General features: G+C 44.6%; 1 protein-coding gene across 2 annotated transcripts; it reads left to right on the top strand.

Moving 5' to 3' along the window:
• The first annotated feature begins 17,969 nt into the window (after nt 1-17,969).
• On the top strand, nt 17,970-67,353 carry ZNF512B (zinc finger protein 512B). 2 transcript variants are annotated; one of them, XM_087928842.1, is made up of 17 exons: nt 18,076-18,232; nt 29,005-29,130; nt 31,389-31,468; nt 35,851-35,979; nt 37,735-37,913; nt 40,277-40,536; nt 42,677-42,748; nt 45,153-45,308; nt 48,485-48,609; nt 50,761-50,853; nt 52,346-52,447; nt 53,264-53,434; nt 56,946-57,137; nt 58,234-58,335; nt 60,464-60,526; nt 63,942-64,040; nt 65,360-67,353. In XM_087928842.1, the coding sequence occupies exons 2-17, from the start codon at nt 29,007-29,009 to the stop codon at nt 65,651-65,653; spliced, it is 2,241 nt and encodes a 746-aa protein (XP_087784968.1). In that variant the 5' UTR covers nt 18,076-18,232; nt 29,005-29,006; the 3' UTR covers nt 65,654-67,353. The 2 variants fall into 2 exon arrangements, with proteins under 2 accessions (XP_087784967.1, XP_087784968.1); XM_087928841.1 differs by lacking the exon at nt 35,851-35,979 and having other exon boundaries at nt 17,970-18,232.
• The last annotated feature ends 4,092 nt before the right edge of the window (nt 67,354-71,445 follow it).

The raw sequence follows: 71,445 nt of genomic DNA, 5'->3' as shown, positions 1-71,445 counted from the left end.
CATCTTTTTTATAATGTGGTGAACAGAACTGGATGCAGTACTCTAGGTGTGGCCTTACTAAGGCTTTATAGAGTGGTATTAGTACCTCCCTTGATCTAGATTTTATCCCTCTGTTAATGCAATTTAGGATTGCATTGGCTTTTTTGGCTGCGGCTGCACACTGCTGGCTCCTATTTAGCTGGTTGTCCACTAAGACTCCAAGATCCCTCTCACAGTTCCTGCTATTGAGCCTGGTTTCCCCCAGTCTAAATGGGTCCTTTGGGTTTTTCTTGCCTAAGTGTAGGACTTTCCTTTTCTCTACATTGAATTTCATCTTGTTAGATACGGCCCAGTGTTCTAGTCTAGACTTAAAATTAGGAGGGCAGTTTGGAGAAACCCTGCTCTGTTTATTCGTTCATTCATTCGTTCATTCATTGGCTGCCCATCTTACCACAGCTTACAACTCTGCAACTCTGGGCAGCTTACAATGTTAAAAAGATAAAGCGATACAAAATCTATAAATTACACTAATAAAAGACTATAAAATTCAAGTACAAACCCTCCCTCACTATTGTAAGCCCTCCTTTCTTTCTCTGACAGCAAGGCATGCTGGGAACGGTAGTTTGGGTACAGTTAACATCATTCCAGTCAGTGTTTCCCAATTTTTTTAAACTTCCAGGTATGAGGACTTCAAGTCCCAGAATTCTCCTCAATAGTGATGCTAGCTGTGGAATTTGGGGAGTTGAAGTCTACTCATCACAAAGGTTTAAAAAGTTGGGAAACAACGCACCACAGGTTCCCACAAGCGGCAGCTGCTGTTTAAACTATAGAGAGAGTTTAAGTCTTTTTTAAAAAAAATATTTTATTGATTTTTTAAAAAACAAACATAAACAGACAAAACATAAAAACATCAACCTTTCTTCCATGAGTATACAAGCAGTGTGTCGGTTGGTTTACAAATTTTTTGTGCATCCATTTCATAGTCATCAATTACAGTTACATTGCATAATAACTCATATTCTCAATCAGAAATTAAATACCCTAGTATTATTATTCAATCATTTGACAATAATTTAATTCATTCATATTTTGCGAGATAACTATAATTTACTTAGTATCATTTTGTAACAATTCATATAATCTTCCCAAATCTATCCTAAATTTCTTTTTATAGATATAGTAAAAAAGAAAAAAAAATACATCTTTACATATTTATTATTTTCTAAGATTCTACATATTTTATTATTGTATTTTATTATCTAACCATTGATAAAAAAGCTCCCAAATTTTATAGAATTGTTTATCCTCTTGCTCTCTAATTTCAAATGTCAAATCTACTCATTTCAGCACATTCCAATATTTTCTTAATGATTTCCTCCTGCAATGGTATTTTCTCATTTTTCCAGTTTTTAGCAAATACAATCCTAGCCGCTGTTAAGAGAGAGTTTAAGTCTTATATAGGTGTGTCCCCGTTTAGTAACTGCCTTGTTTAGCAACCACTTATACTTACAGCAATGATGAAAAAGTAACTTTGTGCCCAACCTTCATGTATATAACCTTTGCAGATCTGTAAAACCAAACAAAGTTGAAGGAAGATCATAAACATAGTGGCAGTTTCACTTAGAAGACCGTCTCACTTAACAACCAAGTGGTGGATCATGCTGGCTAGGGCATTCTGGGAGTTGAAGTCCACAGGTCTTAAAAGTTGCCAAAGTTTGATGTCCCCAATGTAGAGTAACTATCAATTCTAAAGTTTTCCACTTCTAGATTTTTTAAAAAAAAAAACTTTCCCAATCCTTGTGCTTTTTTAAAGAGTGACATATCCCTTTTTAAAAAAAGTATGAAAGAGGCACACTACTGGGTTTCAAAACAACAAATCTTGTACTTTTTTTTTTCAGTTACAATTTTTATCATTTTATCAAAATAGAACATACAAAGAAAAATGAAAACAATGGGAAAGGAGGGGAGGAAAAAGGGAGGAAGAAGAAGCGTAGAGTTAAAAGTAGAAGAAAAGAAAAGCATTGACTTCCAACTCTTTTTAGTGCGGTAAAATACCGTAATAACACGCCACTTTTTACTTTTATGTAATGTACAGATAGTCCTCGACTTATTCAGTGACCAAAGTTACAACCGCATGGGAAAAAATGATTTTATGACTGTGTTGCACACTTCAGTACCGTTGCAGCCGCCTCGCAGTGGTGAACAAAATTCAGATCTTCGGTAACTGACTCATATTTATGATGGTTGCAGAGTCCCCCTTTTGCGACCTTCTGACAAAGTCTATGGGGAAGCCAGATTCACTTAACAACCATGTTACTAACTTAACAACTACAGTGATTCACTTAACAACTATGGCAAGGAAGGTCATCAAATGGGGGAAAATTCATTTAACAGTTGTCTCACTTAGCAGCATTCGTGTTGGGCTCCATTGTGGTCGTAAGTCGAGGACCACCTGCATACGAACCATAATTCTACAACAATATCTAATTAGGAAAACCCAAAATCAAAGTTTTATTTTTTTTTCCCACCTCAAGCACAAAGTCCCTAAGTGGTTTCCAAGTTTTAAAAAAATCTTACAAGCTTTTGAGTGGATTTTCCACGTTACTGACCTCCAATAACTCTATGGCCGTTGGCCCCCCCAGCACGCATGTGTGTCCCGAAAACAGAAGGGTGACTTATTATGGGATGGAAGTGCAGAGGTTAACCTGCCCTGCGGGCTCTGTGGATAATTGCTGGAAAACGGAACCATCCGTCTTCCTTCGGGATGTGAATCACCCCTGGCCTGTTACATTTGAGCCTTGGGCCGTTGAGTTCCCCCTTCAACAACGGCTTCGCTGAGGCCATGAATCAACCACCAACCTGTTCTTAAGTGGGAGAGAAAAAGAAGGCTGTCTAATTAAGATTTATGGGGCAGAAAAACTTGGTCTGGGACTCATTAAACACACAAAGGGCTCCTTCCGGGTGTGAATAGCCCTTGGCGGTTTTCTTGTCTCGTGGTCCTTATTTCAGAGCACTGCGGACACCTCTGAGAGGGACTCGGCTACATCCTGGACAGCCCAAGCGCTGTGCATTTTTCCACATCGTGAGTGCTAAGCTGGTCTGTCACTGTTTGAGATGAAAAACCAGCGGCAAAACCAGCCCTGAAATCTTAGCTCTCAAAGAACCAGTGGGGACATTTAATCTTCAAGGAGATTTCTTGATTTATTCCCACCTTCGTTACTTCATCACTTCAAACTTGACAGCTTTAAGACTTGAGGACTTCAATTCCCAGAATTCCTCTTCCAGTCATGTTAGCTCAGGAATTCTGGGAGTTGAAGTCCACAAGTCTTTAAACTTGCCAAGTTTGAAGACCCCTTGCTTTATAAGTAACTCAAGGTGGTGAACTTACAAATTGTTGGGGGTGGGGGTGCAATATGCTGACTCTGTAAACTGCTTAGAGTGGGCTGTTAAAGCACTGTAAAGTGATATATAAGTCTAAGGGCCATTGCTATTGCTATTACCTAATACTTTTTTTCTCCACAACAGCAACCCTGTGAGATGGGTTGGCTTGAGAGAAAGTGACTGGCCTAAATTCACCTAGCCTGCTTTCAAGTCTAAGGCGGAACTAGAACTCTCAGCCTCCTGGTGATTGGCCCAAACTCACCCAGCTATCTTTCATGCCTAAGGCGGAACTAGAACTCTCAGCCGCCTGGTGATTGGCCCAAACTCACCCAGCTATCTTTCATGCCTAAGGCGGAACTAGAACTCTCAGCCTCCTGGTGATTGGCCCAAACTCACCCAGCTATCTTTCATGCCTAAGGCGGAACTAGAACTCTCAGCCGCCTGGTGATTGGCCCAAACTCACCCAGCTATCTTTCATGCCTAAGGCTGAACTAGAACTCTCAGCCTCCTGGTGATTGGCCCAAACTCACCCAGCTATCTTTCATGCCTAAGGTGGAACTAGAACTCTCAGCCGCCTGGTGATTGGCTCATACTCACCTTGCCAGTTCTGATATCTAAGATGGGACTAATACTCACTGTCTCCCGGTTTCTGGGCCAGCGCTTTAACCACTACACAAACTGTTGTTATATTTATGTTCTTTAACTTGAAATTTTGAAGCAGTTTCCAGTATGGATTTTTGCAAATTTGATCCCATTTTGGCTTCCGTTAGAACTCTGGTGATTAGAGAAATGAAATAGCCTTTAGAAACAATTTCTCTCTAGTCCTGTTCTTCCTTCTTTTTTTTCAGGAACCGGCCACTAAGAATATTAATCCCGAATGCAAGATTCGGTACTATACAGCAGCTACGTGGGTCAATAATTTAATTATTTTTCAGAAAGTGGGGAGAAAATGACCTCTTTTTTTTTTATAAGGATAAGCAATTTATGCACCATTAAGTGGGCAGAGCAATTTTGTAGATCAGGGTGAATGACTCTTTTTAACACCTGAAGTGCAATATTCTTGGCACCATGCCAGCAGGAGTGAGTGTAGCTGCAGAAAATTTTCATTACTCGCCCACGATCTGCGAGCTATCAATTTCTTGCATCCGATTTTTAAACTCCAGTTAAGTGAGTAAGCAGTGCTGTCAAAGACCAAGAAGAGGCCAGGTTGTTCTGTAGATCGGTCTAGGTCAGGGTTGAGTAATTATGGCAGGGCTGCCAAACTAACGGGCATCACCCGCTGGCCGTGCCCAGCTCCATTTTAGCGAAGGGGGGAAAGTAGCGATACATCACGTGATGACAACATGACAATGTGAGCTTGACACCTGAACTATGGCCTCTTTATGACCTGTGGACTTGAACTCCCAGAATTCCTGAGCCAGCCTGGTTGATCCAGGGTTTCTGGGAGTTGAAGTCCACAGAATGTAAAGGCACCATAGTTGCCCATCTAGGTGCTCTCTACAACTCGCCAGCGCCTGGATGGAACATAAACACACAACCAGGTGAGGTGGGAAGGTGAAGAACTACAAAGCGTTCTCTTTATTTCTAACACATGCATTTTATTTACAGGTAGTCCTCAGCTTATGACCACAATTGAGCCCAAATTTGTTGTTGCTGAGCGAGACATTTTGAACTGGTCAGTTTTACCCCATTTTACGAACTTTTCTTGCCACAGTTGTTAAGGGAATCACTGCAATTGTTAAGTTAGTAACCCGGTTCTTAAGTGAATCTGGCTTCTCTGTTGGCTGCTTGTCGCAAAGGGGGATCACGTGATCCCGGGATACTGCAACCGTCATAAATATGAGTCAGTTGCCAAGCATCTGAATTTTGATCATGTGACCATGGGGATGCTGCAACAGTTGTTGAGGTGAAAAATGGTCATAAGTCACTTTTTTCAGTGCCTTTGTAACTTTGAATAATCATTAAATGAACCGTTATAAGTTGAGGATTACCTGTATTTATTTATTAAGTCCAGTGGCTGCCCGCCTTACCACAGGGTAACTCTGGGTGACTTATAATATTAAAAGATAAAATTGTATAAATAAAATACTATAAAAATACAAATACAATACACACACAGTCCTCAGCTTATGACTGTTCCAAATTACAATGAATTTACCTGGGAGCTACTTACAACTCTGATTCGAAGTTTTGGCCATTGGAAACCGTTTTCCCCATGGTTATATGACCAAACTTCAAGTGTTTTGCAAGATATCCAAGATGACATGGCTGCATTTTACGATGTTTTTTTGCTGCTTTTATTTCCTTTTTTCAGCAAAACTGCGCCCATACCAAATTATGGGTTCATGTAATGGCGGTGGCATCCGCTTTTAACAATTGCCATAAAAACCGTTGTAAAACCGGGTTGGTTACATGATGATCCATTTTGCAACCAGGATGGGTGAGCTCTATTACGGTCATCATTTGAGGACTATCTGTGCTTATGTTCGGACTCTTGTCCATCTGCACAGAAAGGAGCAAAGCTATTTTGAGCTATTCCAAGGATGTAATTGAAAACCATCTTTCTCCTTCTGTCTGGCCACTTTTTACAAAAGCACGATTGAGAGTGTTTTAACAAACCGCATCACTGTTTGATTTGGTGACTGCAGCACCAAATCAAAAAAGAAAGTCCCTACAGAGAGTGGTAAGGACAACCAAGAAGATTACAGGAAGTTCACTTCCCGTTATTCAGGATGCTGCTTATAAGCGCTATGGGCTTAGAGCTCGAAGCATTGTTAGAAGATCCTATACGTCCACTTTACAATCTGTTTCTGTTATTCCCTTCTGGGAGGAGATTTTCAAGTATTTCTAGCAGGACTACTCAATTCTGGAACAAGTTTGTTCCCTATGTCATCCATCTGGTAAACTCGCAAGATTTATTTCTCTCGCCATCTACATGTATACATCCAAACTAGACTGTGTTGTTTCTCTTTGTCATAGAACAGGAGTCTCCAATTTTGGCAACTTTAAGACTTTTTTTAAAAACAAGTTTTATTGATTTTACAAAGAAACAAACAAAACAAAACATCATTAAACATTAAAAACATAAAACCTCTTTCCATTGTAGATCTTTACAAGGCAGGTAACATACTGCTTTATATCACGTACTTATAATTTATCCCATTTCCATATAAACACGTAAATTCCCTTTACCAAATTCCACATTGTTTCTCTTTAATCATTATTCAATCATATTTCCTTTCTAATTTATCTGCTATTCAGAACAGGAGTCTCCAATTTTGGCAACTTTAAGACTTATGGACTTCAACTTCCAGAATTCCTCAGCCAGCAAAGCTTGAAGTCTTAAAGTTGCCACGGTTGGAGACCCCTGTCATAGAATATATGCGGGTATATGCATAATTTTCTATGTATGTATGTATTTATTTTGTCATGTTTTATGTAGTATATATTAGAAGTGGAGATCCTGTGAGAGCTGTATGCAACGAAATTTCATTTTAATGTATGCTGATTAGCGTACATTCAAAGTGACAATAAAGTTATATTCGATCTATCAACGCAGCATTTTTCTTCTTAAAATGAAATTTCTTCCACACACCTGAAGGTTGGCAAGCAAGGTCAAAAGAGAAAGCTTTCTGTGAAGATTTAAAAAAAAAAAGAAAAGGAAAACCAGACTTCATAAAAAACTTCAGAGATCAAGCCAGTCTTTTAATAGAAGGAATTAGTTTTGTCTCAGTGCTTTTCAATTAAAAAAAAATTCACCTGTATTATCGGCCAATTAAGAAGGGACTTCAAGTATAATGAATAAAGTGTTAAGGAGCGATCGAGGGAAGACACAGCTAATTTTCCAATCCTAGTCTTGGCTTGAAGAGACCTTGGCACTTTTATAAATAAAAGGAAATTTATGCATGCATCTAGGATGATTGAGAATCTCTACAATGAATGGAAACTCATCAAGGAGAAAAGCAAGCTGGAACTAAGGAGAAACAGATAACAGATAATCAGAGTTAGAAGGGACCTTGTAGGTCATCTAGTCCAACCCCCCCCTCCCCCATTTGTGACAAATGGCAGTCTAATTGTCAATTCATAAAACATTTTGTATACACATTTTATAGTTGACAATAGAAACGGGGGGAGTTTCAAAGAGCAGGTGGCAGTGTGGAATCGAAAGGTGATTCCATTCATATTTTCTTCAAAGACTGATTAGATGACTGAAGCTTCGGCTGTGCAAAAATCTAATTGGAGAGCATGATTGATGACTCTTGGCTATGGATGTTTTTCATTGGATGATAAACCCAGCAGGTTGCGGAGTGGGGGAGCAGGATCAAGGGTGACAGTGAATTATGTATCTCAGAGTTGGCTACCCCAGACATAGAATGTTACTTTCAAATAAATCTTTTTTAGTGTTGGGAGTGTGACTCGAGGCTCATGATTTAATTGGAGTAACTGCCGGAATCCTGACACCAATCTCTTCTTGAAAGTCTCCAGTGATGAAGCTCCCACCACTTCCGAGGGCAACTTCTGTTCCATGGGTTGATTGTTCTCACTGTCAGAAAGTTTCTCCTGATTTCCAGGTTAAATCTCTCCTTGTTCAGTTTCCATCCATTATTCCTTGCCTGGCCTACAGGCGCTTTAGTAAATAGCTTGATCCCTTCCTCCTCTTTGTGGCAGCCCCTCAAGTATTGGAACGCTGTTATCATGTCTCCCCTGGTCCTTCTCTTCCCTAGACTAGCCATGCCAAGTTCCTGAAACTTCCTGACAGTGAGGACAATTAACCATTGGAACAACTTGCCACCATAAGTCATGGGTGCTCTCCATCACTGGAGGTTTTTAAGAAGAGATTGGACAACCACTTGTCTGAAATGGTATATGCTTTCCTGCCTGAGCAGAGGGTTGGACTAGAAGACCTCCAAGGTCCCTTCCAACTTTATTCTGATTGATTGAAATTCTTAGCCTTGGACTCCTACCCGCTTATAACTTGCTGCTTTGAGTTGGATTACCTCGAGTTTCAAAAAGTTTACAAACCACGGGATGTAGTTCTTAAGACGGTAGGCTGGAAAAGTGAAAGAATTCAACCGTTTGAATTCAAAAGTTGCCTTCGGGAGTTGTGAAAGCTTCATCCCTGGAGGCTTTTAAAAAGAGACTGGACTGCCATCTCTCAGAAATGGGGTAGGCTCTCCTGCTTGAGCGGTGGGGTTGGACTAGATGACTTAAAAGGTCCCTTCCAACTCTGTTAATCTGTGAATTCCATGACGGCTAAGGACCGTAAGCTTAGCACTTATCCCCGCATTCATGTATTGCATCAAGCCATAGTTTGTTACCTGGGGTTTACTTGCTGAAACACAATGCCCTGGATTTGCAAAAAAATTCTGATGGCAAAGCAAAAAAAAAAAACTTTTTAAAAAAAGCCCAGATAAATAGTTTAAACACGATAATCCCTGTCTCAGCTTTAAGTCACTTGCAGGCTGATGATTCATAGCAAATGCCTTCCTTGTTACCGAGTAAAGTAAATTTTCAGGGTTTGCGTTAAGCCAGAAACTAACCAATGGGGCTGGGTTTGCACATCAAGCTACGCTACCACAACACAAACACACACACACACACATGATTTCAAAAGAACTAAAATACATCGTGCTGTTCAAATGCCACTTTGAGCTTTGGTTCAGCTTGTGGGAACGTGGCCAGGAAGGGGATGGGAAAGAGCCCTCTCACAGACAGACATACACACACACACACAAATACACAAACACACACACACACACACACACACGCACATTCTTTGCAAAGGCAGGATTACAATATTCATAAAACCCAGGAAGAAATGGCACGTGGGCTGCCCTGAATTCTGCTTTCCCAGCTGTTCAAGAGCCATGGGGGGAAAAAAAAGCGTTTTTTTTTCCTTCTTGCGTCCTCTTCCTTCTCTCCGCTTCCGCTTGGCCCTGCTGTTCCCAGCCACAGTGTTCCAAATTTATTTACTACTAGCTCGATACCCATGCTTCACTATGAAACTATGTGGTCGAGGTTAGTTTTGGGGGAGGGAAATAAGGAGAAAAAAATTCTGCGTCTGCCTATCAGCATTCATCGGGATTCATCTGGCGAGCGTCCGGTCAGTGTGTGAGAGAGTTGAGGGCTGTTTGGAAAGTGAAAGAGTATTTCCTGTGTGAGCAAGAAGGAGACAGCAGGGAGCCTGGGCGTGGCTTAGCTCGACTGTGCTGTATTAAAGCTGCTTGGTGCTATAAAACTAAAACGGAAACTCATCTCGTCTGCTTGTGTTTTGCATTTTGGACCAGACTTCTTTTCACGTGGGGAGTAGAACTCCTTAGCATCAGAGCGTGTTAATAATAATAATATACAAAATACTAATGCTCTGATGGTCATTTCAAAAAATCCTTTCTTAATGAGCACCTAGAAGCCAAGAGGAACATATGTGCCAAGTTTCAAGTTCGTAGGTGTGATGGACTGGCAATTGAAAAAATGACGGGAGACGCAGAGAAGACGTCTGAGCAACTGCCAGCCCCGAGAGCCCTCGAGTAGCAGTATTTATTAAGAAAATACAAATACAAAATCAAAACAATGACTTCAACATTAGCTCAGCAACATTATCTAGCTAGGCCTTGGCGAAGGTGATAAATTTCCCGTGAGAAAGCAGGGCACCAAAGGTCCCATGGCTCGGATAGGTACTGTGAACTCCCACACACATTCCTGTCCTCTGAGCTTTGCAGATAACAGGATCAAACTCTCATCATAAAGACACTACTGCCCTCATGAGGAGCGTTTGTGATACCCCCAGATCTTACAAAGCTGTACAAGAACTTGCAGAATATGATGGATATATTACCACATTCCCTCCTTTTTTATTTATTCAAAGATAGGGGGTGTTTCAGTGGCAAAATACACAGTTCCTCGCAAACTTGATTTCGTACACTTAAGGCTGAGGCACACATTTGAAATAGATTAGGAATACATTGAATACAGCAACATAACATAATAAGTGTAATAACAATTATTACAACTAATTGAAGCAATAAATGTAACCATGAGCTGTCAGGAAGCCAATCCCATAGCAAAGCCCAAAGTGACTTATTGAAGCCATCTTTCCCTGCTTCGTGTTAGCTATGCGGTCTTCCATATCATGAACAGTTCTTGTAATGTTAGGCTCATAATTATGTATAAAAACACAACAATGTAAATGAATTAAAGCACAAACTCCTAACATTATATCTAAAGCATAAAGTAACTTGGCGAATTTCAGACACTTCTTCATTTAACATCTTAATATTCTCAACAGTATCATAAAACATAGCAACAGTAAAATTATTTAAAATATGAATATCTCTATAGTTCATAGCTATTCCAAAAGGTGGGTACATGCATACAAAGCTAACAATTAGTTACATTTAAACTCTTTGCTGCAATCCGAACGTCCTTGATGTAGGAATTTTCCTTCCATAAATTATCACCAAGGTCTCTAGTTTCTGAGATAATAGCAGCTCTCCGCCTCCGTATTAGAGTCCGTGGAGGCATAAGACGAATGGAAAAAGAAGTTGTGTAAAGTAACTTAGGCAACTCCAATTGACACCAATATTGTCCATAGTCTGAAACAGAAACATTAAAAAGATCAGAGTTGTAGCACAGGCTGAAGATATAATATCCTTATCAGGTCCCGAGTAAAGAATGTCTTGACCCTTATGCCAGGACCAATATGCTGGAAAAATCAAAAGATGCCGCTGTTTGCAGATTAATTTAGTCCGATTCCCCAAAGGAACCTGCTGCATACAAGTTGATAATCTCAGATAAGCAGTCATCTTTTCCCAGCTTTCACAGCGCCACGCCTGGACTGCCGGCATCAAGAGAATCAGGAACCACGGAAACACCATCCTGAGAATCAGGAACATCAGGAACGGAATCAGGAACCACAGGAACGGAATCCTGAGAATCAGAAACCTCCTCACTGGCACCTGCGAAGGCGCTAGAATGATCAGGCCGGATACATCGACCAGGAACCCAACGAATTTGACCAAGATGTTCTACTGCTGCATAACCACGTCCCCACGTAATCAGCTCAGCGGGAACCCATGCCGGATCCGGAAGGAATCGCACCAACACTCGAGGCCTCACTGCATCTGTAGAAGGGGAAGAAAATGCCTGCTGGCCGCGCCGCAGGGGGTTACCAGACAAATTTAAAAATTTAAAGTATACAAAGCAAGATTTAAATGATCTTGAATTGCCGGAAGCCCCAGGAGCTTCCTCCTTTTTTATTTAATTTAGCTAACATGTTCTTGAGCGTGCCATTATAACGCTCCACAATAGCTTGTCCTGTGGAATTGTATGGAATTCCAAATTTATGTTCCACGGACCACTGTTTGCAAAACTGATCAAAGACTGTGCTCCGATAAGCCGCACCATTGTCTGTTTTTAAAGTTTGAGGCGTACCAGCGACTGAAAATGTCTTAATGCAATGATTGATGACATGTTTAACCGCTTCACCTCTTTGAGGAGTAGCCATTAGAAATCCTGAATAAGTATCCACAGTCACATGTATATACTTCCAAGGTGTAAATGATGGATACTGAGTAACATCCATTTGCCAAATCATTGAGGGTTTCAACCCCCTGGGGTTGACTCCCATAGGAATAGCCGTGCCTTGCTTTGAACAAGTTGGACATTGTTGAATTATGGCAGCAGCTTCTGCAGCAGTAAGCTTGAATTGATGTGCCAACGCTTTAGCATTTTGATGAAAATAACTATGGCTGTCCCATGGCTGGACAGTGAGAACTGAAGTTACAGCACTGTCAGCTTTGGCATTGCCTTGTGATAAAATTCCAGGTAAATTACTATGACTACGGATATGAGCAATAAACACACATTCATACGCTGCTCCAAACATTCTTGCAACAACAAAAGCAAACGTAGAATATTAGGTGATATTCCAGGAGACAAATAAGAACCTGCTACAAAGGGTAACAAATTATATACATACAAAGAATCCACTATTAGATTAAAATCCTGATTTTGAAAATTTTGAAAAGCTAAAACTACAGCAGCAAGTTCTGCCTGCTGGGCAGACTTCTGCTCTGATGTCACTTTTGTATGCCAAATTCCAGATTTATCTTTCCAAACACAAGCACACACACACAAAAAATTTCTCCATCAGTAAAAACTGTAGGAGCATCTGATATACTGATTTACTGATTTAGGTCACATCCTGTCCCATTGATCTCTCATTTTGCTGACTTTGACCCCCCCCAGGAGCCCGACATTGCGCTTTAAAATGTCCAGGCTTCCCACAATTAAAAAAAGTTTCTTTATTAGCATTTCCTGCCTGGAGAGCCAGAACTAAAGTCTCCATGTTAAAAGTCTGACTCCCCACCTTTTGGCAATCTGCGTTAGCCTGATCTACTGCTAACTTCAAAAGCAATTCATACCGGGCAAATTGATTGTCAATTTGCCTTTCAATAGCCACTTTCAATCTGCTAATGAAATTTTCATAGGGTTCATTGTTTCCTTGTTTGATGTTAGTAAAGGTCTTCTCACCACCTTCGCCGTCAGGGAGAGTCCGTACGGCTTGAAAAATTAACTGTGGGAGAAGAATGAACCCTCCTCAGGCATTCTATCTCTCTGTTGATTTAAAGCAACGTCCACACCAATTTCTACTGGATTAAGTTGAATCTCCACTCCAAAATCTACCAAATCATCTCCTGATAATTCCCCTCTATTTGTTGCTTCTTGAATAGCTGCAGTAACTGCATCTACTTGAACTCTTAAAGGCAAACTCTTCTCTTCTGACAAAGTATTTTCAGTGCCTGACAGCCCTCTGGATTTATCTGGAGGTGCTGTCGGTGGCAATATACGTACCGCATTGTAAGGCGGCAAACCTTCTTCGGGGGTGATAGGAGCGGTTGTTCATGCGTAGCTAATGCATCCATAACCACCCTCCAGGTTAACAAAATTGAAGAAGGGGCACGAGGCTCCTCGTGCAAAAATTTCCCTATCTTTCTCCAGCGCTCTACTTTAATACTACCTCCTCTGGATAACACGGAATATGTTTCCAAACATACTGTAATAAATCCTCAATTTCTTTCTTTCCTACTTCATGTCCTCTACTATGAACTCCAAACTTAAAACTATTCCCAGCGATCTCTCTCATTTCTCTAAGGTGCTTTGTCTGAGCTTTGAGAGACCTTCCCCATACTCACGAAAAGAATCTGTCTCCGTCCAGCGAAGAAGATGAGGGCCCAGTCGACGTCCGCGACGATGAGTATAGGATGCGGGAAGCGTATAGCTTTCAAGCTAACACGCCAAAACGTATAGCCTTCCAAACTATCACGTCGGGGTCACCACTTGTGATGGACTGGCAATTGAAAAAATGACGGGAGACGCAGAGAAGACGTCTGAGCAACTGCCAGCCCCGAGAGCCCTCGAGTAGCAGTATTTATTAAGAAAATACAAATACAAAATCAAAACAATGACTTCAACATTAGCTCAGCAACATTATCTAGCTAGGCCTTGGCGAAGGTGATAAATTTCCGTGAGAAAGCAGGGCACCAAAGGTCCCATGGCTCGGATAGGTACTGTGAACTCCCACACACATTCCTGTCCTCTGAGCTTTGCAGATAACAGGATCAAACTCTCATCATAAAGACACTACTGCCCTCATGAGGAGCGTTTGTGATACCCCCAGATCTTACAAAGCTGTACAAGAACTTGCAGAATATGATGGATATATTACCACAGTAGGCTTGATGGTTCTGGAGATTTTGTGATGATGCGTGAGTGGCATTTCGCTTTTATATATGTATATAGATTGAGTATATAGATAGATTTATTTATTCGTTAACTTTATTTGATGCCTATCACGCTAAAGGTAGTTAGACCTCAACCAAAACTGGGCCTTACCTAGGCATCTGCTGCAAACCGTTTTATCTCTTTACTTATTTATTTAGTGCATCGCATCTACAGATATCATGCAATCACTGAATGGAGCCCAAAATTTAGGTTCCTAGGTGAGAAGTTTTGGGCCGTTTCGCGACTTTCCTCACCACGTTTGTCAAGGGAATCCCTGCAGTCCTTAAATCAGCAACACGGCTGTTAAGTGAATTGGGCTTTCCCCATTGACTTTACTCGTCCGAAGGTCATAAAAGAATGACCTTGGGACACTTCAACCGTCATAAATACGAGTCAGCTGCCAAGCGTCTGAATTTTGATCACGTGACCATGGGGATGTTGCAACGGTCGTCAGTGTGAAAAACGGTCCTGAGTCACTTTTTTCAGTGCCGTTATAACTTTGAACCGTCATTAAATGAACTGTTGTACGTTGAGAACTACCTGTAGTTTAGTGTAGTGTAGTTGGTCTCAATTGTGGTCGTTAAGTCGAGGACTACCTGTATCCGGCCATTCTATGTCACAGAGGAAGTGGTGGGAGACGAAATGCCTCAGGACCCAACCCAACAAAGGATTGGGTCATCTATCAGAAATGGTGTAGGCTCTCCTGCTTGAGCAGGGGGTTGGACTAGATGATCTTCAAGGTCCCTTCCAACTCTTCTATTTCTATTCTATTTCTATTCTATTTCTATACTATTTCTATACTATTTCTACTCTACTCTATTCTACACTATTTCTATTCTATTCTATTCTACTCTATTCTAATTCTAATTCTAATCATCTGATTTTATTATTTTTATGAGTAACTTAAGATGGCATCTCCTTCCTCCTCCTATTTTCTCCACAACAACAACCCCGTGAAGCGGGCTGGGCTGGGCGGAGAGATGATGATTGGTCCAAAGTCACCCAGCCGGTTTCAGCCTAAGGTGAGATTAGAACTCACCATCTTCTGGTGATTGGGCAAAAAGTCACCCAATCAGTTTTCAGACCTAATTTAGGACTAGAACTCACTATCTCCTGGTGATTAACCCAAAGGCATCCAGTCCGACTTCGTGCCTAAAGTGAGACTAGAATTCACAAGTCTCTTAGGGATTGGCCCAAAGTCACCCAATTGGCTGTCATGCCTAAGGTGGGACTAGACCTCTCAGTCTCCTGGTGATTGGTCCAAAGTCACCCAATTGGCTGTCATGCCTAAGGCGGGACTAGAACTCACAGTCTCCTGGTGATTGCCCCAAAGTCACCCAATTGGCCTTCATGACTAAGGCGGGACTAGAACTCACAATCTCCTGGTGATTGGCCCAAAGTCACCCAGCCGGTTTTCATACCTTTGGCGGGACTAGAATTCAGGGCCTCCCAGTTTCCTTAACCTGGTTCCTTAACCATTAGACCAAACTACCCATCTTGAATTTCATAATCAGATGAATTCAGTGTCCGTTTAGTTCCTTTCAAGTTTTTATCCTTCTGGCCGAGACAGAGAAACCGAGCGGCCATCCTGGGCGGCTAAACTTTTGCCAGGATTAAACCAGGTTCGCCCCACAGGTCTGCCTCATTCCATATCATTGGAAAAAAATTCTATTTTTAAATGGATGTTGGGGGTTTTTCTGCCTGTGGTTCCCCCCTCCCAGAAAATCCCAGATGGTGGGGTCAAAGTTCATGGCTTGTTTTGCAAACATCCTTGGGAGAAAATACACATTCCCGGCTCACAAATGCAAAATGCCAACGTTTCATTCCTTGCAGTGTTGGTGTCTGGACAACATGACACAGATTTCATCTGTCTGGTATCATCCTGGTTAGGATGATGGTTAGGAACTGTAACATCCATTCTATTGCAACTCAGTGGTGCCACATTACAGCGATTTTGATCGTTGTTTTACTCTAATTTGTCTCGTCTAGGGTATTTGGGTTTGTATGTATAATGTGCTCGTTTAGTGACAAATGTTTGGTTGAAAAAAGTGACTTAGGACCAGTTTTCATACTTACGACCATTGCAACATCCTCATGGATTAAACTTTGGATGCTTGGCAACTGACTCGTATTTATGACAGTTGAAGTGTCCCAAGGACATGGGATCCTCTTTTGTCACCTTCGGACGAGCAAAGTTAACAGAGAAAGCCCAATTCACTTAACAGCCATGTTGCTGATTTAAGAACTGCAGGGATTCGCTTAACAAATGTGGCAAGGGAAGTCGTAAAACGGGCCAAAACTCAGTGAACAAACTTGTCACTCAGCAACCTAAATTTTGGGCTCAATTCAGTGATTGCATGACATCTTGTACATTAAATAAAGAAGTAAATAAATAAAATGGTTAGCAGCAGATACCGATGTTTGGCCCAACTAGAGACAAGGAGTCCTTTACTTATGATCATTCATTTAGTGACGATTCAAAGTTACAGCAGCCCTGAAAAACATGGCTTGTGCAATCAATCCTCATGCTGGCTGAGGAATTCTGGGAATTGAAGTCCCTGCGTCTTCAAGCTGCCAAGATTGGGAAACCTGGACTAGATATTGGTGGGCTTCTGAGAAACCCCCCCTGCCCAGTTTGACTGTCTTCATCCAGCAAAGTTCTCCATGGTTAACTCAACCCTGGGTTTCCTCAGTTAGCCCTGTGTTCCCACCCACCATGTGGATTCCAGCGTTGCAGGTTGCTCAGAACTGACCCCAATGTGGGTTTGTGCAGGAAACTCACAACCATCAACTTGGAAGGATGGGAGGAAGAAGGGAGGGAGGAAGGAAGAAGGGAGAAAGGAAAGGAGGGAAGAAGGGAGGGAGGAAGAGAGGGAGAGAGGGAAGAAGGGAGGAAGGGGGGAAGGAAGAGAGGGAGGGAGGGAAGGGAAGGAGGGAGGGAAGAATAGAGGAAGGGAGGGAGGAAAGGAGGAAGGGAGGGAGGGAAGAAGGGAGGGAGGAAGAGAGGGAGAGAGGGAAGAATAGAGGGAGGAAGGGAGGGAGGAAAGGAAGGAAGGAAGGAAGGAAGGAAGGAAGGAAGGGTGGGAGGGAAGAAGGGAGGAAAAGAGGGAGGGAGGGAAGAAGGGAGGAAAGGGGGAAGGAAGAGAGGGAGGGAGGAAAGGAGGGAGGGAAGAATAGAGGAAGGGAGGGAAGGAGGAAAGGAGGAAGGGTAGAACGGAGGGAGGAAGAGAGGGAGGGAGGGAAGAAGGGAGGGAGGGAAGAGGGGAGGAGAGAGGGAAGAATAGAGGGGAGGAAGGGAGGGAGGGGAAGAATAGAGAAAGGGAGGGAGGAAAGGAGGAAGGGAGGGAGGGGAGAATGGAGGGAGGAAGGGAAGAATGGAGGGAGGGAGGAACGAAGGAATGAAGGAAGGGGAAAAGTTGGCTCTGGGGTCAAGCCAACCGAAGCTATGGAAACCCAACCCAGGTTCACCCTTCGAGCGGACTAACCCTGGTCAAAGGCAACCCTCGGCGTTTATAACTCGCCTCTAGCTGTCGTGGGAACCCGACCTCCGACTTCTTATCCTGCGCTGCCGATCCGAGTTAGGCTCCCCGAAGACCCAAGAGTCCCCCTACTTCCCATTCGCCTCGCTTCCCCCAAGGTACGTGCGGGTGTGTGTGTGTGAGAGAGAGAGAGACCCGTCGCCTCCTCTTCTTCCTCCTCCTCCTCCTCCGCGGGATCTTTTCTACCGCCCCCCACACTCGGGATCCCTTCCCCCTCCTCTCCCCCCGCTCCGGAGGGGCCGAGTCCCCCCGCCGGCCGGTTAAAATAATCCCGCGAGAATTGCAGGCGCCGAGGGTGAAACTGTCAAGGGGAGAAGGAGAGGAGGAGGAGGAGGAGGAAGAAGGGAAGGAGGAAGGAGAAGAGGAGGAGGAGAGAAGGAAAGGAGAAAGAGGAGGAGGAGGAGAAGGTGGGGGGGTCTCCGCGCATGATCCGGCGGCGCTTTGGCCGGGCGCGTCGCGGCGGCTGCGGGCTGGCTGGGCTCGCGTGGGGCTCCGCGCGTGGAAGAGGAGGAAGAGGAGGAGGAGGAGGAGAGCTGGCCGGCCGCTCGGAGGTAAGCCAGGCCGGCCTGCCGCCTTGGCTCGGCCGCCCCCGGCCCGTTCTTCCCCGCCACCCCAGCGCCCCCGGCCCGACTCGCCCTCTCTGCCCGCCCGCCCGCCCGCCTCCCCGGGGCTTCTTTTCCGCGGGAGGCGAGGAGCCTCCTCCCTTTTCCTTCCCTCTTTTCCTCCCTTCCTCCCTTCTCCCTCTGCCATCCCTCCTTTCTGCATTTAAAAAAAAAAAGAAAGAAAGAAAGAAAGCAAAAGTCGCCATTTTGCTTCGTTGCTTTCCCGGGGCGTTTCGAGGATCGGGTTCGGGCCGCCCCGGCTTGCTTCGGCCCGACGCCCGCCCGCTCCCCCTCTCCCTCCCCCCCCCGCTCCTTTGGCGACGCACTCGTGTTTTTGCACCGTGGGATCCCCTCCCCACTCACCCCCGGGGCTGGGGTTGGGGTGGGTGGGGGAGAGCGGGAGGAGGAGGAGGGGGAAGCTGCTGGCTTGGCTGGCGCGGGAGGGAAAGGAAAGAAAGAAGGAAGGAAGGAAGGAAGGAGGGAGAGGGAGGTAAGGGGCGAAGGAAGGAGGGGGAGGGAAAGAAAGAAGGAAGAAGGGAGGGAGGGAAAGAAAGGAGGGAGGGAAGGAAGGAGGGTGGGGGAGGGAAGGAAAGAAGGAAGGAGAGAGGGAGGGAGGAGGGAAAGAAGGAGGGAGGGAAGGAGGTGGAGGGAAGGAAGGAAGGAGGGTGGGGAGGGAAGGAAAGGAAAGAAGGAAGGAGAGGAGGGGAGGGAAGGAAAGAAGGAAGGAGGGAGGGAGGAGGGAAGGAAGGGGAGGGAGGGAGGAGAGAAGGAGGGGGAGGGAAGGAAAGAAGGAGGGAGGGAGGGAGGGAGGAGTGAAGGAAGGAGTGAGAGAAGGAGGGGGAAGGAAGGAGAGAAGGAGGGGAGGGAAGGAAAGAAGGTGGGAGGAGTGAAGGAAGGAGTGAGAGAAGGAGGGGGAGGGAAGTAAGGAAGGAGAGAAGGAGGGGAGGAAAGGAAAGAAGGAAGGAGGGGGAGGGAAGGAAAGAAGTAAGGAGGGGGAGGAAGGAAGGAGGGTGGGGGAGGGAAGGAAAGGAAAGAAGGAAGGAAAGAAGGAAGGAAAGAAGGAAGGAGGGGGAGGGAAGGAAAGAAGGAGGGAGGGAGGAGTGAAGGAAGGAGTGAGAGAAAGAGGGAGGGAAGGAGGGGGAGGGAAGGAAAGAAGGAAGGACTGAGTGTGGGAGGAGGGAAGCAAGGAGTAAAGGAAGGAGGGAGGGAGGTGCGGGCATGTTTGTGCAAAATCGGGGTGCAATGGGGGTCACGTTTTTTTAAATGGGGAGGGGCTGCTCCCGTTTTATTTTTATTTTTGCAAGAGAGAGCAACCCGTCTTTTCTCTCTCTCTCCCACCCACTCTTCATCCCCCTCCCCAGCCCCCTGGGCTCCTCCGCTTTCCCTTTCCTTTGGGGCAGTGTTTGCAAAAAGAAAGAAAAAGAAAGAAAGGGAAAGGGAAGGAGAAAGCGAAAGTGAGGGGAGGGGGAGGGAAAGCACTTTTAGGAAAGGGAAAGGGGCCTTTTCTTTTCTTTTTTCCTCCCCCTGCTGGGCAGCCTACCTACATCCCTTCCAGCGACAGGAGAGGCGGCGGGTCTGTCTCCCCCTCCCTGCAGCCGCCCCTGGGGGGCTCGGAGACCGGGGGCAGGGGGGGCTGTCTCAACAGGTCACCTTGAGGTCACGGGTGGGGGGAAAAGGCTCTGGCCACTAGGCTCTGCTGCCCCTCAAGGCTCCAATCAAGCTTGCCACAAAGATTGGGGAGCCATTGAGACCCTCCCTCCCGGAGAAGGCTGGGGTTATGGGGGGTGGGGGGGTGCTAGATATCTTGGGGGTGCCAGGCCAGGATATTGGGGTACCCCCAGGAGGAGCAGGGGGTGGAGTGGGGGCACCTAGGCTAAGAAGAGCCTTTTTGAGGTAGTCCTTGATTTACGACGACCCTCCCGGAGCCCAACATTTCCATTGCTAAGCTAGGCGGTTAAGTGAGGTGCGCCTCGTTTTACGACCAGGGTTTGGGGATTTTTTTGTTTTGTTTTGTTTTGGACCAGAGTTCTTAAGCAAAGCGCTGCAATTGTTAAGGACATTGTGGGGACATTAAGCGAATCTGGCTCCCCACCCGCCCAGTGCCACCGTCGTAAATACAACCCCAGTTGCCATGCATCCGATTTCTGACCATGGGGATGTTGCAAACCGGGTTATTTTTTTAAGTGGGAAAAACTGGTTACCGGTCGCTTTTTTTTTTCAGTGCCGTCGTAACTTTGAATGGATGGCTATAAGTTGAGGACATGGGGGCGTTGCTTCCTGATTGGAGGAAAGGCTGCCCCAGGAAATTGTCAGCGGGCCTTGCTGGAAAGCTTCTTGACAGGGATCATAGCTTTGTAAGAGCTGGAAGGGACCTTTGAAGGTCATCTAGTCCAACCCTTTTCTGACCCAGGGAGGGGAGGCTCCGGCGAAGTCTGCCCTCCGCAGATTGGGTCACCTGAGGTCACTTTGAGGGCCACGCTGTCTTTTGATTCCCCCTGCTATACAGTTAGTCCTCGACTTAACGACCACAATGGAGCCCCCAATTTCTGTTGTTAAGCAAGACATTTCTTAAGGGCGTTTTGCCCCATTTGGCAAAATCTTTCTTGTCCCCGTGGTTAAGTGAATTCCTGCCGTTGTTAAGTGAGTAGCACGATGGCGCGGTGAATCTGACTTCTACCATTGACTTGGCTTGTCAGAATGGTCGCAGAAGGGGATCGCCTGATCCCGTCATAAATCTGAGTCAGTTGCCAAGCGCCTGAATTTTGATCACGTGACCATAGGGATTGCTGCGACGGTCGTTAAGTGTGAAAAACGGTCATAAGTCACTTTCAGTGTAACGTTGAATCGTCACTAAGTGAACCGCTGTAGGTCGAGGACTTGTCGGTATAGGCAACATGATCAAACGACAGGAAGTCGACAGGCATCCCTCTCCAGCACATTTATATTTTGGAAATGGGAAAGGTGTTGGCCCGAATTCACACAACCGGGGATTGGATGGGTTTGAAAAGGGCTTAGCTAGCCTGTGACTCTGGGCCGGCATTCACACGACACCTTTAAGTGTCTGTGGAGATTCTCTGTCATCCAGGTCATGGTTGTCCCCAAAGTGCTTTTTGCAGGAGGCAACTGGACTTCCTGGTTTTTCTTCTGAAGACGTTTCACTTCTTACCCAAGAAGCTTCTTCAGCTCTGACTGGATGGTGGGGAATGGAAGGGTTTATACGCCTTGCAGGTCATTTGCTTCCTTTTAGAGGGTCGTTGAGGCCACTCGGAGGTTTTCTGTGTCGTCAGGGTCACCTGAGTAGTGCAAATGGGTGTGGACTTTCCGGTTTTTCTTTGAACCTTGGTTAGGTTTTTGCCTGGCTTTGGATGAATCCAGCTTGTTTAATTAGGAACAGAACAGAACAGAACAGAATAGAATAGAATAGAATTCTTTATTGGCCAAGTATGATTGGGCACACAAGGAATTTGTCTTGGTGCAAATGCTCTCAGTGTACATAAAAGAAAAGAGACATTTTTCAAGAATCATCGGGTATAACACTTAATAATAGCCATAGGGTAGAATAAGAATAGAATAGAATAGAAATAGAAATAGAATAGAATAGAATAGAATAGAATAGAATAGAATAGAATAGAATAGAATAGAATAGAATAGAATTCTTTATTGGCCAAGTATGATTGGACACACAAGGAATTTGTCTTGGTGCAAATGCTCTCAGTGTACATAAAAAGAAAAGATACATTTTTCAAGAATCATCAGGTACAACACTTAATAATAGCCATAGGGTACAATAAGAATAGAATTGAATTGAATTGCATTGCATTGAATTCTTTATTGGCCAAGTGTGATTGGACACATAAGGAATTTGTCTTGGTGCAGGTGCTCTCAATGTACATAAAAGAAAAGATACATTCGTCAAGAGTCAAGAATCATCACATACAACACTTAATAGTACAATAAGCAATCCAGTCATGCTAGGAAACAGTTAATATAAATTGTAAGGATACCAGCGACAAAGTTACAGTCATACAGTCACAAGTGGGAGGAGATGGGTGATAAGGAGTGATGAGAAGATTAACAGTAATAGTAGTGCAGACTTCGTAAATAGCTGGACAGTGTTGTGGGAATTATTTGTTTAGCAGAGTGATGGCGTTCAGGGAAAAAACTCTTCTTGTTCTGGTGTGCAGTGCTCTATAGCGTCGTTTTGAGGGTAGGAGTTGAAACAGTTTATGTCCAGGTTGTGAGGGGTCTGTAAATATTTTCACAACCCTCTTTTTGACTCATGCAGTATACAGGTCCTCAGTGGAAGGCAGGTTGGAAGTAATGGTTTTTTCTGCAGTCCTAATTATCCTCCGAAGTCTGTGTCTGTCCTGTTGGGTTGCAGAACCAAACCAGGCAGTTATAGGGGTGCAGATGACAGACTCCATCATTCCTCTGTAGGACTGGATCAGCATTATTCCCAGGTCGATTAATCCTGCTGGAGATCAGTCCAGAAATCCTTTTGCAGGGCTGATCTCTGGACTGAAGAGAGCTGTTGGAGTGAGGAGGCCATTGCTAAAATTAAGGCCTTTGCCGAAAAGCCCCCACCGGGTACCATTTAGCATCCTTTAAAACGGGGATGGTTGTTGTTGTTCGCATTTGCCCTTTAACGACAGCTGGCATATGGAAAGGAGCAGCCTCGCTAATCCTTTGCAATAGCAAACCTTCAGGTGGCCTTTGCGTTGCTGGGATGGATCCCCGGTTTTCAACCGGATCCTTTTCAAAACATTTGCTGCGAAATGGGCCCGAGAGCCAGCTTGCTCTACAGGTAGTCTATTGACTTACGATCGGTCGCTAAGTGAGTGTTCGAAGTTATGAGGAGACTCTCCGGGGGTTGGTGACAACCTGGTTCTGAAGTTCGGATAGAATAGAAATGAATAACAGAGTTGGAAGGGACCTTGGAGGTCTTCTAGTCCAACCCCCTGCTCAGGCAGGAAACCCTAAACCATTTCAAACAAATGGTTGCCCAATCTCTTCTTCGAAACTTCCAGTGTTGGAGCATTCACAACTTCTGGTGGCAAGCAGTTCCACTGATTAATTGTTCTCACTGTCAGGAAATGTCTCCTGAGTTCTAGGTTGCTCCTCTCCTTGTTTAGTTTCCACCCATTGCTTCTTGTCCTGCCCTTGGGTGCTTTGGAGAATAGCTTGACTCCCTCTTCTTTGGGGCAGGCCCTGAGAGACTCAACATCTTTTGAGTGGGCCAGACAAGGAACAATGGATGGAAACTGATCCAGGAGAGATTCAACCTGGAAATAAGGAGAAATTTTCTGTCAGTGAGAACAATCAACCAATGGAACAGAAGTTGCACTCGGAATTTGTGGGAGATTCATCACTTGAGACTTTCAGAAAGAGATTGGACTGCCATTTGTCAGAAATGGTTTAGGATCTGCTGCTTGGGCGGGGGGTTGGACTAGATGACCTACAAGGTCCCTTCCAACTCTGATTATCTGTTATCAGAGGGATGGCCGCCTCCCCCTTCCCTCATCATGTGACTGCATTTTGGGCACTTGGCCAGTGGACTTTGCCACATCCCAATGATCACGTAACTGCGTTTTACGTCATTTTTGACCAAAAATGGCTCTAAGGATTTGCTTAAGGATTGCAATATTTGCTTAAGGACTGTCCAAAACAAGTAAAATCATGGTTGATCACTTGGGCAGTCTCCCTTATGATCATCAGTTGAGGACTATCTGTAGGGATGAAGGCACAGGGAGAGATAGCAGGAGATCCTGAGTTCTAATTCTGCTTTAGGCATGAAAAGTGATTGAATTACTTTGAGCCAGTCAACAGGAGAGTGTGATTTCTAGTTCCATCTTAACCATGAAAGCTGGTTGGGTGACTTTCGGCCAGTCACCAGGTGACAGTGAGTTCTAGTTCCATCTTAGTGATGAAAGCCAGCTAGGTGACTTTGGGCCAAACATCAAGACACTGTGAGTTCTAGTCCCACCTTAGCCATGAAAGCTGGTTGGGTGATTTCCCAATCACCAGGAGATGGTGAGTTCTAGTCCAGTTTAGGCAAGTGATTTGGGCCAGTCGCTGTCTCTTAGCCCAACCCACCTCACAGGCATGTTGTTGTGGTGAAAAGGAGGCAAAATATATATTGGGTATATTCGCTGCCTTGAGTTATTTATAAAAATAAGAAAGGTGGGATTTTAAAAAGAATATTTTTAAAAAAATCAAATAATACTACTGACTTTCTCCCTCTCTTCTGCCTTCCTTTAAAAAATAAAATAAAAATTGAATCATAATGCCTGCAACAGCAAGATGAGGAAAAGTGTCTGTTTTCACTTAATCCTCCTTCCTTAATCCTTGTTCCGTGGGCGTAGTAGGGAATACAGCTTTCAAGTTTTGAAGTGGGAGAAGTTTGCTATAGAGAAATGAACAAAACCGAACAGGCGTTGCGCAGAAAGAGAAATTTTAAAACGTTGGTCAGTGCTGCAGTGAGGGGAATATGACGACAAGAATGTAGGGCAGGGGTCTTTAACATTGGCAACTTTAAGGCTTGTGTAGTTCAACTCCCAGAATTCCCCTGCCAGTTCAACTGTGGCAATTGTGGACTTCAACTCCCAGAATTCTGCTGCTTTCCTTTCATGAAGTGAAAAGTCTCTCTCTTCCCCCCCCCCGAGAACGGAGCTGGAGAAGGTATCCTGTGATCCCAAATAAAAAATTATCGATCGGTAGGAAAATGGGGTGATCAAAATCAGACTTTGGGGGATCAAAATCAGAGAGAGAGAGAGAGAGAGTGTTTTGGTTTCATGCAAGGAAAGCAGCAGAAATCTTTCTTTTTCTCCCCCAAACTACGCCAGAAATGAGTCTTTGTGAGACTTGTAGTGCTGGTGCAGCCTCTTGGAGCAGGAGGCCTTGCAGCATCCCAAAGACCCATTTCTGGCGGAGTTTGGGGGAGAGAAAGAAAGACTTTTGCTGCTTTCCTTGCGTGTAGCCAATAGCAGAAGAAGAAAGAAGCGGAAAGAAGCAGCCCGGTGGCCAAGCAAGACACGTGGGGCGAGTGGGGCAAGTTTCCCCCACTTCTCCCCTCCCCTCACTACCTCGTGTTGTTCGCAATGCAAGCCACGCAAGCCTTGTATTCCGCGGGCCATGTGGGCGGCACAGCCTTGTGTTCCTGTGCAGCCTGGATTAATTGCTTTGGGGGTAACATTTCTCTGCGGACCACCAAAATTTTCTTGCGGACCACCAGTGGTCCCCAGCCCACTGGTTGGCAACCACTGGACTAGATGACCTACAAGGTCCCTTCCAATTCTGTTCTATGTTCTAATTGTCCCTTTTTTCCCTTCTTCCTTTTCTCCTTCCCCCCCTTCTTATTCTTCCCCCCCTCCCTGTATTTCCCTCCTTTTCCTTTCCATCTTTCTGCCCTTCTCCCTTCTTTTCCTTTCCTTCCTTCTTTCCTCCATTCCTCCTTCCCTCTTCTTTTCCCTTCCTTCCTTCCTTCCTTCCTCCTTCCTTCCACCCTACTCCCTTTTCACTTCCTTCCTTCCTTCTGTTATCCTTCCTTCCACCCTACTCCCTTCTTTTCCCTTCCTTCCTTCCTTTCCTTCCTTCCTTCCTTCCTTCCTTCTATTATCCTTCCTTCCACCCTACTCCCTTCTTTTCTTCCTTCCTTCCTTCCTTCCTTCCTTCTGTTATCCTTCCTTCCACCCTGTTCCCTCTTTTCCTTCCTTCCCCCTCCTTCCCTCGAAACTAGCCAATTTGCTTATCCATATATTTGTATCAATATCAATTTGATCAGTGAAGCCCAGAAAATGGGTTAATGTGTGAATGGAACCCACGTAAAATAAGGCTAAAGAAGATTGCTTAAAAGGTTCTGTTATTTACTCTGAGAACCTTTGCGTGCTTCACTTCAGAAACTCCGTCGACTTACTTACACTCAGTTACCATTTCATGTTACGTTGACCGTACTGAACAATTTGCTAAGTTAATAAAAAGCCAGATGAAATGTGCCTAAACTAAAGCAACATATAAAGATTGACTGCATAGCAACAGGAATAGACAGTAACCAGGAGTGGAGCACTGGCAATTATGCATTATCTTATACAAAATAAAAATGCATTATTTTAGTTAAGTGCAAAATAAAAAAAACTGCTGCCGTTGTGCACTAAATTGTCCAGACTTGATGCAAAATTGAAAATGCGTAAATCTGTAGAATTCCATGTAGAATACTAGAGCTGGAAGGGATCTTCGAGGTCTTCTAGACCAACCCCTACTCAAGGCAAGGAGACCTTATTTATACCATCCTGGTCAACTGGTTGTCCAGTCTCTTCTTGAAAACCCAAAACTACAGGAGGCAATCCGTTCCATTGATGATTCCTATTTTTCAATCCTGTGTCTGGTTGTATAATACTTTAGACCAGGGGTCTCTAACCTTGGCAACTTTAAGGTTTGTGGACTTCAACTCCCAGAATTCCTGAGCCAACTGGAGGAGGAATTCTGGGAGTTGAAGTCCACAAGTCTAAAAGTTGCCAAGTTTGGGGAGCCCCTGCATTAGACACTGGAAGGCAGGGCTGGGTCACAGGGTACAGGTCAAAAACTCAAAATAGTGGCCACAACCACACAATCACAGCCCTTCCATTCGTGTAGGGAAGGCAGAGGGCTTTGATCACAAGATTGTGTCTACCATCTTGACTTTTTTGACCTTCCTGCCATCATCCCCCTAAGTCAGATGTTAGAATTTTGCCCAGCAGAAACTTCAGTCCCCTAGTTACTATCTTTGAAAAATATTTATGGAATGCGCTTTCGGTTTCCAAGCTGCCGCGCTGCTCTTTCAAACCCCTTTCCCATAACACCCAGAGACCAGACCCAACATGCACACACTCACATGACAATCCCCAAACACCTCCCCACCTGCCAAAATTCCCCATCCCCTAAAAAACACACAAGCATCCACGCAACAGACCAAGTAATTCTGTCCAACAACTCACTGATGGTGGTCCTTAAGTTCCTTGTTAAGTGCAATTATAGCTCTGGGATAAAAACTATTCAGAATTCTGTGGTCCGAGTTTTAATTGTTTTGTATCATTTGCTAGAAGGCAGCAGTTCATAAAGATTGTGAGCAATAATACAATATAAATATAATAATACAGTAAAGATTAAGACACTGTCATATGTTATAACTGATTACAATGAAATGAACGATATGAATCGGAATATGTAAAAAATTGAGATTTGCTCGAAAAGGATGATGTGATTTACAATTAAAGTCCAATAAGGAATTAATAATAATATAATATAATATGCATATTTATATAATATGAATTTTAATAACGTACCTAGAAGGGAAAGACTGTTGATATTGTGCACAGAAGATATGTACCAACCGATACACTGTACAATGGATTTGGTGGTTTTATGTTTTGTGTTTATGTTTGTGTTTGTTTATGCTTGTTGTTAAAAAATCAAAAATTTGGTATAAAATAAAATAAAAAAATAAAAGATTGTGAGCAGGATGGGAAGAGTCTCTGGAAACTTCCTTAAACAGTGACATGTGAAGATGTCATCCAGGGCTGGTAGCTGGAGCTCAGTGATATTCTGGGCAGTTTTAATGATCCTCTGTAGAGCTTTTTGGTTTGCTACAGAGCTGCTCCCATACGAGAATGCTGTATGCCAGGATACTCTCAGTGGTGTTCTGTTAGTAGGACAGAAGTAGATGCTGACATAGATTGATCATCCTGAGCATTCTCAGGAAGTACAGCCTCTTCTCTGCCTTCTTCACAAGCATGTTTGCATTCATAGTCCATTCATAGTCCATAGTAACTCGGATATTAAGTGAATCTGGCTTCCTCTTTGGTCAGAAGGTCGCAAAAAGGGATCCTATGATCCTGGGGCACTGTGACCGTCATAAATACGAACTGGTTGTCAAAGCATCTGAGTGTAAATCACGCGCAACCATGGGGATGCTGCAAAGGTCATAAGTGTGGAAAACAGTCATAAGTCACTTTTTCCCAGTGGCGTCGTAACTTCGAACGGTCACTAAATGAGCTGTTGTAAATCGAGGGATATCTGTACGTGCCCTTTGCCAAACGCCCAAATTTGGATCATGGTCAGGGGGGTCTTCAAACTTGGCAAGTTTAAGACTTGTGGACTTCAGCTCCCAGAATTCCTCCCACAGTTATGTTAGCTCAGGAATTCTGACAACAGCTGTCTCGGTTAGCAGCAGATTTTTGGGCTCAATTGTGGCGGTAAATTGAGAACTACCTATATTTCATGTGCATTGCAACTTTGGTGCACAGTTTCCACCACATTCTCAACCTCAGCATCTTTAAAATGGCTGGACTTCAGTGCTCAGAATTCCCCACATTGGCTGGGGAATTCTGGGAGTTGAAGTCCGCCAGGCTTAAAGTTGCCAAGGTTGGAGAGCCCTGCTTTATGTCACACCATCTTCTCTTGGTTGGGTGTTCAGATGGTCTCCAAGATGCCACTTTAGAGAGGGCAACATTGGGAGACCCATATCTTCACCCCTGGCTTAGGAATTGGCCAAAACCGGTTGGTCATTAGGAGACATCTGATGTCTCTGGACCAAGGCTGGGCTTGGCTTGATCCAGCAGGGCTGTTCTGAAGCAGCAGTGAGTTAAGGTCTACCTCTTTGACCTCCATCCCAGAAGGTCTGAAAAAAAACCCAAACTCTCTTGTGTGAATGTCCAGGTTCTTGAGTTTGATGTTCTTCTTTCTTTCAGCAATGGCAGACCATTATACCTACAGAGTTGGAAAGAAGGTTGCGGGATCCAGCCGGACCAGCGCAGAGAGAGAAAGCAGAAAGGCAGAACTGAAGGTCCACCCAGCCTATGAACAGTCTAACCTTGGTAGGCGTTAGATTTTCCAAGGGAGGTCAACTTTTGACTCCACCTATGGGCTGTAGTCGGGACGCAGGTGACTCAGTGACTAAGACGCCGAGCTTGTTGATCAGAAAGGTTGGCAGTTCGGCGGTTCAAATCCCCAACGCCTCATAACGGACTGAGCTCTCGTTACTTGTCCCAGCTTCTGCCAACCTAGCAGTTCGAAAGCATGTAAAAAAATGCAAGTAGAAAAATAGGGACCCCTTTGGTGGGAAGGTAACAGCGTTCCGTGCGCCTTCGCCGTTCAATCATGCCGGCCTTTGGCACTGTCCGAAGATGGAGATGTCTTCGGACAGTGCTGGCTCTTCGGCTTTGTAACGGAGATGAGCACTGCCCGCTAGAGCCAGAAACGACTAGCATGTATGTGCATGGGCTGTAGGCCAGGGGTGGGCATTTCCAACCCCACTCCATTTTTGCAAGTAGAATGGAACTCAGTAAGTCCACAATTTGCCAAGAAAATTGTACGGAAAGGCTCTCAAACATTTCAGATAGGGTGTCCAACGATAGGACAATTGGAATATCTGGTTGTTGAGACATCCGGCAACAAAGACAATAACCCTTAGAGTTATATACCGCTTCACAGTGCTTTACAGCCCTCTCTAAGCAGTTTACAAAGTCAGCATATTGCCCCCAACAATCTGGGTCCTCATTTTACCGACCTCGGAAGGACGAGTCAACCTGGAGCCCCTCAGGATCAAACTGCTGGCAGTTGGCAGAGTTAGCCTGCAATTCTGCATTCTCACCACTGTGCCACCACAGCCGATAGATAGATAGATAGATAGATAGATAGATAGATAGTAAGCAATAGCAGACTTACATACCGCCTCATGGTGCTTTACAGTCCTCTCTAAGCGGTTTACAAAGTCAGCCCCCGACAATCTGGGTCCTGGCTTTACCGACCTTGGAAGGATGGAAGGCTGAGTTGACCTTGAGCCAATCCGGATCGAACTGCTGGCAGTCGGCAGAGTCAGCCCTGCAATACTGCATTCTAACCACTGCGCCATCAGGACTCAGTGATTAGTCATGGTGGCACAGCCAGTGACACACCAAACGAACTGTTGTAAGTTGAGGACTACTTTTGTATTGGGTATGTTTGCTGCCTTGGGGTAGTTTTATTGTGATCACGTGACCATGGGGATACTGCAGTGGTCGCAAATGTGAAAAAAAACAGTCCAAAGTCATTTTTTTTCAGTTGCCATTGTCATGTTGAACCATCAGTAGATGAACCAGTCAGCTTTGGAAGCCATATTAGCACCAAACGCTTCCACACGGCCACATTCTTGAGCCTGGGAAAATGGGAGGGGGGAATTTCTTGAAGTGTATATGGTTAGGCATAATAATATTCTTCTTCTAAGTCAAGGTCATGTTATTTCTGCACCTGGGTGAGAGGACGTCTCAAGTCGGGACGGAGGGTGATTGGGGCATGTGATGCAATGTTGGCTGCATGGGGGTGGATTTCTAGTTTTTGCTTATTGCAAGGAAGCCCAGAACTTTGAGATTTCTCAGATGTGCCAGTTTACTATCCAAATAAAACAAAACTTTTGAGAAGATGCCTGTCCCAGAGTTATTTGTTGGAGTGAAGGTTTTCTGGAACGCTGTCAGAACCGTTACAAGTCGAGGACTACCTGAACTGCATGGAGAGAGAACTGGGCCATAGAATCAGCAAGAGTCAGACACTTTTTCAAGAGGCAATTAAGCAACTAGACTTTCTGGTTTTTCTTTGAAGATGTTTCTCTTCTCCTCCAAGAAGCTTCTTCAGCTCTGACTGGATGGTGGGCAGTGGAAGGATTTATATGCCTTGCAGACAACTGGTCATTTGCATCCTTTTAGAAGGTCGTTGAGGCCACTTGGAGGTTTATCTGTGTCCTCAGGGCCACCTGTGGACCTTTCAATAGTTCCAAGAAGGTTCCCCGCCCATTTGTACTACTTGAGGGCACAGATAAACCTCCAGGTAGCCTCAACAACTTGCTAAAAGAATACAAATGACCAGCTATTCTGCAAGAAATACAAATTCTTCCATTCCCTACCATTCAGCCAGAACTGAAGGAACTTCTCGGGTGAGAAGCCAAACATCTTGAAAGAAAAAACAGAAAGTCCAATTTTGCCTTTTAAAAAAGCACCTTTGGGACAACGATGACCTGGATGACTGAGAATCTCCATCGACGTTGAAAGCAATGTTGTTTTCAACGGCTTTCTCATTTTTTTTTCTCTCCCTCTCTTGGCAGGAAATGCAATGAACGACAAAACAGAAGGCAAACGGAAAGGAAGGCCCAAGACTGAAAACCAGGCCTTGAAAGATATTCCCGTAAGGTTTTAATTACAATTACATTTTTCTGTCTTTCCCGGCAACTGGGGAAAAAGAACGGCCTTGAATGGCTGAGCAGTCTTTTTAACGCAGGGTGACTCAGGAGGTGGGGAGTTTTGTTTCTTTGCTTAGATCATAGGGCTGAAAGGGAGCTCGGAGGTCTTCTAGTCCAGCCCCCTCTCAAGGCAGGGGTCTTTATACCACCCCAGTCAAATGGTTGTGGAATCTTTTCTTGTAAAACTCCAGCTGCTGAGTTCTAGCCCTGCCGTAAGCATGAAAGCTGGCTGGGTGCCTGGGCCAATCACCAGGAGACGGTGAGTTCTAGCCCTGCCGTAAGCATGAAAGCTGGCTGGGTGCCTGGGCCAATCACCAGGAGACGGTGAGTTCTAGCCCTGCCGTAAGCATGAAAGCTGGCTGGGTGCCTGGGCCAATCACCAGGAGACGGTGAGTTCTAGCCCTGCCGTAAGCATGAAAGCTGGCTGGGTGCCTGGGCCAATCACCAGGAGACGGTGAGTTCTAGCCCTGCCGTAAGCATGAAAGCTGGCTGGGTGCCTGGGCCAATCACCAGGAGACGGTGAGTTCTAGCCCTGCCGTAAGCATGAAAGCTGGCTGGGTGCCTGGGCCAATCACCAGGAGACGGTGAGTTCTAGTCCCGCCTTAGGCATGAAAGCCAGCTGGGCGAGTTTGGGCTAATCATCAGGAGAGAGTGAGTTCTAGTTGCGCCTTAGGCATGAAAGCCGGCTGGGTGAATTTGGGCCAATCCCCAGGAGACGGTGAGTTCTAGTCCCGCCTTAGGCATGAAAGCCATCTGGGCGAGTTTGGGCCAATCACCAGGAGACAGTGAGTTCTAGTCCCGCCTTAGGCATGAAAGCCAGCTGGGCGAGTTTGGGCCAATCACCAGGAGACAGTGAGTTCTAGTCCCGCCTTAGGCATGAAAGCCGGCTGGGTGAATTTGGGCCAATCACCAGGAGACAGTGAGTTCTAGTCCCGCCTTAGGCATGAAAGCCGGCTGGGTGAATTTGGGCCAATCACCAGGAGACGGTGAGTTCTAGTCCCGCCTTAGGCATGAAAGCCAGCTGGGCGAGTTTGGGCCAATCATCAGGAGAGAGTGAGTTCTAGTTGCGCCTTAGGCATAAAAGCTGGATGGGTGAATTTGGGCCAATCACCAGGAGACGGTGAGTTCTAGTCCCGCCTTAGGCATGAAAGCCATCTGGGCGAGTTTGGGCCAATCACCAGGAGACAGTGAGTTCTAGTCCCGCCTTAGGCATGAAAGCCAGCTGGGCGAGTTTGGGCCAATCACCAGGAGACAGTGAGTTCTAGTCCCGCCTTAGGCATGAAAGCTGGATGGGTGAATTTGGGCCAATCACCAGGAGACGGTGAGTTCTAGTCCCGCCTTAGGCATGAAAGCCATCTGGGCGAGTTTGGGCCAATCACCAGGAGACAGTGAGTTCTAGTCCCGCCTTAGGCATGAAAGCCAGCTGGGCGAGTTTGGGCCAATCACCAGGAGACGGTGAGTTCTAGTCCCGCCTTAGGCATGAAAGCCGGCTGGGTGAATTTGGGCCAATCACCAGGAGACAGTGAGTTCTAGTCCCGCCTTAGGCATGAAAGCCAGCTGGGTGAATTTGGGCCAATCATCAGGAGATGGTGAGTTCTAGTCTTGCCTTAGGCATGAAAACCACCTGGTGAGTTTGGGCCAATTCCCATTTCCTCTAGGCAGGATGAGGATGATGGAACTTGTGGTACACCACTGCTGAGGAACTGCCAACTGCTTTTAAGTCCCAACACATGCTGTTTAGATTCATGCATGATGATTAATTTCATGGATTACTGATGAGCTCTTGGATTGCTTAAAGCCTGTGGCTGTTGGGTGAAAAAAAAATCTCTTTAATCCCCTGTCATTTATTTGCTTCCTGGTGGAAGAAGCAGAATTTTTCCTGCTTCTTCATTTGAACTTTCACTCATTCTGGGTGAAGAGAATTCTAGAGCAATGTTTCTCAACCGCGACCACTTGAAAAAAAGGTGCGGACTTCAACTCCCACAGTTCCTGTCAGCAAAGAAGAGTTGCATTCTGGGAGTTGAAGTCCGCAAGTCTTAAAGTTGCCAAGGTTGGAGACCTCTGTTCTAGAGGAAGCAACGCGTTGCATCTTGTCACAACACTGAACCTCAGGATCTTAAGCAAGAGTGAAAGGATCGGAGAAATCCCCACCTATCAAAACTTTATTAATGGTGATTGCTTAAGCCGATAGAAGAAAATATTTGTGGCTCAAGACTGAACTGTGGGGTCCTTGGTACTCTCTGAACTTGGTTGGGGTTTATTTTTGCAGGCGCTTCATGACCCAACTTGGTAACATCATCGGTGCTTGAAAGGCGTGAGGTTTGCTCTCTGTTTATAAACAGAGTGCAAACCCCACTCCCTTCTAGCACTGATGATGTTACCTAATTGGCTCATGAAATGTCTGCAAGAAAATAATTGAGTTCGGAGAACACCGTGGATCCCACAATTCTCCTCCTCCATCTCTCTGCAAACCCCTCTGCCTTCTGGCACTGATGATGTTACATAGCTGGGTCATGAAATGTCTTCAAGAAAACAACTGATCTCGGAGAGTACCAAGGACCCCACAATTGCTTAAGCATTTGCAACAAACACACATACTCATATTGTTCCATTGGCTGTTAGCCAGGTAAGGGAATGGCATTTGGGGAAGGCAGAGGTGCTTCATAGTGGGTAGTTTTGTCTTCCAATATCTTTTCCTTTATTTTTTGCCCTCTCATTCCTTCAGCCTTCCATCTCACATCAGGTTGCTGCTTCAAACACGACTTTCTATATCTAATTGCTGTTTCAAAGTTCTTTTTTGAATTTTCTTTTTCATCTTGCTTATTTTCATCCTCACATAAATTCTCAAAGGAGGTATTTCCCCAGCCTTGTCAAACTTTAAGATGTGCGGACTTCAACTCCCAGAAATCCCCCTCCAATATATATGGACTTTGACTTGCCCCCCCTCCCAATTCCTTCGCCAGCATGTTTGGACTTCAATTCCCAGAATTCCATTCTAGCATGCGTGAACTACAACTCCCAGAATTTGCCCAGCTGTTGAATTCTGAGGGTTGAAGTCCATGCATCTTAAAAAGTTGCAAAGATTGAGCTAGGGCTAGGGTCTTCAAACTTGACAAGTTTAAGACTTGTGGACTTCAATTCCCAGAATTCCTGAGCTAACATGATTGGAGGAGGAATTCTGGGAGTTGAAGTCCACAAGTTTTAAAGCTGTCAAGTTTGAAGACCATTGAACTAGGGTGACATTTTAGTCAATCTGCTTCTTGGAAGAGTTTAGTTCGTGTAACTATCTCTGCATGAATCTCTGTTCTTTGTTGCCTCTTCTTGTTCCCTGGAGCAGGAATTTCAAGCCCAGAATTTCCCTTCTAGCATGTGTGGACTACAATTCCCAAATTTGCCCAGTTGTGGAATTCTGGGAGTTGAAGTACACAAACATCTTAAAGTGACGGCAATTGAGCTAGCGGTGAAGTTTTGGTTACTCTGCTTCTTGCAAGATTTTAGTTCGTGTAACTATCTCTGCATGAGTCTCTGTTCTTGAGTTGTTTCCTTACTCTAGAATCTTACTCTACAAGGCTCACTGGAAAGCTTTGGGTTAGATATAGAATTCTTTATTGGCCAGGTGTGATTGGACAGACACACAAGGAATTTGTCTTGGTGCAAATGCTCTCGGTGTACATAAAAGAAAAGATACATTAGTCAAGAGTCATCAGGCATAACAATCATAGTCATAGGGTAAAATAAGCAATCAAATCATACTAGGAAATTGTCAATACAAATTGTAGGATACACGTGACCACGTTACAGTCCTACAGTCACAAGTGGGAGGGAATGGGAGATAAAGAGTGATGAGAAGATTAATAGTAATAGTAGTGCAGACTTTGTAATAGTTGGACAGTGTTGAGGGAATTATTTGTTTAGCAGAGTGATGGCATTTGGGAAAAAACTGTTCTTGTGTCTAGTTGTTCTGATGTGCAGTGCTCTATAGTGTCATTTTGAGGGTAGGAGTTGGAACAATTTATGTCCAGGATGTGAGGGGTCTGTAAATATTTTCACAGCCCTCTTTTTGACTCATGCAGTATACAGGTCCTCCATGGAAGGCAGGTTGGTAGTAATTGTTTCTTTTGCAGTCCTAATTACTCTCTGGAGTCTGTGTCTGTCCGTTGGGTTGCAGAACCAAACCAGACAGTTATAGAGGTGCAGATGACAGACTCAGGTCAAACTGAGGAATACAGCAATGCTCTCTTTGAATCGTTCTGCTCCTCTTTTCTTGGGGTTTTAATTCCTTTTCTCTCTTCTCTTTTCTCTCATTTTATGGGCTTTTTCCTCTCAGCTGCCTCTGATGAATCAATGGAAGGATGAATTTAAGGCTCACTCCAGGGTGAAGTGTCCTAACTTGGGCTGCTGGCTGGAATTCCCAAGCATTTATGGCCTGAAATATCACTTCCAGCGGTGTCAGGGGGTAAGAAAGTCAGCCCAGCTGTCCTCATTTAGTGACCACCTTCATTGCAACTCTGTAGTCCTTGATTTACGACAACAACCGGGACCAGGTTTTCTCTTGTTAGTGAGACGCACAAACCTTTTCTCAACCTTATCCACTTGAAGACGGGTGGACTTCAACTCCCAGAATTCCCCAGCCAGCTGTGCTAAGATTAGCTAGCAGGCCAAAGCCACTGACCCTTCCTCTGGCTTTTTCAGCTGTCTAGGCCCGTGTTCTTCAATCTTGGCCACTGTAAGCTTTGTGAACTTCAACTCCCAGAGTTCCCCAGTCAGGAATGCTGGCGGGGGAATTCTGGGAGTTGAAGTCCACAAAGCTTAAAGTTGCCAAGATTGAAGAACGCGGGCCTAGACAGAGCAAAAAAGGCCAGAGGAAGGCTCAGTGGCTTTAGCCTGCTAGTTAATCTTAGCATTACCACTAGATTTTTAACTCATCTGCTTAACAGTGCTGTATGGACTCATCCTCAAGTAAGGTAGAATGCTATGGATGTCTCAAAACTGTTTTATTTTTACGCAAGGGGTTGCAGACTAAGCTTAGAAAAATTCATACCATTAGCCAAATTGGATTATCAAGGTTAGACAGAACCAATCTGTTTAATCTAGAACAGCTTCCCCAACTTGGCAACCCTGTACATACACAAACTTCAAATCCCAGAATTCGCAGCAGCAGCAGCAGCAGTAGTGACACAGAAGAGAATTCTGGGACTTGAAGTCCATCTGAGGTCACCCAGACTAAGATGGATGTTTTATTTTATTTTACTTTATTTTTTATTTTACATGTATTTTATTTTATTTTATTGTTTTATTTATATTTCGTATTTTCTTAACTGCCCATTTCTCTCAGGGAGTGGCTGTGGGCAGTATAGAATAGAATCCATAAAATTAACATTAAAATCATACTTAATTTATTCTATTATTTTATTTATATTTAATATTTTCTTAACCACCCATTTCTTTCAGGGAGGGGCTGTGGGCAGTTTAGAATAGAATTCATAAAATTAACATTAAAATCAGAATTTATTATTTTATTTAAATTTAATATTTTCTTAACCACCCGTTTCTCTCAGGGAGGGGCTGTGGGCAGTGTACAATCGAATCCATAAAATTAACATTAGAATCAGAATTTATTATTTTATTTATATTTAATATTTTCTTAACCACCTGTTTCTGTCAGGGAGGGGCTGTGGGCAGTTTAGAATAGAATTCATAAAATTAACATTAAAATCAGAATTTATTATTTTATTTAATTTTAATATTTTCTTAACCACCCATTTCTCTCAGGGAGGGGCTGTGGACAGTGTACAATGGAATCCATAAAGTTAACATTAAAATCAGAATTTATTATTTTATTTAAATTTAATATTTTCTTAACCACCCATTTCTCTCAGGGAGGGGCTGTGGACAGTGTACAATGGAATCCATAAAATTAACGTTAAAATCAGAATTAATTTAAGATCAGAAAATTTTAAAATTATAAAAATAATTTTGTAAAATACCAAATGGTGACATATTCCAAGATTTGGGGGGAAGGAGTTAACAGTTATTAATGGAGGTGGGGAGAGGGCCATGTCCAGCCCCATGGTTGCCTGGTCCTCTGTGTTCCTCACACAAGGCCACACAGCTGTATTTTGACCACAGAAGCCAAGAGATACGTTGCATTTTTTTTCTTCTTTTGCTCAATTTCCTCTATTTTCTTTCCCTTCTTCTCTTTTTCTTCCAGGGCGCCGTTGTCGAGAAACGCACCTTCCCCTGCGTGTACTGTGAAGCCGTCTTCACGTCAAAAACCCAACTGGAGAAGCATTGCCTCTGGAACCATTTGGACCGGCCGTTGCCGGCGGCCAGCCCCCCAGTAGAAAACAAAGCACAGAAGGCAACCAGTAAGGGGGCAGGGAAGAAAAGGTAGGGGCCAGGGCCTCCGGAGAAAGAGGAAGGGCTAGGGGAAGCTGCTCCCCTGGACTGCGTGGATCTGGAATGACCACCGGCAATAACTTCAGTGATAGCAGCATGTTTCTGGGGTGGCTGACCAATTGGCTGGGTGAGTGGGTGGATTTATATAGGTCTCTAGGGTTTGGCGATTGAGATGCTCCAGAGGGGTTGTGCAATGTAGTGAGCCTTGTGACTTCTGCTATTCCAATAGCGGTGGGTAAATCCTATTATGCCTTAAAGGTCCTGCTGTTAGAATTTGGGTGGGAGAATGTAAATCCTTAGTCCCATCAGCTCCAGCCTTCAGTGGGAACTGTGGCTGTAGGCGTTGTGTTTATTAATAGATTAATATATTTCTTAATAGTTACAAAACATCCATCTCTAAAGACTTGAGGCTTCTGCTTGAGGCTAGGGCAGGAAGATTGGGACTGCTTTCTGCCTTTGTTAAGATTTATTTCTCCATTTCTCCTTGGGAGAAATATAATATTCTGCCTCTCTTAATATTGCCCAAAATATTTCATTCTTTGGGTGTGGGGTGTGGCTTCCCACACATACATAGCCACAAGCGAATTAAATCCAACTCCCCTTGAAGTCTATTGACCCTTAGCTACCGGTATCTCCTGGCAGGTGCTGCTAACCCTTCGTTGAGAAGATTCCTGTACGTAGGCTTTCAGCAAACAATCATTTTAATTGAGCCTTCATCGGGACTTGGGTTTTTTGCACCTGATAGCTCCAGCCCTAACTTTTACAAGATGGTTTGGCTCAAACGCAGCCAAACAAAAAAGATTCACCTGAATCTGAGATTCAGCTGCAGTATTGCGGCTGCCATCTTGACTTTTTTTGAGCCCCCTACTGATGCACCTGGTCTCCGTTGCCTAAGTACTCAGGAGGCACTGCAGTTCAAGCTCACCTGAGTTGCTGTTAGGACAGGGGTAGGCAACGATGGTCCCTTTAAGGCCTGTGGATTTCAATTCCCAGAATTCCTGAACCAGCAGAATTCTGGGAGTTGAAGTCCACAAGTCATAAAGGGGCCATCGTTGCCCAGCCCTGCTTTAGGAGAAAGAGTGGCAGAACCTGGGATGGAGCCAAAAGAGGAATTAGCCAAGAATCCCTACATAGCCATAAGCAGACTAAATTCAACCCCTTTTGAATCCCCTTCGCTCTTATCTAACTCTAATTAGGTGCTGGCCTTAGTTGGGAAGATTCCTGCTCATGGGCTTTTAGCAATAAAGCAGCTTCATTGAACCTTCATATGTGGATTTGATAGGCTCTGTCCCATATTTGGGTAGAGCAGGTTGCCCTGATGGTCTGGTCTCTCCTCCTTGGCACACAGCCTGTTCAGAGTTTTGCAGCATTAATTCAGTGCCAGAAAAATAAACACAGATGGCCGATGCTTCGTTTAACATCTTTGTAAACATAATAAGTAGATTTTACAAACCAGTTGTAGATTTTTCCAACATGGAGCAAACTCAGACAGAAACATGTTGCAAGTTCAGAGCAGAGCTCCAGTCTTCAGCTAGCAAGCAAGTTAGTTTCATCTTCAATAGACCGACTCAGAGCTCAATATAGCTGCAGAGCTTAATATAGAGCCTAGGCTACTTTTAGTTTCAGTTTCCAGCCTAGGCTACTTCTGATTTCAGTTTCCAAAAACAGTCCTCATTGGCTGACTTAGTTGCTATGTCTATTCATTGGCTGACCTTGTTACCAAGCTCTTCCAGTTCATGAATATACTCTGACACAGCCGTCAAAGGGAGGAGAGCCTGTGGCCTAGAGGTTAATACATCTGCCTAATATGCAAGCGGCCTGGGTTTGAATCCCAGAAGTGTTAAGGTATGGAAGATTTAATAGCTGACCAGCTGCTGGAAGGCTGCTGTAAATGCTGATGCAATGAGAATGAGTCGGCAGGGTATTGCCGCTTTAAGACTGAGGTTGGGCCAGCAGGGTTATTGCCACTTTAAGAAGCTGTCTATATAAAGGCAGCCATGAGAGGGCGTCTCTCTGTCCTTATGTTCTATCTCCATTATAGTTCTCAGTGCAGAGTAATGAAGATTGAGTGCTTATCAGGTATTTGCCTAACACGTATATGTATATATATATAGCTGTCTTGTATATAAACCACCGTTAAAAGACAAAGCCTCTGTGTGCTGTGTTTTGCTCCTCGGTTGTCTCACAATAGTAGACATGCTGCAAACACTCTGACAAGAAGGACATGACTAACTGATGAGAGAGCTAAACAGTCTTCCTTTATTTCTTTGTCGGTAAATTTAAATTGAACACAACATGTGGTTCTGATCTTCTTGACCCTCTTGACTTCTCCTTAAATCTGGCTTTTGCCCTAGAGCTGCCGAACGGACCCTGTCCCCCACCCTTCACCCTTCCAAACAATCGAAGGTGGAGAAGGCTGTCGCCTTGCAGCACCCCGAGAACGGAGAGCACGCAGCCGTGAGCCAAGGCATCAGGGCTTTGAAGACCGCTGCAGCTGGAGGTGGGGAAGGGGCTGCCACTCCGCTTGGCCAGACGCCGGGCACGCGCAGCTCCAAGCATCAGGCGAGCAGGCAGGCCTTTAAGCAGGAGGAAGACCCCGAAAGGATGAAGCACAGTAAGATTAGATCTGCGTTTCTCAAAAGTTTTGGGGAGCGGAGGCAGGCGCGCCTTCCCGTCCCCCCTCCTGAGTTTAAAATTTGGAACAACGTGCGGTGTTTTGGCTTGCTTGCGTTGTGTTTGGGTGCAAGCAAGAAGGGGATGGAATGGATCCACCTAATTGGGTTAACGTTCCTGCATATGCGGTATTATCTAACTTTAGCAGGAGCCATTACAGGTAAAGTCCTCGACTTACAATGATTCATTTAACGATCAATGTTACAATGGCACTGGGGAAAAAAGTGACTTATGGCCGTTTTTCACACTTAGGCCCATTGCATTATCCCCAGGGTCATGTGATCAAAATTTGGATGCCTGGCTAATGGCTCAGATTTATGACTGTTGCATGTCCCAAGGTCACGTGATCCCCTTTGGCAACCTTCCAACCAGCAAAGTCGTTGGGGGAGCCAGATTCACTTAACAAGCGTGTTACTAATTTAACAAGTGCAGTGATTCACTTAACCACGGAAAGAAAGAAAGAAAGAACGAAAGGCCGTAAAATGGGGCAAGATCAGTGGTGGTATTCTACTGGTTTGGCTCAGTTTGGCGATCCAGTAGTAAAACAATGGTACAATTCAGCCGAACCGGTAGTAAAAAAAACAACTACCAGTTTGGCCAAACCAGTATTTCGTTTTCCCCCTTCCAACAACCAGCTGTTCCAATGACTAGCTGTTCCAACGATCAGCTGTTCCAACAATCAGCTGTTCCAACAATCAGCTGTGCCGGGATCCCCCTCGCTGTATTACTGCTTCGCTCAGGAGGCTTTCCTGAGGGCCTGGAGGCAACAGAGCGCAGAGCAGGGGGTGCTGCAAAAAAGAAGCCACGCCCTCCCAGTCACATGGTCATGCCCACCTAGCCACGCCCCACAGAACTGGTAGTAAAAACATTTGCATCCCACCCCTGGGCAAGACTCACTTAACAACTGTTTTGCTTAGCAACAAAACATTTGGGGCTCAATTGTGGTCGTAAGTTGAGAACTACCTATATACCTTTATTTTAAAAGTAAATAGAGCTGGCTGATTCTGTATCTTCCTTATTTTGTGGGGGCGTCCTTGAAATTGTCCTGCCTGGGTCTCTGCCATTTGGAAGTTCCAGCTCTAAACATTGTGGAAAGATGAGACATTCTTCTCTTGTGTTGTTATTTTCTAAAACCAAGTTTTCTAGTCCTTATGTTCATGAAGACAAATTTAGAACTGAAAGGATAGCGACTAACGAAACCTTAGAAGCTCAAGAAGACTAAGGAGAAATTTCTTTTTTTTCCCAAGTTTTCAAATTTTTTTAACTTCAACATATCATGTTCCATTAAGCAGTGTGTCATCTGAGTACAAATGTCTCTGTGCTATTACAATCAAAGTTTACAATATTCATTACATTGATAATAATTATCTAATCTTACAATATTAATAATCAGCATTATAACTCTATTCATTTCTCCCTCTTTTAATGAAAATATAATATTATATTGAGTCTGGTCATCTTAACAATCATATAAAATAGTCATCGTATTGTTTACATCTCTGTCTTAACATACATTCTTTATTTCACTAATCTCTATTTTTCACTTCTATTTTTATTCTCCAACCATCCATAAAATAACTTCCGTGTCATATAATATTCAGTTTGTTCTTTCTTAAGGAGAAATTTCTGGGCTGAGGGGTGAGGTAGGGATTGTCTATCCCATTTTATTTATTATGTTATATATTGATTTGCCAAGTTTCTACCCAGATGTGATCCAAAGATTTGACAGCCAAGGAAATTCTAGAATTAAAATTACAATTGAACAGAACTTTATTTGGACAAGTGTGGTTAGACACACAAGGGATTTGTCACTATAAAAAGAGTAGAACCATAAAAAGCTACAAAGAGTAAAAATAGAAAAAGGACAGGACATGGTAAAAGTCAGGAAAAGTCTAATCGGATTTATTGAATCTAATAATTAGATTTAACCCCTGGTTATTTTCTTCTTTCTTTTCAAGGCCATTAATTGAGGAATAAATTATGCAAAAATCAACAACAACCAAGTGCTAATTGCAGAAGGGCGACTCAACACCCAGGGGTTTGACCAAAGTTTTATTTCTGTTTTCTCCTTTTTGAGTTAGGAAGGAAACAGAAAACGCCTAAGAAATTTACTGGAGAGCAGCCGTCCATCTCAGGAACGTTTGGATTAAAAGGTAAAAAAAAAAAAAGATTTCTCCGTTTTCATTCCTCTCCCCGATTCCAATAATAACTCAACAACACAGGAACATTTGAAGTCTTTTTATCTCCAAAGGTGAAGGGCTGGGTCTCTCTTCATCCATTTTTCTGCCACAAAATTCATGGTTCATGTGGACTAGTAACCGATCTCTGTTTGCTGCTTCTCTCTCCTCCATTTCTGACTTTGGCATTGTGCACTTTCTTGGGCTGGGTAGACTTGCTCATGACTTGGATGAGGAACTGATCAAATTTGCAGATGACACCAAGCTGGCAGAAATAGCCAACAGCCCAAAAGTGAGGCTTAAGATACAGAAGGATCTTGGCAGACTGGAACATTGGGCGATATCTAACAAAATGAAATTCAATGGGGAAAAAAGTAAGGTTCTACATTTATGCAAGAAAAACAAAATACACAGGTACTGTATATAGGTGGTACCTTGCTCAATAGTAGGAACTATAAGAGGGACCTCGGAATCCTATTGGACAACCATTAAATATGTCAGCTGTGCGCAGCAGCTGGCCAAAAAAGCCAACACATTTCTAGGCTGCATTAACAGACAGATAGAATCGAGATCAGGTAAAGTGTTAATACCACTTTATAAGGCTTTGGTATACTGTATTTTGGAATACTGCATCCAGTTTTGGTCTCCACAATATTAAAAAAAAAAGATGTTGAGACTCTAGCAAGAGTGCAGAGAAGAGCAACAAAGAGGATTAAGGACTGGAGGCCAAAACATATGAAGAACAGTTGCAGGAACTGAGTATGTCTAGTCTGATGAAAAGAAAACTAGGGCAGACATGATAGCAGTGTTCCAATATCTCAGGGGCTGCCCCAAAGAAGAGAGAGTCAAGCTATTCTCCAAAGCACCTGAGGGCAGGACAAGAAACAATGGGTGGGAATAATCAAGGAGAAAACCAACCTGGAACTAAGGTTGTTGACAGTTAGAGCAATTAATCAGTGGAACAACTTGCCTCCAGAAGTTGTGAATGCTCTAACACTGGAAGTTTTTAAAAAGATGTTGGATAACCATTTGTCTGATATGCCTAGGCAGAGGGGGTGGACTAGAAGACCTCCAAGGTCTCCTCTGTTATTCTATTCTATTCTATTCCATTCCATTCAATTTTATTCTATGGTCACTCTCACTAGCTGGACAACTGCAATGTGCAGTGCATGGGGCTGCCCTTGACGACTATCTGGAAGCTACAACTGGTCCAGAATCTTGCAGCGTGCTCAGTGTTGGGTGCATTTTTAGGTGCACTGCTCCTGCCTCCCCAGTTTCCTTCCAGGTGCAGTTTAAGATGCTGGTCCTTACCTTTAAAGACCTATACAGACAGTTCTCGACTTATGACTGATCTATAAAATTTAGTTAGAATTCAGCCCGGATTAAGGTCTGGAAAGGAGACCACCAGCAGATCCCTATTGCTATCAGCCAGCCTGGGAAATCAAAAACAAAGACGCCAGTGGTTGAGCCCTACTGGAAAACATCTTATGGGGCTGGTATTGGACCCGGGGGTCCGAGATTCTGAATGCTGGGCTTTGGCTTTGCAGCAGACAAGTTCTAGTTGTTTTTAAGTTTGGTTTAATCTTTAATAACAAAATGGAGTGGATTGGCCCTTTCTCTTCCACAGAGATTTAGGAGGTCTGTTTGCACCCTTGTGTGCCCTGCTAGGACTTTCCCAGGATATCATATCTGGTTCTTCTAAGCCAGAGACTGGTGGGTCCTTCCTTGCGGGGGGGTCTCTGAGCTTGGTGGTTTTCTTGCAGACGTTTCATTACCAAACTAGGTAATATCATCAGCACTGTTGATGTTACCTACTTTGAGCTGCAAGAAAACCACCCAGTTAAGAGAGCACAAACACCCTCACAATGCTCCTCCTCCTCCTCTTCCTCCTTCTCCTCTTCCTCCTCCTCCTGTCCACAAATCTCCCTCCCTTCTAGCACTGATGATGTTACCTAGTTGAGTAATTAAATGTTTACAAGAAAATCACCAAGTTAAGAGAGCACAAAGGACCCCACAGTTGTCCTCCTCCACCACCACCTCCTCCTCTTCCCCCCACCCTCTCTTCTTCCTCTCCACATCCCTCAGTTCCTTCTAGCACTGATGCTGTTACCTAGTTTGGTAATGAAACGTCTGCAAAAACCCCCCACCAAACTCCTAAAGCACCAAGGACCCCAGAGTCGTCGTCCTCTCCACGTCCCACACTCCTTCGACCACTGATGATGTTACTTAGCTGGGCAACGAAACGTCTGTAAGAAAGCAACCAAGCTCAGAGAGCACCAAGGACCCCCTCATTTCAACCCTGAGCTAATATTCTCCCTTATCGAAGCCAGAGATGCGCAACGCGTATCCATTCCAAATTTTAATTTCTGCTTATCAACAGGGCTGGCGAAAGCAGAAGACAAGGCTAAGGCTCATCGCGCAAAGAAATTGGAAGCTTCCCTCCTCAGCGGTAACACTGAAGATCATAAGAAAAAGCACGCGGGATCCAATGCGAAAAAAGAGGCCACCGCCTTAGCAACAGCTCCTTCGACCACAGGTAAGATTGAGCAAGGGGCTCTCTTTGCAGCCATTCCCTTGTTTCTCCAAGTCAAATGTTTTTCAAACTTGGCCCCTTTAAGATAGGTGGACTTCAGCTCCCAGAATTCCCCTGCCAGCTGTGTGACCAGGAGAACGCAGGCTTGCAGGAGGTGAGTTTGGAATAACTTTGCACCTGTGCAGAGTGCGTGTTGGTCGCGCAGGCGCACACAAAGTATGTGCACGCACGCAAAACACGTCCGCCAAGCCATGCCCACCAAACCGGTGATAAAAATCTTTGAATCCCACCACTGAGTAGAAGAGAGCAACGTTACAACTGCAACTTTTTTTGCTTTTACACAACAGGACGTACAAGTCCCAAGGGTATTTTTTTCAAGAGGTCATTGGATTTTTCTGGGGTTTGTTTGTTTGTTTTCTTGGGAGACGTTTCGCTTCTCATCCAAGAAGCTTCTTCAGCTCTGACTGGGTGGTGGGGAATGGAAGCTCGTCCACCCCAAAAGATAAAACACCCAGACACCAAGTAAGCGACGTGGCATATGCAGTACAATGCAGATCTGTACATTGGGGAAACAAAACAGCCACTTCATAAGCGCAGGGCACAACATAGGAGAACCAATCCACCAGGACTAGATTCAGCAGTCCATCTTCATTTGAAAGACACAGGCCACCCTTTTGAAGACAGCAAAGTCCACATTGTGGACAGAGAGGACCGCTGGTTTGAAAAAAGGAGATCAAAGAGGCCATCCATGTCAAAATTAAACAGGCTTCTCTTATCAGAGGGGGAGGGGAACGACATCATCTATTTCTAGTCTACAACACGGTCCTTTCCGCAGTTCCAAGAAGGCTCCATGCTCATTTGCACCACTCAGGTGAGCCTGAGGACACAGAGAAACCCCCTCAAGTGGCCTCAACAGCTCTCTAAAAAGAATGCAAATGTCATTTGCATTCTTGACCAGCTATCTGCAAGGAGTATAAATCCTTCCAGCCTCCATCATTCAGTCAGAACTGAAGAAGCTTCTTGAATGAGAAGTGAAAAGTCTTCAAAAGAAAAGCAAGGAAGCCCAATTAACTCTTGATAAAGCACCTTTGGGACAACCATGACCTGGATGGCTGTGAATCTCCATAGACAGTATATGCAAGCCATTTCTGTATAAGCTCATCTAGTTAACAAAATCAAAATTTCATCCATCTATCTATCTATCTATCTATCTATCTATCTATCTTGCCATTGCAAGCATAAAATCCAGAAGCAATTTTAGAATAAAAAGAAAGTTTAGATCTACACTTTGGATAAAAGAATCAATTTGACCGTCTCTGCTTCTCTTTCCTGCAGGGAATAACATAGGCTTCTGTTAACTCATTAATCTTTATCACACTTTATATTAAGAAAATCCTCCGTATGGTTTCAAAAAAAATTTAACCCTAAAGGGAGAAAACTCTTTTTTTTTTTTTTAGTTTTGATATTTTACAAACTTTAAAAAGTACTTAAGTATCACATCCAAAGGAGAAAAAAATAATTGCTGTCTGATTTTCAACAGGCACCAAACAGATAAAAGTCAATAAAACAGATAAAAAGTAAAGTTAAAAAAAATGGATATCCTTCACTCGGAATTTTTGTCTGCCACTGAAAGTTTGGTTATTTTTTTTTCTCCTGTCTTGGAAACCCATAAAGTTCCATGGTTAGTTGGCCTTCAGATACCCCGCCTTTCCTGCATTTTGAAATTTTGGCAAACAATCTGCAGACCTTTAAAAGCCAAAATGTGCTTCTCTGGGATCAGCCCAAAATAGATTTATCTGGAAAATCTCTTACTGGACTGAAGACAGCTGGATATCCCAAGTAAACACATCAGCAACTTCTTCTAGCCAATTCAGGTTTTGAATCTGAAGTTGATGTCGCAAACAACTCAGCAAGCCTACATTGACCCATGGATGGGAGTTTAAGCCAACCCCATATTTATTGTGGCTGCTTCATAATTTCTGGAACTGCTGGCAGGCCATTGATTGTTGTATTTTTCAAGAACGTTGTGATTTAAAGCTGAATTGTGTCTAAGGTTTTATTTCCTTTGCAGGGGCTGTGTCACAGCAGTGGCTGTTTTGATTTTCAGCTGTTTAAGTGACTTGGAATCCAGCCAGACAATTTGGTTATTGGCTAAATTAACCTAGAAATAAGAAGAAATTTTCTGACAAGTGGAACAATTAACCCATGGAATGGTTTTGCCTTCAGAAGTTGTGGGTACTCCATCACTGGAGGTTTTTAGGAAGAAATAGGATAGCCGCTAGTCAGAAATGGTCTAGCGGTCTTCTGCTTGAGCAGGGTTATTGGACTAGATGACCAACAAGGTCCCTTCCAATTCTGTTATTCTAAGTTAAATAAGAACTTCAGGTAGTCCTCAACTTGTAACCATCCATATAGTGACAGCTCAAAGTTGCAATGGCACTGAAAAAAAATGACTTATGATTGGTTTTCACCCATGACTATTGTAGCATTCTTACGGTCACTGGGAGAGTATGAGTTCTAGTTCTGCTTTAGGTATAAAAACTGCAGGATGACTTTGAGCCAATCATAAGGAGACAGTGAGTTCTAGTCCCCCTTAAGCATGAAAGCCAACTGGGTGACTTTGAGCCAATTACCTGGAGACAGTGAGTTCTAGTTCTGCCTTAAGCATGAAAGCCAGCTGGGTGACTTTGAGCCAATTACCTGGAGACAGTGAGTTCTAGTCCTGCCTTAGGCATGAAAGCCGGCTGGGTGACTTTGCCAAACACCAGGTTACAATGAGTTCTAGTCCTGCCTTAGGCATGAAAGCCGATTGATTGGGCCAATCACCAGGAAACTGTGAATTCTAGTCCTGCCTTAGGCATGAAAGCTGGCTGGGTGACTTCGAGCCAGTCACTCTTTCTCTCAGCCCATGCCATCTCACAGGGTTGTTGTGGGGAAAATAGGAGGAGGAAATAGTATTAGGTCCATTAGCTGCCTTGAGTTATTTATTTAAAACAACCAAAGCAGGGAAATAAATGTACATAAAAACAAACGAGAATGAAAGCAACCCTATACCGCATATTGTTCCTGAGAAGCCAGAATGGAGTTCTGGGATCAAACCAAAATGGAGACTTCTCAGTGTTGAACCTGACCAGCATTCATGATTTGTCTTTTTTTTTCTTTCTTTCTCTCTTCTCCAGCGACCCCTGAGGAGCAGTGGCAGCGGATAATCAACGAGAAGGGAGAGGTGGCTTGCCCGACCTGTGGCATGATCACCCGGAAGACAGTCTTAGGTCTCAAGAAGCACATGGAAGTCTGCCAAAAAGTAAGAAGCCGCGCACTCCCTGTTAAAATGGTGGGGAACGAAACCCACTCCTGCAGCTGCGGATGCTCTGAATGGGCTGATTCTGGCCCAAGATCAACTTTTGCCTTGTTCCTTTGCGCTAACCAGGATTTGCTCCTGGGCCCTTGATTCTGAATTCCTGGGCCCCGGAAACCCTGGCATCACAATTGCTGGGTTGCGGCAGTTTAATATACAAGGAGTCCTTGACTTGGAGTGGAATGGAATGGAATGAAATAAGGAGCAGAGCAGAGCAGAGCAGAGTAAATAGGATAGGATAGGATAGGATAGGATAGGATAGGATAGGATAGGATAGGATAGGATAGGATAGGATAGGATAGAATAGGATAGAATAAGGAGTTGAGTAGAGCAGAGGAGAGCAGAGCAAGTAGAATAGAATAGAATAGAATAGAATAGAATAGAATAGAATAGAATAGAATAAGGAGTAGAGTTGAGGAGAGCAGAGTAAGTAGAATAGAATAGAATAAGGAGTAGAGTTGAGGAGAGCAGAGCAAATAGAATAGAATAGAATAGAATAGAATAGAATAGAATAAGGAGTAGAGTTGAGAGCAGAATAAGTAGAATAGAATAGAATAGAATAGAATAGAATAGAATAGAATAGAATAGAATAGAATAGAATAGAATAGAATAGAGATACAGAATAGAATAAGGAGTAGAGTTGAGTAGAGCAGAGCAGAGGAGAGCAGAGTAAATAGAATAGAACAGAACAGAACAGAATAGAATAGGGAGTAGAGTTGAGGAGAGCAGAGCAGAGCAAATAGAATAGAATAGAACAGAACAGAATAGAATAGAATAGAACAGAACAGAATAGAATAAGGAGTAGAGTTGAGGAGAGCAGATGAGAGCAGAGTAAGTAGAATAGAATAGAATAGAATAGAATAGAATAGAATAGAATAGAATAGAATAAGAGTAGAGTTGAGAGCAGAGGAGAGCAGTGTAAGTAGAATAGAATAGAATAGAATAGAATAGAATAGAATAGAATAGAATAGAATAGAATAGAATAGAATGAGGAATGCAATAGGAATAGAAATAGGAATAGCAGAGTAGGGAGGGACCTTGGAGGTCTTCTAGTCAACCCCCTGCTTAGGCAGGAAACCCTACATTACTTCAGACAAAGGGTTATCCAATCTCTCCTTAAAAACTTCCAGTGTTGGAGCATTTACAACTTCTGATTACAACAGTTCATTTAGTGCCTGTTCAAATTACAACATCACTGGAAAAAATTGACTTATTCCCACTTTTCCCACTTATAACTATTGCAGCATCCCCCTGGTCACATGATCAACTTTTGGCCGCTTAGTAACTGGCTCGTATTTATGACGGTCGCAGTGTGCCTGGGGTCATGTGATCCCCTTTTGCGATCTTCTGGCAAGCAAAATCAATGGGGAAGCCAGATTCACTTAACAACCGCGTGGCAACTGCGGTGATTCACGTTAACAGCCGTGGCAAATTGTAAACTGAGGCAAAATTCGCTTAACAATTGTCTCACTTAGCAACAAAATTTTGGTCTCGATTGTAGTCGTAGGCCGTAAAATTCATTGTTTGATCCCACAACCACCCGGACTCTACAGTAGTCATAAGGAATGGTTGTAAGTCTCTTTTTGCAGTATCGTCACAACTTTGAACAAACAAATGGCCATAAGCCAAGGACTACCTGTATTGGTTGTGCTGAAGAAAGATGATTTCAGGCAATTCCATGGAGGTTAAATCCAATCAATGTTAAATTTCCCCTGTTTTCTTGCCCTGTTGAGATGCCGTCTTGTGACTGACCTGATTTACGACAGTCGCAACATACGATTGCAATGGACAGGCTCCATTATGCTCATATGCTGGAGATTGCCTATACACATTTGCAGCACCTGATTTTGGTCTGTCTTTCAACTGTGTTTATCTTATCCTCTGTGGGTGTATTTATTTTGTTTTGTGGGGATCATAAAACTGTTACCATTTTGAACAACTCTGAATAGTTGGGTTATAAAATGTACAAGAGGATAAGCAAAAAACAGACGCACAGCATAATCACATATCTCACACAATTAGTGCTAAGTGTAGCTTGATGGAAGGTAAATCGTATTTCTTTGTCTGAAATATATGCATTTTTCTCCGTTGTTTTAGCTGCAGGATGCCTTGAAATGCCAGCACTGTAAAAAACAGTTCAAGTCCAAAGCGGGGTTGAATTATCACACGATGGCAGAACACGTGAACAAGGTATGGACCTCATGCGTGTAGATCTGTGTCCAGCGTAGATTGCGTCAGGTTTCCAAGTGATGACATCCATTTAAAAAAGAAAAGAACAAAGTCCATCTTCCAAGACAATTTCTTTTATTTAGGAAAGCATCAAATTGGCAAAGTCCGTGGTAATTCCGGATCTGACCCAACCCGGAATTACCCCACAATATTAGAAGTTAGAAACAACCCTCAAAAGTCACATTCTCCAATAGAAGTAATTCAACGTTGCTTGATGTCATAAATCTCCACCTCAAGGGGCCTAATTACCGACAGCTCGGTTTCCCACGGGAAGAAGAACCACCTAGCCTAAACAACTCTCTCTATCTCCACTCCTCCCCCTTTGGAATGTGGCAGGCCCGAAACCCTTCTCGCCCATGACTGCCAAAGAGAAAGTAAGAAACAGAATCGATACTAAGCCTAACTAAAATGGCTACACATATGTCAATATCAGGCTTGACAGATTGTGCGTGTAGATGGCAAGGCAAGAAATAATAGGTGGAAATGCAGCCCAGGGAAACCCAACCTGGAAATAAGGAGGAATTTCCTGAGAATGAGAATGATTAATTGATGGAACAAGTCGGCTGGGGGATTCTGGGAGTTGAAGTCCACGCATCTTAAAGTTGTAGATTTGAGAAACGTCGCTCCAAGCTAATGTTTTCCAATTGGGACAAACTTGAGTAATTTTAGGAACAGGGTTATTAAGTCAATCTGGCTTCTCCGTTGACTTTGCTTGACAGAAGGTTACAAAAGCAGATTACGTCACACACACACACACACACACACACACACGCACACGGGACACTGCAACCGTCCTAAATGTGAGGCAGTTGCTAAGCCTCCAAATTCTGATCAATTGACCAACAGTTGTAAGTGTGAAAAATGGTCATAAGTTACTTTTTTTTTCAGTGCCGTTTTAATTTTGAACAGTCACTAAATGGACTGTTGTAATTCAATCGGCATAGAGAGCTGGAAGGGATCTTAGAGATCTTCTAGCCCTCCCCCTACTCAAGCAGAAGACCCTATGCCATTTCAGACAAGTGGCTCTCCAGTCTCTTCTTAAAAGCCTCCAGTGATGAAACACCCACACCTTCTGGTGGCAAGCTGTTCCACTGGTTAATTGTCTTCTCAGTGTGGGGAAGTTTCTCTCTTATTCCAGGTTGCTTCTCTCCTTAATTAGTTTCCATCCATTGCTTCTTGCCTTGCCTTCAGGGGCTTTGGAGAATAGCTTGACTCCCTCTTCTTTGGGGCAGCCCCTCAAATATTGGAAGGCTGCTATCATGTCCCCTCTAGTCCTTCTTTTCTCTAGACTAACCATACCCAGTTCCTGCAACCGTTCTTCGTATGTTTTTGTCTCCGGGCCCTTAATGAATTTAATTGCTCTTCTTTGCACTTTTTCCAAAGTTGAGGTTTACCTGTACAGTTGATGTGAGTGGGTAATTATTTTTCCCTCCACCGATTTCCTTTTTTCTAGACTGCTCCTGTGGAAGCTGCAGTCCCTCTCAGCGAACTAGGAGACAGGGAAAGGCTGAGGAAAATGCTAAAGCAGATGGGGAAACTCAAATGTCCAAATGAGGTACGGATTTTGCTGTCTGCTAGGACGTTTGTAACACAGTCAGCTGTACCAACAGCCGAGAATGTTTGGAGCTCAGGACTGAACGGTGGGATCCTTAGTGCTCTCTGAGGTTGGTACTTTTCTTGCAGACATTTCATTACCCAACTAGTTAACATCCTCAGGGCTAGAAGGGAAGTAGGGTTTGTGGAGTGGAAGAGGAAGAGGGGGACTATAGGGTCCTTGGTGGTCTCTGAGCTTGGTTCTTTTCTTGCAGGCGTTTCATTACCCAACTAAGTAACATTGTCAGGGCTAGAAGGGAAGGGGGTCTGCAGAGAGAAGGAGGAGGAGGAGGAGGAGAAGAAGAAGAAGAAGAAGAAGAAGAAGAAAGAAGAAGAAGAAAGGGGGGAGGGGGAAGAGGAAGAAGAAGAAGAGGAAGAAGAGGGAGAGGGAGGAAGAAGAAGAAGAAGAGAAGAAGAATAAGAGGAAGAGGAAGAAAAAGGGGAAGGGGAAGAGGAAGAGGAGGAAGAAGAAGAAGAAGGAAGAAGGAGGAAGAAGAAGAAGAAGAAGAAGAAGAAGAATGTCCTTGGTGCTCTCTGACCTTGCTTGTTTTCTTTCAGATGTTTCATTACCCAACTAGGTAACATCATCAGGGTTAGAAAGGAGGGAGGTTTTGCAGTTGTAGCAAATAACCACTATTTTATGTTCTTATTTCTTTTTTTTATGTCTTATTATCTTGTTACACTGTTAGGTTGTTTTCAAGGGTTGGCCCATACCTTAAACATCCTTCCTTCCTTGCTGACCTCTGACCTGCAGCCACTTCTTAATTTTTTTCTTCAGGGCTGTGTGGCCACCTTCTCCAGTCTTATGGGGTACCAGTACCACCAGAAGCGATGCGGGAAGCAGCCGTCGGAGCTGGAGAAGCCAGTCTTCACCTGCCCCCACTGTGGGAAGGCCTACAAGTCAAAAGCTGGCCACGACTACCACGTCCGCTCCGAGCATCCAGCCACGGTGAGTCCCCTGAGCCTCCCCGCCTTGTTTCCTTATCACCAACAACGGTGTTTATACTCAAAAAGCGTTATGGGTAGTCCTCGACTTACAAGCGCAACGGGGACCTTAAATTTCATGGTGAAGCAGCGTGGTCGTTATGTGAGACATCATGCGACATGATTGCAACGGGGACCTTAAATTTCATGGTGAAGCAGCATGGTCGTTATGTGAGACACCATGCGACCTGATTGCAACGGGGACCTTAAATTTCATGGTGAAGCAGCATGTCGTTATGTGAGACACCATGCGAACTGATTGCAATGGGGACCTTAAATTTCATAGTTAAGCAGTGATCATTATGTGAGACATCATGCGACCTGATTTTATGACCCTTGTGTCATTGTTAAGTGAATCCCATGGTCAGTAAGTGAATCACACAGTTGTTAGGTGCAAGAATCCATGTATCCCAGAATCAAAATTCTGAATTGTACAACGTTTGTCTGGAGTGGTATAGTAGGGTTTCCTGCCTAGGCAGGAGGGTGGGGGGGTTGGACTAGAAGACCTCCAAAGTCCCTTGCGACTTTGTTATTCTATTCAATATAGAATCCAAACAATGCTATTGGCGTGTTTGCCATTCAGCCCTTTTGTGCGTTGCGCAAACACATCAGCAGCGTTGCCTGGATGTCTATACAGGTAGTCCTCGACTTATGGCCCCAATTTTAGCCCCAAATGTCTGTTGCTGAGCGAGTCATTTGTTAAATAGGAGTTTTGCCCCATTTTACAACCTTCCTCGCCACAGTTGTGGAGTCGATCAACAGAGTTTGTTAAGGTTAGCAAGGTGGTCGTTAAGTGGCTTCCGCGTTGACTCTGCTTGTCAGACGGTCGCAAAAGGGGATCTCGTGGCCCCGGGATGCTGCAACCATCATAAATATGAGTCTCTGAAGCCTCTGAATTTTGCAGCCGCCCTACGGATGCTGCAGCAGTTGTAAGCGTGAAAAGTGGTCGTGTCACTTTTTTTTTTTCAGTGCCATTGTAATTTTGAACGATCACTAAACAAATCGTTGTAAGTGGAGGACTACCTGTACTGTACAATTTAGTGTGGAACTCCAAGTTATTGTTTATTTTGTATTGGTTTTTCTCTTTATATATAATATATGTACTTAATGAACAGTGTACTGCCTGAGTCAATTCATTTACATAGTAATACTTCTTAGCAGGGGTGGGATTCAAATATCCCAGCAACCAGTTCGCTGCCCAGTTGCTGGTGGGCGTGGCCATGGTGGGTGTGGCCTATTGGGACGTCTCGGAGAGCCGTTTTTCGCCTTCCCAAGGGTCCAGAGGCTTCGTTTTAGCCTCTGGGAGGGTGAAAACGGCCTCCCCCGGGCTCCAGAGGCCCTCCAGAAGCCGGAAACAGGCCCGTTTCCGGACTTCCGGTACTTCCGGTAGGGTCATTTTTCCCCCTCCCAGAGCCTCCATGTGGGCCCTCTACTTACCTGCATTGAAAATGGGCCACATGGAGACTCCTGGGAGGGCGGGGCCAGCCGGTCAGTTTAAATACCGGTTTGGCGAACCAGATACAAATTTAATATCCAGTTTGCTTGAACTGGTGCAAACCGGTAGAATCCCACCCTTGCTTCTTTGTACGTATTAGTAAAAATTAATAGGTTCTTAGTAAGAACTCCAAGTGTTGTGTTTGCGTTCGTGTGTGTGTGTGTGTGTGTGTGTGTGTGTGTGTGTGTGTTTGTTTGTTTATTTGTCTGTTCTCCATCATTTGCTGGGCCATAATAAACAGACTGAGTTACTGTGCAGCAATCAGTAGGCAGAGCTTTCATATCCTTCCTTTCTTTCTTTCTTTCTTTCTTTCTTTCTTCCTTCCTTCCTTTCTTTCTTTCTTTCTTTCTTTCTTTCTTTCTTTCTTTCTTTCTTTCTTTCTTTCTTTTTCTTTCTTTCTTTCTTCTTTCCTTCCTTCCTTTCTTTCTTCTTTCTCTTTCTTTCTTTCTTTCTTTCTTTCTTTCTTTCTTTCTTTCTTTCTTTCTTTCTTTCTTTTTTCTTTCTTTCTTCCTTCCTTCCTTCCTTCCTTTCTTCTTTCTTTCCTTCCTTCCTTTCTTCTTTCTCTTTCTTTCTTTCTTTCTTTCTTTCTTTCTTTCTTTCTTTCTTTCTTTCTTTCTTTCTTTCTTTCTTTCTTTCTTTCCTTCCTTCCTTCCTTCCTTCCTTCCTTCCTTCCTTCCTTCCCTCTTTCTTTCTTTCTTTCTCCCTCCCTCTCTCTCTCTCTCTCTCTCTCTCACACACACACACACACACACACACATCAGCTTTTGCTTTTACCTGTCTTTAGCAGTCTTTCCTGCTTTCCTCGCCACAGAGCCTTGCAAGCAAACGTAACTTATTCGTTTGCAACACTGGTTCAAAGTTAGCTGGGGGGAGCCAATGGATGTGAGGATAGTTTTCTGAATCTGGAAACCCACCGATGTGTGGGTTTGAGACTTCTGAGGACTGAAGGCCACCTAGTTAGAAGTCACTGGGGTTGGGCCACCCTGCCCTTCACCAAGGCCTACAAGTTCCCAGCTTTTCCTTTGAAAGTTCTGAGGTAAAAAAAGCAGCCGAAGGGCCTTAATTGCCACCATTTCTTAATTTGTTTCCTCCCTCCTTCCCTTTTCTTCTCCTTCACCTTTTCTGTCTCCATCTGCCTTCCTATCCCTCCTTCCCTTCCATCTGCTTCTCTTCCTTCTCCTTCTCCTCCCTTCCCTTCCTTCTCCTTTTCCTTCTCCTCTCTATCTTCATCTCTCACTCTTTTGTCTCCATTGTATCCATCCATCCCTCTTTTCCTTACTCCTTCCCTCCCTCCTTTGCTTCTCTTTCTCCCTTCTTCATTCTCCCTTTTCTTTATCTGTGTCTCCATTTCCTTCCTTCCTTCTTTCCTTCCTTCCTTCCTTCTTCCTTCCTTCCTTCGTTTATCCTTCCTTCTACCCTACTCCCTTCTTTTTCCTTCCTTCCATTCTTCCTTCCTTCCTTCCTTCCTTCCTTCCTTCCTTCCTTCCTTCCTTCCTTCCTTCCTTCCTTCCTTCCTTCCACCCTGCTCCCTTTTCACTTCCTTCCTTCCGTTATCCTTCCTTCCACTCTACTCCCTTCTTTTCACTTCCTTTCTTCCTTCCTTCCTTCCTTCCTTTATCCTTCCTTCCACCCTGCTCCCTTCTTTTCACTTCCTTCCCTTCCTCCCTCCCTCCTTCATTTTCATTCATTCATTTTCATTCATTCTCCCTTCTCCTTTTCTGTGTCTCCATTTCCCTCTTTGCATCATCCCCTTCCTCCCTTCCTTCCCTATTCTCAACTTCCCCCTTGCCTTCTCCCTCCCCCTCTTCATTCTCCTGTTCCTTTTCTTCCCTTCCTTCTCTTCCTCCCCTTCTCTTCTCCCCTCCCTCTCTTCTTCTTCCTCCTCTCTCCCTGCCTCTTTCCCCTCCCTTCCTCCTCTCTTTCCCTTCTCTTCCTCCCTTCCAGCATCTGCCTTCATCACAGACCGCTTTTCTCTCCTCAGCCCCCAGAGCAGCCAGAGCTGCAACCCGAACCCAGCCCCGTGGAAGATTTCGAGAGGACTCCCAGCGGCCGCATCCGGCGCACCTCCGCCCAAGTCGCCGTCTTCCACTTGCAGGAAATAGCTGAGGACGAGCTGGCCAAGGACTGGACCAAGCGGCGGATGAAGGACGATCTGGTCCCCGAAACAAAGCAAGTGAGCGACTGGGGCAGCTGGAAGTTTCTCAAAGATGGCGGAGGGTGCAGGGCTGGGGGAAAATCAGAGAATTGGGGTGTTTGTGGTGGGGGTGTCGAAGGCTGAGGATGATGGTTGCATGCTCTCTATTTCCCGCTGAAGAGTTACATCCTGCCTTTTCTGCAAGAGCCCAAGGTGGCTTCCGTGGGATTTCTCTTCATTTATCCTCACAACGACCCTGTCAGGTGGGCTGAGAGAGAAATATTGACCCGAGGCGCCTCCACCTGACGGGTGATTTTCCATAGGGATGGTTTTGAACTCGACTCTCTCTGGTCCTGATCCTGTATCTTGAACACTGTGCTTTTGTTGAACTCAGAGCAACGTGCTAGATGCATGACCATCCGTGTGTGTGTGTGTGCACTAGGTATTTGTCTATCCATCCAGGCAACAGTTTCATTTTTTAATGTGTGCCGGTGTGCCCACAGTAAAAAAAAATGACAGTATAGGTTCCGTGACGGCAAACCTATGGCAAGTGTGGCACAGGTGGCACGTAGAGCCATTTGTGTGGACCCGCGAGCCCCAGGCAAACTTACCTCACTGCGCATGCGTGCGTCTCTCAGCTGGTTTTCAGGCCTTTTTCGAACTCCCAGAGGCTGGAGGGAAGCCTCTTCAGCCTTGGGAGGCCAGAAAACAGGCCTGTTTTGTCACTTCCTGTATTTCCGGAAATACCGGAAGTGATGAAATGGGCTCATTTTTCGGCCTCCCAAAGCTGCAGAGGCTTCCCTCCACCCGCTGGGAGGCCGAAAAAGGCCTGAAAATCAGCTGGGAGGTGTGCGCGCATGTTCAGTGCTGGTAAGTGGGAGGCAGGGGGGATCGCGCATGCATGCAAAGGGGGTGTGCGGGGGGCAGTGTGCATAGCTTTCTGGGTGCTGGTGCGCATGCAATTTTCAGCCACCGCTGGTATAGGTTCTCTTAATCTTCAATGCTCTCTCCCTGTTGAACCTCTTGGAGAGGCTGGCTGGGGTTGCGGGTAAGAAATCCAGGAATCATTTAGCCGTGTGTTTACGGTGCACATGTGAATAGCATTCTGACTGTTGTGACTGCTGAATGTTGGCAGCTAAACTACACTCGGCCTGGACTTCCCAAGTTGAACCCGCGGCTTCTGGAGGCCTGGAAGAATGAAGTCAAAGAAAAAGGACACATCAATTGCCCAAATGACGTGAGTGGTTTGTGCTTTACGGCCAGAAGACCTCGTTTCTATTTTCCTTTGGATTTGAAGAAGATTTTGAGCCCCAAACATAGGCCTGGCTACCTAGGGAGTCCTCGACTACAGTCGAGCCTCAAATGTTGCTAAGCGAGACAGTTGTTAAGTGGGTTTTGCCCCATTTTATGACTTTTCTTGCCGCCGTTAAGTGAATCACTGCAGTTGTTCAGCTAGTCACACAATTGTTAAGTGACTCTGGCTTCCCCATTGACTTTGCTTGTCGGGAGGTCACAAAAAGGGATTGTGGTGAGCCAGGGTGGAATACAAAAGCAACAAAGTCACAAAAACAGGTGACGTCCCTTTAATTTCTTCAACTTGGCCTCCAAGGTCCAATTATCATTGACTGGAGAAAAAAACTCCCCCACAAACAGTTGCGAAAAGGAAGAAGTTCCCTTCAAACTCAAAATACATATAAATTATAAATAGGAAAAAAACAACACAAACCACACTGAAGCAATTAATGAGACAAAGCAGGATAAAGGCTTGAAAACGTCCACAGATATCGAAATACACGCACTGGGAAGGGATGCTAGAACTCAGATAAGAACTGACAGACTAGAAATATGGTCACACTTTGCTTCCAGCACTGGCCCATGTGCAGTTTGTCCTTTTAAACAGTCCTCCCAGCTGCAGCCCATGAAGGGGATCAGGGCCCTTTCCTCCCCCGTAGACCACGCCATTCACGTTTCTCCCTTATCCGCTCCTCCCTGCTAGGATGAAGAGGGGATGGCCCTGGATCTTCCTCTGAATGCCCAGCCGGCCTCTGCCCTTCCCCAGTTTCTTCCACAACCTCCAGAGCCATCCTCCCACTCCCTATCAGCTGTTCCTCCTATCCTTCGGAGTCAGATTCTAACAAAGGCATGACAGGGATCCCTTGTCCCTGGGTCACTGCAATGGACATAAATATGAGTCAGTTGCCAAGGGTCTGAATTTTGCAGCATGCTGAAACGGTCATCAGTGTGAAAAACAGTCATAAGTCACTTTTTTCAGTGCTTTTGTAACTTCAAACAATCACTAAACAAATGGTATAAGTTGACTTGTACCCTGTTTGGATCATGAAACATCTGCAGGAAAACCGCCAAGCTCAGAGAGCACCAAGGACCTCGCAGTCGTCCCTTCCACCCCCTCACAACTCCACCTCTCTTCTAGCACTGATGGTGGATGTTACATAGTTTGGTAATGAAACTCCACAGACTCCTCCTGCTCCTCCTCCTCCTTTCTGCAAATCTCACTCCTTCTAGCACTGACATATTAACCTAGTTGGGTAATAAAACATCTGCAGGAAAACCATCAAGCTCAAGAGAGGATCCATAATCCTCCACTCTGTAACCCCGCTTTCTTCTTGCACTGATGATGATACACAGTTTGGTAATGACACCCCTCTGGCGGCTCCTCCTCCTCCTCCTCCTCCTCCTCTTCGCAAACCTCACTCCCTTCTAGCACCAATGCTATCACCCAGGGGTTGCTGCAGGTTCGCACGTTTTTTGGGTGATCCTCTAGCTAAGGTTCTGCACCGTTTGGCGAACCCCGCAAATCCCACCCGTGTCTGGCCACGCCCACCCCACACCGCCCCTTCCTGGCGTTCCCATGTGGCCCGTTACGGATGCCAAGTGAGTACAGGGCCTGCCTGGAGGCTCGAGGAGGGAGAAAAATAGGCATCCCGGAAGTTCAGGAAACTTCCGGCACCCGGGGAGGCTGTTTTTGCCTTCCTGGAGGCTCGAAAAAAGCTCCTGGAGCCCGGGGAGGGGCGAAAAACGCCCCTCCCCACCGTGGTGCAAGGCAGCCAACTAGGCCACACCCGCCATGGCCATGTCCACCCAGCACCTGGGCAGAGAGCCCTCTACTAAAATTTTTGAAGCCCACCCCTGCTGTTTACCTACTTGGGTAATTAAACATCTGCAGGAAAACCACCAAACTCAGAGCACCAAGGACCCCTCATTTCAACCCCAAGCTACAAATATTTTGCTTTATCGGTAGCTTTGGGGAAGGTTGGCTGCAGCCTGTAGGAGGGATGCTTTTTTTGGGGGGTGGGGAGGTGTAAGTTCTCCAGTTCCTCACTCAGCCTCTCTCTTTTCCCTTCCAGTGCTGTGCAGCCATTTACTGCAGCGTGTCCGGCCTAAAAGCCCATCTGGCCAACTGTAACAAGGTAAAGGAGCATCACAGTCAATCTCTCTCTCTCTCTCTCTCTCTCTCTCTCTATTGAATTGTTGATTTCTTTGTTGGCAAGCAAAGGTCAGTCTGCCCAATCCTCTGGAGACTGTAGGCCAGGGATGGACAAAAGGTTACAGGCCATCCCATTTGGGGTAGCGCCAGTGTTCACCAATGCCACGGCTCTTCCTCAAAAAAGATGCCCCCTTCTCACACGATTTGCGCAGGCTGAACTAAGAATGGGGTATCCCTCATGTGGCCTTTGGACTGTCGGAAGTCACCTGGGAGGACTGTACCGTCACATGGCCTCCAGAGCCTCCCAAAATGTCGGTTTCCGGCAAAAATCCATTATAAATCCCAGTTCATGGAATTGCGGCACGCTGAACGTAGCCATAAATGCAAGACTGGTTTCCAAGCACCCAAAATGTAATCAGGTGAGCATGTGGAGGGGCACCTATCAGAAATTCAAATCCATGATGTCAGCCATATGTTGGAAATGCAATCTGATACCGGGAGCCAGAGGTGGTATTCATCCGGTTTGGAACGGTTCTGGTGTACAAGTAGCGGAAATTTTGACTAGTTCAAAGAATCGGCAAATATCACCTCTGATATCCATCCGCCCCCCGCCATTACCTCTCCTATATTCCCTTGTTTTTTAGCTCAGCGGATTCGCGTGGAAGAGCGGAGTGCTGTGCCTCAGCTGAGCTAAAAGAAAAAAACAGCTTGAAGCACGCATGCATAGAACCGCGCATTAGAATCAGTAGGAAACAATTTGGAAACACACCACTGCCGGGCGCGTACCACCATATGGCGGACATGCCCAAAGGCAAAAAAAAAAAAAAATTGGATGAAAATACATGCTTGGTTAGAGAAAATGATAAAGCAATATATAGACATAAAGCTGGAAATATTTTTGTTAGGTACAGTACTGGAAAAATATGACAAAGGGGCTGTATATTTAATATTACATGTTGTGATGACACAGGGTGGGATACAGAACAAACACAGTCACAGAAAACACGTGAAGCCCCTTTTATTCCTTCACTTCCAAACTCCAAATATGCTTGACGGAAGACAAAAAACTCCCATACAAACAGTTACAAGAAGAAGGAAAAAAGCAAGACAAACCAGGCAAGATAAGAGCTGGAGGATGTCCACAGATAACACACACTGGGAAGGATGCCAAACTTAGAGAGGAACCATAAACTAGAGATATTTCCACGTTTTATTTCCAGCATTTGCCCGTATGCATGTCCGACCTTATTCAGTTGTCACAGCTGCAGCTCATGAAGAGGATCAAGGCCCCCTCCTCCCAAGCAGACCATATCTTTCCCTTATCCTCTCCTCCCTGCGTGCCCTAGGGTGGAGAGGGGGTGGGCCTGGGTCCTCCTCTGACTGCCCAGCCGGCCTCTGCCATTCCCCAGCCTCCTCCACAACCTCCAGAGCCACACTTCCACTCCCTGTCGGCTGTTCCTCCTCTCCCTCAGAGTCAGACTCCACTAGGGGCATGACACATGTGTTGACAGCAGCAAGAATTGTGTTTGCATAATATTGGAAAAATGTGGGAACTCCTACAGAGGAAAGCATAATTTTTTAAAAAATATTAGACTCTGTGGAAATAGATAGGTTAACATTAAAGATAAAGGATAAAGAGGATACAGAATGTTATTTAACATAGGATTTGTTTTACAAATGGTTCGGCAGCAGAGGTAGACATTAGAAGTTGGAAGAATACTACTATCCTGTTTCCCTGAAAATAAGACCCAACTGGAAAATAAGCCCTAGCATGATTTTTCAGGATGTTTGTAACGTAAGACCTACCCTGAAAATAAGCCCCAGTTAGGATTGTCAGCCAGATGGATGCATTTAGAACGGCATTTCCCTGAAAATAAGATCTAACCAGAAATTAAGCCCTAATGCATCTTTTGGAGCAAAAAAAGTTAATATAAGACCTGGTCTTCTTTTAGGGAAACACAGTATACAAGTAAATATTGTTGTTACTATTCTTGACATTATGTAAAGGTACTGTATAAACAGACATTACGCTGTTTATTAAGCACTCGTATGTTAAAGAAAAATGTATAAGTAAAACTTATTAAAAAAGAAATTCAAATCCAGGTTGTAAGTATAGGTGGTCCTCGACTTACAACCCTGACTAAGCTCCAAATTTTTGTTGCTAAGTGAAACATTTGTTAAGTGAATTTTGCTCCATTTTATGACCTTTCTGGTTACACCGAATCACTGCAGTTGTTAAATCAGTAACACGATTGCTTGTCAGAAGGTTGCAAAAGGGGATCACGTGCCCCCACCCCGGCGACATTCCAACCATCATAACTATGAGTCAGTTCACAAGCGCCCAAATTTGGATTACGTAATCATGGGGAGGCTGCAATCATTGTAAAGGTGAAAAACAGTCATAAGCCACTTTTTCCAGTGTCACTGTAACTGAACGGTCACTAAGCGAACTATTGTAAGTCGAGGACTACCTGTACATTGGGGGGTAGGGGGGTTGTAATAACCAAAGTTAGCAACTCACTGAGCAACCGGTTGTGAGTGGAGTACTTCATCTCTGACTTCTGGCTTTCTTTTATGAATGCGTAGAGGAATAAGAAATTGCATGGCTCCCTTATCTGCAGCCTGAACTGGTAATCCGACACAGTGATCATAAAGGGAAAAACAGAATAATAAAATAAGGGAAGGGACCTTGGAGGTCTTCTAGACCAACCCCCTGCTTAGGTAGGAAAGCCTGTATACCAGTAGTGGCTAAACCTTTTGGGCTCCTTTGCAAAAATTGTGCATGCGCTTGCACGCTTGCGCTTGCATGCCAGCACCCAGAAGGCAATGCGTGCCCCCCCCATGCCCCCTACACATGCGTGTGCAATCCCCACCCCACCACCCCCTTACCTGCACCTCACAGCTGATTTTCAGCCAGTTTGAGACCTTTTTCGGCCTCCCAGAGGCTTGAGGAAGGCTTCTGCAGGCTTTGCAGGCCGAAAAATAGGCCCATTTCGTGACTTCCTGTAATACCGGAAGTGATGAAACGGGCCTATTTTTCAGACTGCAAAGCCTGCAGAAACCTTCCTCAAGCCTTCGGGAGGCTGAAAAAGGCCTCAAACCGGCCGAAAATCAGCTGTGAGGCACACCGTGAGGTAAGTTTGCCTGCAGCTCACATGCCAGCACAAATGGTTCTGCGTGCCACCTGTGGCGTGCGTGCCATAGGTTCGCCATCACGACTTTATACCATTTCAGACAAATGGTTGTCCATTCTCTTCTTAAAAACTTCCCGTGTTGGAGCATTCATAACTTCTGGAGGCAAGTTGTTCCATCGATTAATTGTTCTCCATGTCAGAAAATATCTCTTTAGTTCTGGTCAGATTCTTCCAAAACTAACATGGCTGGTCTTTGGTTTACAGGGAGGTCATTCGGTGGGCAAATATCGTTGTCTTCTGTGTCAGAAGGAGTTTAGCTCAGAAAGTGGGGTCAAATACCACATCATCAAGACACACTCAGAGGTAAGTGGCTTCTTTTCGGGAGTTACTGTATTTTTCAGAGTATAAGACGCACCGGACTATAAGATGCACCTTGGTTTAGAGGACGAAAACAAGAAAAAAATAGATTTTTGCCTTCGCGCGTCCTGTCTTTGCCCTCCCCAGCGTCTAAAAGCACCCTGCAGCACTCCTGCAGGCCTCCAGAGGCCCAAAACGGGCATGTTTTTGGCCTGCAGAGTGCTTCTAGATGCTGGGGAGGGCGAAAGCAGGACATTCAGAGGCTTTGAGAGGCCAGAAATGGGCCCGTATTCGCTGTATAAGACACACAAACATTTCCACCCACATTTTGGGGGGTGGGGGGAGGGGAGTGCATCTTATACACCGAAAAATACGGTACTTGTTGCTGCAAAGTTACTTCTAGAGGTTAAAGCACCAGCCTAGAAAGCAGGAGACGGTGAGTTCTAGTACTGCATTAGGCATGAATGGCAGCTGGGTGACTTTGGACCTATCACCAGGAGACAGTGAGTTCTAGTACTGCATTAGGCATGAATGGCAGCTGGGTGACTTTGGATCAATCACCAGGAGACGGTGAGTTCTAGCCCCATATTAGTCAGGAAAGGCAGCTGGGTAAATTTAGACCAATCACTAGGAGATGGTGAGTTCTAGTTCTGCATTAGGCATGAAAGCCAGCTGCGTGACTTTGGGCAAGTCCCTCCCTCTTAGCTCAACCCACCTCACAGGGTAGTTGTGGGTCACATGACCCCAAGACACTGCAACCGTCATAAATGTGAGTCAGTTGTCAAGCATCTGAATCAATGGTGGGATTCAAAAAATTTTTACTATTGGTTCTGTGGGCATGGCTTAGTGGGCGTGGCAGGGGAAGGATACTGCAAAATCCTCATTCCCTCCCCACCCCGCTAACCTGCTTTCCAGCTCCGTTCTCCTGTGCAGGGCAACCAAAGAAGACCCAGCCAATCAGCTGGGACTTGGGAGGCGGAGAATAGATGGGGGCGGGGCCAGTCAGAGGTGGGATTGGCCGGTTCTCCAAACTACTCCAAATTTCTGCTACTGGTTCTCCAGAACTGGTTAGAACCTGCTGAATTCACAACCTCTGATCTGAATGTGTGAATTGTGTGACCATGGAGTTGGTGCAATGGTCATAAGCGTGAAAAACGGTCCTAAGTCACTTATTTTTCAGTGCCGTTAGAACTTCAGATAGTCAGTTAACCTATTGTAAGTCGACGATTACCTGAATGGTGCAAACACAATTTAAGCCAGCTTTGTGCGAATACAGATGACCCACCCAACCTATCTTTGCTTCCTTTTGCTCCCCTGAAACGCAGAACTGGTTCCACACCTCAACCGATTCTTCGAAGAAAAAGAAAAGTAAAGAACCGAGGACACCCAGCAACGAAGAACAAAAGACTAGCCCCGACGGCAAGAAACGAGGCCGGAAGCCGAAGGAAAGGCCCTCCGAATTTTTCCCTAAAGACACAGAGAGCCTTCTGGGAAATATTAACCACAAGAAAGCCACGTCGCCGTGGCCGGTGGCAAACTGCATCCTGGATGAAAAAGAGAGAGGTAACAAACCCTTCCACGCCCCCAAATTCGGGGCTAGTAAAATGCCAGAAAAATAAGCCGAGGGGTCAGGAAAAAAATAAATAAAAATAAAATAAAATCCTCTTTGAAAATTAGTTTACAGGGTGGTAGGTGAGCAGGACGCTCCTTCATTGGCTGAGCCCTTCCTCCCATTCCTCTCCTTCCTTCCTTTTTCTTTTTTCTAAAAAAAAAAAAAAGTGACAAACCACTTTAAGGCACGGAAACAAACATTGGGTTTTATTTTCGGAGACGGACTCGACCTTCTGGCGTGATTCTTCCACCCGGAACCCCCCACCTGGATTGTACATTAATGCCCGCCCGCGTGGGCTTGGACCACGTCCATGGATCGGATGGGTACCACAGCGAAAGGCAGGGGCGCGTGGCGGTTTCTTCAAAAGAGACACTGCAGGAACGAGCGAAGTGCAATAGGGAAACCAAGTTAAGCAGTTTGGGGTTTTTTGTTTTGTTTTTTCCCTTCTCTTTTTTTGTGGATTGCTTTCCTAGTAGCAGTCATGTGCTTAGCAAAACGGAGCGTGTTTGGAAGTCCCGCGGACGGAAACAAATATTGTGGTTGTGGCTGCAAACCCAGCTTACTTTTTATAATTTTGATAGGAAAGGCATTTAAAAAAAAAAAGTATCTGAGATTGTTTGACAATGAACTGTTGAGGGGTGTGGGGGAGTTGGGTTGGTGATGATGATGAAATATCCTGATTTTGAATTTTTGTTTTGTTTGTATTTATGGTCCAACCAGAGATAAAACCAAGAGGCTGATGGGCCCCTGCCTGTAATTTGGATAACAAAAAACTTTGGGGGAAAAAAATGAAAAGTTTAGGAAAAACTAATATTGGAGCAAGGAACTTTTTGGCAAGGAGATATTTGGAGAAGTTTTCTTAAAGAGGGAGGTTTAATTGTGGAAAAATTCGGGCCCTTCCGTGAAACTCTTTATTTGTTTATTTGTTTTTTAGTTCTGCTTTGAAAAGCAGGTATTTGTGAGGAAAAAAAGGCCCTTAAAAATATCCCATGGAGAAAGATATGCTAAATCAATCTAATGAATGAATTAATTAATCTGTCATTTTATTTTCCCGTAGTGCAGAGGTGTCCAACCTTAGTTATTTTAATATCTCTGGACTTCAACTCCCAGAATCCCTCAGCCAGCATGGCTGGACTTCAACTCCCAGAATCCCTCAGCCAACATGGCTGAGCGAGGAATTCTAGGAGTTGAAGTCCACAGGTCTTAAAATTGCTGAATTTGGACACCCCCACTGCTATAGTGTTTGGAAACGCAGTGGTGTGGGATTGTGGAGTTTGTTATAAGTTGCTGAGATGTATATTACATTAATGCAATGTCCTTGATCCTTCCCCTCAATTAATGCCCAGCTTTTTAATTCAAAGCCAGGGACGGGTGAATTTACACATTTGGCCATTTCGCTATATTTTTTCATTTTTGTGTAAACCTGTCCGGTTCTTTAACGCTGAGATTTTTTCCCCTCCCCTTCGAGTTTGCACTAAAATTGGTATGCACTTGCGTGCACATTTCTTCGAGCATAAACTTTTTGTATTTTTCCTAGCATCCTCTGTTGTTGCAATTATGGCAAGTGCGTCTTTGTACATTATTTCAGGAATGCCGTTGTAATTGTGTAGTCTTCTCCCTTTAAAAGCAACAACAACAAACGAACTGCTTTGCAAAGTTTGAGAACGTGTGACTTTCAAATGAGAATAAAACTTTCAGTCCTCATAATTTATTCCAAATATGCCAAATTAGCAAAGAGAGCATTTAAATAACCCATCTTCAGTTGGATCTGCCTTTCACACGGACCGTTGTTGATCGCACTCATTGTCCAATTTCAAAATGTTGACATAGGAATTTCTAGAAAAAAGGCTGGCTGGCATATCTCAAAAAGGCTAGCTCTCTGCTATTTTTTTTCCGGAAACATTAAGTTGAGCTCCCCAAGACATTTACCTGCAAGTCACAAAGTGGCAGGAGTCTTATATTTTTGAGCTGGAAAAAACTGAATAATTTTTCTCCACGCAAAACCACAGCTAGACTATAAAATGCAGTTAATCCTCAGTTAACTACAGATAGTCCTCGACTTACAACCACAATTGAGCCCAAAATTTCTCTTGTCAAGTGAGCACATTTGTTAAATGAGCTTTGCCCCATTTTACGACCGTACTTGCCGCCATTGTTAAGCGAGTCATTGCAGTTAATAAGTTACTAACACGGTTATTAAGTGAATCTGGCTTCCCCATTGGCTTGTCAGAAGGTCCCAAAAGGGGAATCACATGACCTTGGGATACAACAACGGTCATAAGTATGAGTCAGTTGCCAACTATCTGAATTTTGATCACATGATGGTCATTAAGTGTGAAAGACTGTCAGAAGCTGATCATGGGACCTCAGGAGGCCTCAACTGTCATAAATATGAACCAGTTGTTTAAGAATCCAGATTTCAATCACGTGATGTGATGACCCAGGGCATGGCACAAAAATAACAAAGTCACAAAACTAGATAAATTCCCTTTAATATCTCCAACTTGGCCCTCAGTGTCCAGTTATCCTCATCTGGAGCTCAAACTCTTCCAAAAACAGTCTACAAAGGGAAGAAATTCAGTCCGAACCCAAAGTACAAATAAATTAGAAATAAAAAAAACCAACACAAACCACGCTGAAGTAATTAACATAGCAGGCCAGGATGATAAATTGCAGACTTTCAAAGGATAACACAGTAACCACAGTTGGGAGGACGCCAAAACCCAGATAAGCCTCGACCAAGATAATGCACGCTTTGCTTCCAGCAAGGTGCCGTGTGCAAACGCCCTTCTTATATCCTGTTCTCCCAGTTGCAACTAATGAAAGGGATCAGGGCCCTTTTCTCCCACATAAGCCACTTTGCTCCCTTCTCCATTCCTCCCTGCATGCCCTAGGATGAAGAGGGTGTTGGCCCTGGGTCTTCCTCTGAATGCCCAGCCGGACTGTGCCCCTCCCCCGTTTCTTCCACAGCCACCGGAGCCACACTCCTACTCCCTGTCAGCTGCTCAATCTCACCCTCAGAATCAGACTCCAACAAGGGCATGACACATGACCAGGGGGATGCTGCAATGGTCGTAAGTGTGAAAAACGGTCATGAGTTATCTTTTTCAGCGCCGTTGTAACTTTGAATGGTCACTCAATGAACTGTTGTAAGTCGAGGACTGCCTGTAATTGGGACTGGCAACTCTGTTACTAAACAAACACAATTATGAAAGGATGATGCCATGCCAGTGTACGGTCTTACAACAACCACTTCAGTTGCCGTTGTTAAGTGAATCCCAGGTAGTCACAGTGTGCCACGGTTACCTGATCACCATTTCCAATTTCCCGCCAGCTTCCCCACTGACTTTTGCAAGGTGCTGTGATGTCATAATTACGCGCCGGTTGCCAAGGGCTTCGATTCACGTTTATGAAACCATGGAGACCCTCGTTCAGTGCTGTTGTGATTCCAAATGGTCCCTGAACGGGCGGTTGTTAACTGAGGATTTACCCAAGCATTCCAATTGGGACACGACAAACCACTTCCCTTCAGGACAGCTTGTTCTGGCAAATCAACCATCTTTCTATAATACCTCTTTTTGATTTTATCTAGTTTTCAAATCGCCCTCCTTTTTTCCCCTTTTTTCAGACCATCCGTGTTGGGCAGGATCTAAATGAATAAATGTACACCAGCCAATGCTGGGACCTTTGGATCATATAAAAATAAATATATATGATGAAATTTACAAAAAAAAAAAACCTGGGGAGAAAAACAGAATGTCCCCCCCCTTCACCAATCTTTGCAAAACCATTCCTGTCCCTATAGCAATAGCACTTAAACTTATCTACCGCTTCACAGTGCTGTACAGCCCTCTTGAAGCGGTTTACAGAGTCAGCCTGTTGCCCCCCAACAATCTGGGTCCTCATTTTACCCACCTCGGAGAGATGGGAAGGCTGAATCAACCATGAGCCAGTCAGGATCGAACTCCTGGCAGTGGGCAGAATTAGCCTACAATGCTGCATTCTAACCACTGCGCCACCATGGCTCTTAGTTTTTATAGGCACTTAGCCTTTGTATCATGTGAACGCCCATGTGCAGGGTATAGTGGCATCCCTCACCCTCATAGGAGCTTTACAAACCTTTTGGTGCGTGCTACACAAGTGTTTTAGGTGGCAGGGCTATGCAGTGCTTGGATTCAGTCTTCAAGAAGGGTTTTAAGATGGGCTGGAATGCAAATATAGCATCTGTCATTAGGGGACCGGAAGCAAAAACATGAATGATTGCAGGATTTGAATATGTCTAGCTTAATTAAATGAAGGACTACAATGATAGTTAGCCTTCCAATATTTGAGGGGCTGCCACAAAGAAGAGTATTTTCCAAAACACTTGACGGCAGAACAGGAAGCAACGTGTGGAAACTAAACAAGGAGAGAAGCAACCTAGAATTAAATTTCCTGACAGAATAATTAAGCAGTGAAAGAACTTGCCTCCAAAACTTGTGAGTGCTTCAACACTGGAGATTTTTAAAAAAGCGATTGGATAACCATTTGTTCTGAAATGGTTTTGGGGTTTGAATGGGTTGGACTAGAAGACCTTTCCAAATTCTTGTTATTCTGTTATTTTGTCTCCTGCGCTTGAAAGCAGCTGCATCTATTCCTTGCTTAGGGCAGCAACTAACCTAGGAAAAGAAGCAGCTGATTTAAAGGGTTGGAACTGATGTTACATTTACCATCCCATCCCATGAAGCCTGAAGCACTTTTTTTTTTTGAATCCAAGCACAGTTAACCCACCACAACCAAAGCCAACTTTTGGATAGCTCTTAGCAAGAGGTGGCTGCACGTCTTGACTTCTTCGGGCCAAAAGTTATTGAAGGAATAGACATCCCCATCTGGTCATTGGATGTCCACCATCATTTGGAGTCTAGCAGCAAAAAAATATTCAATAAGAAAATAATTCAATAAACCTGGTGCTTTTCCGTTCAGCTGGGATGGCAAAGGCACACGCTGGCTAGGAATCCTGAAAGGTGCTGCCCAAATATGTCTGTGAGATGGGCAGCTTTATAAATTGAACAAATAAATACATACATTTTAAGGATGGTGGGCTGGGTGAAGCAAAAGGAGAGGACAGATATTTTTCTGGCCAAGGAGGAATCTTGCATCTCCAAGCGTTTTGATCTTGGTCTTCCATCCCATGTCTCCTCAGGGTTGATTTAATATTTCGTGGGGTCCTTGTTGCGCTCTGAGCTTGGTTGTTTGCTTGCAGACACCTCATGACCCAACTAGGTAACAGCATCAGTGCTAGAAGGAGTGGGGTTTATACACAAGTGGCTTGCTCTGTCAGTGTTGGTCGGTGTGATCTTGGTTTTTCTTGATTCAGCTGTTGTTTGCTGTTAGGTTGTCTGTCTGAGTGAATAAGTAAGCAACAGCCTAATCAATAACGCTCCCATCAACGTGCCACGTATATAAAAAAAAAGACCAAACCCCATTCACTTTTAGCACTGATGATGTTACCTAGCTGGGTTATGAAATGTCTGCAAGGAAACCACCAAGCTCAGAGAACACCGAGGACTCCACGGTTCAGCCCTGAGCTACAAATCCAGGTGGTCCCAAAATTCATGTCGCTAAGTGAGAAATTTGTTGAGTTTTGTCCCATTTTACGATTTTCCTTGCCACATCTGTTAAGCGAATCACTGCCGTGGTTAAATTGTTGTTAAGTGAAGCTGGCTGTCCCTTGGACTTCGCTCGCCAGAAGGTCGGGACACTGCAGCAACCGTCATAAATGTGAGTCAGCTATCAAGCATCTGGACTTTGAGCTAAGTT

Source organism: Pseudonaja textilis, chromosome 3 (assembly GCF_049901715.1).
Source record: "Pseudonaja textilis isolate UNSWEBS1 chromosome 3, rPseTex1.2, whole genome shotgun sequence".
NCBI classification, from domain to species: Eukaryota; Metazoa; Chordata; class Lepidosauria; order Squamata; family Elapidae; genus Pseudonaja; species Pseudonaja textilis.
This window is presented reverse-complemented; position numbering and strand designations above follow the sequence as displayed.

Excerpts from the sequence above, each read along its gene's own strand:
- ZNF512B (XM_087928842.1), top strand. The coding sequence starts at position 29,007 with ATGGCAGACCATTATACCTACAGAGTTGGAAAGAAGGTTGCGGGATCC. Across the intron at positions 45,309-48,484 it reads AACAGCTCCTTCGACCACAG|CGACCCCTGAGGAGCAGTGG; the intron begins GTAAGATTGAGC and ends TCTCTTCTCCAG. Across the intron at positions 64,041-65,359 it reads TCATCAAGACACACTCAGAG|AACTGGTTCCACACCTCAAC; the intron begins GTAAGTGGCTTC and ends CCTGAAACGCAG.